General features: G+C 43.7%; 2 protein-coding genes across 5 annotated transcripts in view; one reads left to right on the top strand and one right to left on the bottom strand.

Moving 5' to 3' along the window:
• Positions 1-3,082, top strand: part of MTHFS (methenyltetrahydrofolate synthetase) — a 19,446-nt gene extending 16,364 nt beyond the window's left edge. For all 3 annotated transcript variants that reach the window (XM_083179785.1, XM_083179783.1, XM_083179786.1), the window contains exons 2-3: positions 2,179-2,440; positions 2,605-3,082. In XM_083179785.1, the coding sequence (XP_083035911.1) occupies positions 2,233-2,440; positions 2,605-2,846 (450 nt within the window). In that variant the 5' untranslated portion in view covers positions 2,179-2,232 and the 3' untranslated portion in view covers positions 2,847-3,082. The remainder of the gene's footprint in view (positions 1-2,178; positions 2,441-2,604) is intronic.
• A 10,357-nt stretch (positions 3,083-13,439) lies between these two features.
• On the bottom strand, positions 13,440-64,348 carry MINAR1 (membrane integral NOTCH2 associated receptor 1). Of its 2 annotated transcripts, none has more exons than XM_083184463.1 (4): positions 63,204-64,323; positions 20,428-22,584; positions 17,229-17,483; positions 13,440-15,185 (listed from the first exon to the last, which is right to left on the bottom strand). In XM_083184463.1, the coding sequence occupies exons 2-4, from the start codon at positions 22,561-22,563 to the stop codon at positions 14,988-14,990; spliced, it is 2,589 nt and encodes an 862-aa protein (XP_083040589.1). In that variant the 5' UTR covers positions 22,564-22,584; positions 63,204-64,323; the 3' UTR covers positions 13,440-14,987. The 2 variants fall into 2 exon arrangements, with proteins under 2 accessions (XP_083040589.1, XP_083040590.1); XM_083184464.1 differs by having other exon boundaries at positions 15,178-15,314; positions 63,204-64,348.
• Between the last annotated feature and the right edge of the window lie 7,741 nt (positions 64,349-72,089).

Raw genomic sequence — 72,089 nt, 5'->3', positions numbered from 1 at the left:
TGTGTGTCGAGTAAAGATTCTGGATCATGGATGGTATGCTTCATGAACTATATCGTTAATGATTTCCCTTGAACCTCCTGGAGCTCCTGGATCAAAGATATCTTTTGTGAAAATCAAAATACTTCTCCAAAAGTATCTTCAAAGATATATTCAGTGGCCACATCCAGGTGTATAGCTGTCATTGCCGATTTTAGTCAGGATTGAGCTACATGTTCAGACAACAGAGGGGGTCGCTAATGACCATGTGGGGTTGTTAACAATATAATGTGCACACACAAAATGTGAAAACAAGCCACCTTCGCTGAAGAAACCCCCTCCCTTGGGATGTTAATGACCCCCTTTGTCATCTGAACATGCAGTCAATGGCTGCATGTTCAGCGAAGGCCGAGTGACGTCAATGGTAACATTATCGTTCAGTATGTATGCCCTATATAGTTCATTAACGATATTGGCGGTATGTGTACCCAGCTTTACACTGAACTATGACAGCCAATCTGCTTGCATTTGCCATGTACCAGTGAGACGGGTATGGATTATGGATTGTCAATGTTATATTCGACAGACAATGGGTTGACACAAAAAGGGTTGACATGCATTAGGGCAACAGGTCCAAAAAAAATTGATATGGAAATGATCGACACCAAAAAAGTTTTGTTGCCAAATCTTGTACAATTCATGTAATGTGTCCACCATTGGCCACCATGATGTTGCTGGGCACACACATTGCCTATAATGTACCCAGTTTGAGGTGTTCTATCCCTTGGGGCTCCCCATGTTTTAAATATACAGTTATTTTTTTTCAATTCTATAGTCTACTTACCCAACAAGATAGGTGGGGTTTGGTGTGCGATTTCTACAGTTAAAATATCGACAGTAGATCAGAGACACTGTACCTTGGTTTTACCATTTCGAACATCATACTGTAGTACAACATCATGTTTAAATTTCTAAAGCAGACGCTTCCCAAATGGCATTACAGTATTAGTATGTCAGCATGCTGTAGTGGGGTTTAATCTAACAGTGTCCTCATTGTTATTGTTGAAAGTTAGAAGTTGAAATTGCAACTGTGTCCTTATAGTTCCCTGTAGGTGATGTCACTCATGGCTTCATATTGGCTATAGCTTGTCCTATAGAATAAAGATTTCTACCCAGAGGAATTTAATCTAATACACAAATTGTGATTCTGTAGTTCAGACACGGGGCTCGATTCTGATTCACTCACTGGGCTGCGAATTTGTATGCAGTGCGCATTCACGAGCTGTCCATCCAAAGGCAGCCATTGAAGCCTCTACTGGCTGCTGGCAGGGTGATTGACACCCTGTGGGTGTTTGGGGGCGGTAATGCAGCATTTTCTGGGAGTGCCCCAGAACATGCAGGCGGTCCCCGGCTGTTGGGATGGAGGGCCGCTGACATCATCAGCGGTCTTCTACTCCCCGCGGCCTTTGCAGCGCCTTTGCAGTCGAGACTTACTTGGCACTTGCGAGCAGGGGAAAATATGGTCTTAATCGGGACCATAGTCTGGTCCCAGGAAGTCGAGCATCCATTACTTTTCCAACTAAAGTGATGAAGTGACTAATATATAATATCGATATTGAAGAAATTACGGTACTTGTGTAATATCTGGGCGCCCGATTTTTTCATTGTATTGATCGCATCGCATGCAATATAGTGGCATACAATTCATGTGATGCGATTTTTCATTGTAAAGAGCCAATTTTGAATTGTATAGTCACCCATGGGTAATTTCATACCCCCACTATCCAATTACGCATGGAGTTGATTTTATATAGTGTGGTGAGCGCAGCGAGCCACCGAGCCCGAAGCGTGGCGAGGGGACGCAGAATACATGTAAAGTAATCCGCGTCCGCTCGCCACGCTTCGGGCTCGGTGGCTCGCCACACTATATAAAATCAACTCCATGCGTAGTGGGATAGTGGGGGCAGGAAACCACCCATGGGTGACTATACAATTAAAAATCGGGTCTTTACAATGAAAAATCGCATCGCATGCCTTAAGTAGTGCGCCCAGATAATACACAAGTACCGAAATGACAGTATTAGAATATTAATGTAGAGAGAAAAAAAATGTTCCCTTTTAATTGCCAGGTTTATGTGCACCATAGAGGGAGGTGGGTTTACCTGTACATTCCATTTTCCTCATGATACATTATTCTTGCAGTTGCTCTCTCACAGTCGGTACCAGACAGCTCAGCGCATCGCTGTGTTTTTGAGCATGCCTGATGAGGTGCAAACTGGGGACATCGTACGTGATATTTTTCATCAAGGCAAATCGTGTTATATTCCACGCTACCAGCCTCGCAGTACACACATGGACATGGTGAGGCTCGGTTCAGTGGAGGAAATCCACCAGCTGCCAGTAACCACGTGGAACATCCGCCAGCCTGGGGAGGAGGACTGCAGAGAGGAAGCACTGGCCTTGGGTGAGGAAACCTCTGTAGAGTTTTGATTTGTCAATTTCTAAGATGCCATTCGCACAGAAGATGACGGTTATTATGTTTATCCAGGATTAGACTTTATATTCACTGTACTTTTAAGCGCCTAATATATCAATTTCAACTACTTACCTACAACCCAATTATTACAGGCGGCCTGGATCTCGTTCTTGTACCAGGGCTTGGATTTGACAAGGAAGGTCATCGTTTGGGAAGGGGTAAAGGATATTATGATACATTCTTAGAGCGCTACCACCATCAGTTTGCCGCCAAGCCATATACCATCGCATTGGCTTTTCAAGAGCAGCTTTGCGACTCCATCCCTGTAACTGAAAATGACATTGAGATAGATGAGATTATCATTGCTGGAGACCAAACGATGCTCGAGAAGTGAAAAATGCTGCTGCTGACAGGAGTGTCTGTACAAGCTGTGATAAAGTGAGAAAGAAACATTACGTGCAATTTATAAAATAAATCATCCTCTCTTCCTCATCTTTCTATATTTTTTCTTTTCCCATCCTTTCCCCTCTGCTGACAGTACTGCAACATCAGGCCTTTCTTTCCTCCTTATCCTCTCACTGTGCAGTTTCAGCTGCGATCCAAATAAACTCCTTATCTACCGTCTCAAAAGCCTTATTGGTCTTAGCCATTCTTATTTACAATAATCTCTTATTTGCAGAATATCTGCTACATGGAAAGCCTTCCCCATTTACTGCTTTACTTTTGACCTTCTAAAATCAAATGATCTGCTACCAGGTATAATAGATACATCTCACTGACCTATAAATTCTCAAAAACAAGAAAAAAGACAACAATTTTGTGGGTGCAATTGGACCAAATCACATTGTCAAAACTTTATATCATATGTATTCTTTCTAGAAGGTGATTTTTGGGGACGGTCCCTTTTTCTCCCTTCATACTTAACCAGAATTGATAAATGAGGTACTGTTTTAAAGATTGTTCTCTGCTTCTGACTAATTGTTAATTTACAATTGCACATGGTATTGTTTGTTTAAAAATCTAAGTTTAAAATTGACTTTGGCACAGTAATCGCATGGAAATCGCCCGGTGACACGGGTGCGAAGGGCGCGCAGCTGACGCCACCGGATGTCAGCTGCCCCTCCTGTTCCTGTCGAGTGTGCATGCAAATCTAAGTGACCTGAGAGATACTTAGATATGCGTGTACCCTTCACATCATTTGATGGTCGGCGACTATCAAATAATATGGGTGTTTCCCCATAGGCTGCAAATGGATGTTTATGTTAAACATCCATTAACATCCGTGCGGGCGAACCTGCCATGCGAGGGGGGGGGGGGGGGGGCGTACCGGCGACCGGCGTCTGGGGGACTCGCAAGGTTGCAAATTCGCAACCTTGCGAGTCAAGCAGAATAAGGGCCCATATGCACGATAATGTTAATGATCATTTATCATGCATATCATGTAAAACAGTGGTTCCCAAACTCTTTTGAATCACCGCACCCTACAGTATCAGAATTTTTTTAATGGCCCCCCCCCATGGCCATTAAAAATTGAGTAATGTATAAAAACATATTAAATTAAGTAAATTGTGTTAATAGGTCATACCTAGGTTTAATTATGTGGTTAAGGACAATATTTGCTTTTGTTTGTCCACATATTTAGGGCTGGCAGCCACCAGCACTGATTTTATCTATGACATTGACAATAAATATTTTTAATTTGTTTATTATTTAATTTTTTATTCATTGTTGACCACCAGCCTGAGGCACCCCTGCAAGGTTCCCTAAGGCACCCTAGGGTGCCAAGGCACACAGTTTGGGAACCACTGATGTAAAATATATTTCCCATTCAGAAGTCCATGTGGATGCCTGTTGACCTTTTGACCTTTTACTTGTGCCGACCTTTTGTCAGCGTCGACATTTTTGTATCTACCTATTGACCTAGAAACTGTAGACCTATCAACCGGATACCACAATTGAGCCCCTGAATGACCACAGGAACCTGTTAACTCAAGAATCTGCTTTGGCTTCCTCTGCCATTTTTGTGCATTATACATGAGCCCTTACTCCTAAGGGTATTTACTAAGATGGGAGTTTTATTGAAGATGGGTACAATCTTTTATTCCCCGTACACACGGTTCTATTTGTTCTGTTTTTCTATTAGATTTTACTTATATAAGTTAAATCGAATGGACATTGAGCAGTTTTCAGCAGCAATTGATGGCGATTCATTCCCAATGCACGAGAAAAATAAACTGTGCAGGCAAGAATATATAGTACAGATCTGTACTATAGAGTCCAAATCAAATGTTTTTTGCTTGACATTTGATTCGATCTCAATTAAATCGCAAACAAAACCGCACCGTGTGAACATCCCTGTAGTTTATTTTAATTTTGTTGTGTGTTTCCCTAGCTCAGTTTTCAAAATCTTGTTTAATTATGCTCATGTTCCTCTAGTCCCAGACTCTCCAATACCTTTCTCAGTGCCGTGTAGTCATAAACTGTTGAGGTCAGTGTTTTTAAAAACTACAATAAATGTATTGGATTGGCAAGGGAAAGAGCAGAGTATTTTAGACACCTTTATGGCCTTTTTTTCTAGGAGCTTAATTTGCAGAGTAAAGTAAGAGGCATTGCATCTAATCAGCACCCTGTGGATCTGATTCTTCATATAAGGCAGCCAGGAATTAGCAGTCCTCTATGCCTGTTGTGGTACAAAAGTAATTGACTTAAGCTGTGCACACACGGTTACATTTTGTGTCCGATTTTGACTATATAGTCGAAATCGAATGGACATCGAACGTTTTTCAGCCTCATTCGATGCTGATTCAATCACGATGCGTGCTCCCGTTTAGTGTAATTTGAATAGTCAAATACACTTACAGGGAAGACTATATAGTGTAGATCTGTACTATATAGTCCATATCGAATGCCTTTTGCATGCCATTTGATTTGATCCCAATCGAATCGGGATCGAATCACGCTGGGCGTTCTCATGGTAATGAGGCGGTGATGCGGGTGTGGAGGGCTGGCAGCTGACATCACTGGATGTCAGCTGCCCGCCCATATCCGTCTCAGCATACACGCATATGGAAGTGACTTGAAAGTCACTTTTATATGCGTGTACCTTTAACATCCTTCGATGGTAGGCGACCCATCGAAAGATGAGGGAGGTTACCCGCGGCAAACGAATTGATGTTTATGATAAACATCCATTCCCAGCTTGTGTGGGCGAAATAGCACTGCGGGGGTGGGGGGCGGGCGGGCGCACGGTCATTCGCAGGCTGGGGTTTGGTGGATTTGCAAGGCTGCGAATTCGCAGCCTTGTGAATCAACCAGAATAACCACCTGTGTGTATACAGCTTAGAATTTATTAGCAAATATTATTCATGTTTAATTGCAAAGCAAAAAGGTGATACACAGCACTGGAGTATGGGGATACTTATTCATAAAAAATGAACAGGCATGGTAGCATTAAAATGCCTGTGGATCTCAAATTAGTGTTGCGAGGGATTTACTCCTCACAATATAACTCAGTTGAGGAACCAGTTGAGCACGTATGACTTGGCCTACGGTTTGCATTAAATAGAATGTCTGAATGATTTCGGTTGTTTTTGAGAAGGCTACAAAGGGTAGTTGGATTCTTAGAACATTTTTCTAGCTTTGGAGAATGGCAGTGTCCGAGTATCCATTTGAGGCCTGTGCGGAGGAAAACGAGGAATTGATTCTAAAGTGTAAGGTGAGAAAATGTTTATTTTTGCACATCTGGTTCTCTTAAGGAGCAGTCAGAGCAGGAGATCTCCTCGTACTCACCCAAAAGTCCATCTTTTATCATCAAACTGGACTCAAACCCACAGCCAGTTCTTGCTCAACAAGATGCTGGAACCTAGACCCCATGACACCATGGGCATATATGGGAGCACCTATATGTATCACCATGGACCCAGAGGTGGTGGTCAGATTCACCTTCTTCATTGCCATGCCTGGGACCTGCAACTAGCACTAATGAGGCTCAGATGGACCAAAAGATCTTAAGGGCCAGGACCCTGGCAGGGCCACACTGGGTAGGGCTATTACTGGGCTGTACACAACCATCTTTTTCTAATTGAGCCAAGAGGAAAGAGCAGAACCCGCTCATTGCGACCATCTTGTCTTGTGATGCTCTCTGATGTCTGCTCCTGCTTGCATCAGCCACCTGTTCCCCCAGCATTGGGAGAGAAGACCCTGCTGCCCACAGCTATTTAGATGCCACTCCGCCTATCCAACCACCAGCAGTCCTTCTCTCAGGTATCGGCCAAGTGCAACAATCTGGCAATACTTGCCATATAGAATCCTTAGCCCGACGAGTGAAGGAAAAGTCATAGTCATTGTAAGTTGTTTGTCAAGGGGGTATATTGAAACAGAGATGATGATGATGAGTAAGAATAGGTGGATTTTGGACATTTTGTATGAGCCAATTATTGTTTACTTTTGTAATGCCAATCTCTATAACCTGGTAGGGGTGTAATCCAGATTGCAGAGGGTTAAAGAATGAATGGGAAAATAGGTTAGGATATTGTAGAAGCTTAAAGACAAAGAGAAGAAGAGAGATGAGGTGTAGCCAGAGAGATGGGCTCTTTATGATTGCTGAGAGGAACACATGGTTAAAGGGACTGTGACATTAGAAATCAATAAATACGGTTATGGTATAAAACATAGACTGACTCATGATAGACAGTCATATGGTCGACAGGGTCTAAAGGTCAATAAGGTTAAAAGGTCAACATGAAAAAGATCAACATGGCCAAAAGGTCAACGTGGAAAAGGTTGACATGAGTTTTTAATGTTTTTAGGGTGTCTATGTCGACATAGGTCGACATGGACACTGTATAAGTGTACCGTGTCCCCTCGCATGGCTCACTCTGCTCGCCATGCTTCAGGCACGGTGCCTCGTTGCGCTCGGCACACTATTTTGTGCTCAGTCTATGATCAGTCCGGATACCATAAACATGTAGAAGTAAATTATAGTGGAGCAAATAGCCGTGGAGAGGGTGCATAGATGTGAGGCGGTCATGAGATTTGAGGGAAAATTGATGGATAAAGGAGTGTAGTGTCAGAAACTTGGATGTTTTTCAGACCTGATATCATCGAGGCCGGAGCTGACGTCACACACCCTCCCAGAAAATACCTGGCCACGCCAGCATTTTCCCTGACACTCCCAGAAAATGGCTGATTGACAGCCACATTCAAATGGCGTCTTCCTGTCAATCTTATCGCTAACGACTAGCAATCAGAAAAGATGCTGGATTTAATTATTTTTTTTTACACAGAGGTCTTAAAGTTATGAAGTGGCGATCTGAAAATGATTCTGTTTAAGAGTGGGTGTGTCAGGAGATAGGACGAAGAGGAGCCAAGAAGCACATTTTTCAATAAACGGAGACCTAAAGGGTGATAATTAACAGCAGAAGAAAGGTGGAACGAAGAGGTGAATGGAAGGTTTTTGGTAGTAGGGGTCTGAAAGATCCAACAGAAGAGAGTGAAATACTTAGTCTACCTCCCTGTTTGCACAGAGGCCCATGGAGTTTTACATGTGACTCATGCAATGCTTTAGGATGCCTTTGTTGAAGAAAGCAGACAATCATTCTGCATATAAAGTTATCACCAGCCTTATTTGGAAAGAAATCTTACAATCAGAAAATTGCACTCACCTTCCATTCTCAGGTTCGTCCACAAGACAGACAAGGGCGGAGCTCCCATAGATGGAGAGAGAGTGCAGCTGCTATGGGGCCCAAAGCGAAGTTACATGTGTTATATCCATTTTTCACAATTGGGTAATACATCGTGGCCCTTACAAATTGTGCCTACATTATATGTAGTTCTGTCCATGGACCTGTTTGTTGTAATGTTGTATAAAATGGACCGTGGGACATTATAATGTTACATAATATGAACTGGAGCACTGTCATGTGCCACAGGATGAAGAGGAGGCACTATGGGGCGCAATATGAACTGGGAACACTGTAATATCACATAATATTAACTTGAGACACTATATTGTGGTGCATATTGTGTACTGGCAGCCCTACAATGTGCCACAACGTGAACTTTTGTACTACTATAGGTCATAACATTAAGTATTGTAAGGCACTACTATGGTTCAAATAAAGGTTGAACTCGATAGACGGACATCTTTATTCAACTGAGCTTACTATTGTTTATTAAATAAAGTCAGCGCATAAACTGGTCCTGCAGAGGTGGGGGAACTCATTTATCTATGCCACCTAATTACACTCCCTCCACTTCCCCCATTAGACAGAGACAGGGCCAGTGGTAGGGTATTTGGCATCCCCCTGCAAACTAGAATGCTTTTCTGTGAGAATGACTGTGCAGGGCCAATGTCGAGGTTAAAATGTTCCACCTCACCATTAGAGGTGGTGGAACTCAGTTCCACCCCGTTCCCCCTCACTTTAACCCCTGAGTAAAGTATTGTTTGGCATACATAAGAACTGCTGTTTCTCTATTTTGTAGGCAGAAGGTCGTTACAACGGAAATCGATTTGACTTAAGCTGGGTACACATATATACAATCGTCGGGCCGTTCTTCCAATCTGGGGGCAAACGGCCGTTCGATTGTATAGGTGTGTACGCTGTCCCAATTGCTGCTGTGCGACCGATAAACGGCCAAAAACGCTCTTGGCCGTCCACGGTCGGTCGGTCGAAGGTTCTTTGCTGCTTAATATTTCATCCGACAGGACGGCTCCATATCGGAACAAAAGTGAAGTCTATAATGCTATCATGATCTCCCACATTGATTATTGCATTTGTCTCCTTACTGGTCTTCCCCACACACTACAATCCATATTGAATGTAGCTGTGAGGTTGATCCTCCTCACCAACCATCATCATGTGCTGCTCTCCCTCCATTAGTTACTTATATGCTACCAAATTCAATATAATATATTTTTATTAACCATAAGGATATTAAACTACAAAGAAATACATATGGTTGCATGTCTCAAAATAAGTCCCAAACTTGCCTCTCCTCTCTTTTGTATAAAATCTGTGCCTCTCATCCACATGTATAACTCACTCGCAGTTACAGGACTTTTTCAGGCTGCACCCATTCTGTGGAATTACTTCCCTTTCACAATAAGACTTTCCTTTAGTCTCCAAACCTTCAAGAGTTCACTAAAAACTCCCCTTCTTAGGTATGTCTATCAAATTCCAGAACCACCCGCATAACTTTCATAAGCAATTCTACTAACTCCCCCCCCCCCCCACACACCCCTCTTTCAGTCCACACATCCATTTTCTGAATTTATTTCAATCCACGTTATCTGTGGCATGAAATAAAACTTTGTGAGCCGTTAAGGTAAATCTTGAAAGCTCCTCTATTCCAGGGGCAGAACTAAAACTTTGTGGGCCCTATACTAAAATCTTGAGAGCTTACCCCCCAGCCTTTGTGCACCTTAGGGGCAGGAAAGAGAGGGCAGTGAGGAGAGAAAGAGGCTGTCAGGGGGAGATAGAGAGAGAGTTAAGGTGGGATGTACTAAGCTACAAATGCGGTAAAACCCCCGTTTTCGGTACTAATACCCTATGGGCTTCTATCACCTCCTGCTGCAAACCCGCCACCTCTGCTGACCCCCCCCCCCCCTCCCCCTGGCTTACCTTCCTGCAGGTCCTCCTGGACCCGGAAGATAAACCCCTCCTCCCCCTAGCAACGCACCCGGTCGTCCTTCCAGCTGCAGGGGAGAGGAGGAGGCGCCGGGGACAGTCTACTTAGGCTTCCCGGCGTGAGGGTAGGAGGAGGTGCCCAGGAATGTGACCCCCCTATACTCCACATCACAGGTATCGCGGGGGGGGGGGGGCTCTGTCACCGCACTGCGATACTAGACGCATATGTTAATACATATGTGCTGGCATTGCTGCGGTCGGGCGGCAATGTATTTTAATACATCCCGCCCTTAGAGAGTTGTCATGGAAAAAGAGAAAATGCGAGAAAGAGAAAGAGAGACCGTGTCAGGGAGAGAAAGAAAGAGAGGAGCAAGAGAGTGTGTTAGACCTACAGTATAGGGGGGATAAAGAGAGGGAGAAGGAGCAGAAAATACTACTTGTTTACAGCACAGGATGGGGATGGAGGCATAGACAGATGGATGGGGACATGTGAGGACAGATGGACAGACAGAGCACCATATGGGAGCATAGATGGACGGAAGGGGTCATAAATGGATAGAAGGATGGACTGGAGGGGAGTAGATGGACAGGAGGGAGGGAGCATAGACAGACAGACGGGAGGGTGCATACTTGGAGGGACCGGAGGGTACATAGATGTATAATTGGTAGGCTGCATAGAGAGACAGACAGCCAGATCCGCTAACTAAAAAGGGTGTAGCGCGGATTCAGCAGTTATGGGGCCCACAGGCTCTGGGACCTAAAAGACAATATAAGCAAAATCGACTAGAAAAATCGTGTATGTCTCACCATGTGTACTCTCTATTAGCTCTATATCAGTCTGTTATTACCCAGTCTTTTTTTTACAGTTTGTTCCCAATTGTAAAATGCACAGAATATGCTGTTGCTATATACAGTATGCGCCTGGTAATAAACAATATTACTAGTTAAGTGAAAGATAACTAGGAAACAGAGGTATGGGATAATAATCATGTGTTACATGGAGGAGACTTGGCCCTTTTCCTTTCTCTGCAGCGATGATTTATGCATCTGGGACATTTATGTTTATGTTTTTCACTGAAGTTTTGTCTAATTTTCAATCCCCTTGTGAATTGCTGTAAACAGCTCCTGGATATGCATTTCTGCTCCATTCTGTATTTAGTGCATGCATAAAAGAAATCCTATTAATGAGCTTTTTCAAAGTTAGTACATAGAGCCGGTACAATGTGGGCATGCTTCCTCTGATCACCACTGCACCTCTTTTCCATATACAGAAAACATATTTTGTCTGTGAAATATTTTTAGGGTTTTGTCTCTTTTTTTTACTTTTCTTCATCTGTTCATCAGATCTACCAAATCAGTCACATGTCACAATCCACTCCTTCCCGCTCAGCTTGGCTGGAACAAGGTGGATATGACGAAAAGCTTATATATACAGTATGTTCTCTTGGGTGAAGTTTTCCTTTACATTATATGCCATTAAGAGTAATATTAATGTAAGTAGTTTAATGCATACCCCCCCCCCTTCTTCATGGAGGGGTATTGTGGTCAGCGCAGGGGGTGTGACCAGCAGAAATAACTTCCCTATTAATGTTTATCTGGTATCTCTACCTTCTTATATGGACGGTGTCTCCAGGCTTACTTGTGTTACCTATTTAATCATCTCTCTATATAGTGTTTGATATTTTAGATTATTTATTTCAATAATTTTATGTTTTTTTCAATAATTTTATGTGTGTCTTGATTGACCTCATTTCTGCCATCTCTTATTAAAGCACTGTGCTATGTTTTTTATAATGCAATTATTTAAAGATGTTAAAAATATTTCTATCATAATCGCATAATCAGGAATAAGTTCACTGCCTGCATGTCCTCTATGGGTTATGGCTAGTCCAGATGCTATGGTTCATAATCCTCCAAATCAATATTTTCATAATCCATATTTGAAATCTCTTCATATATTTATAATATTTATAATTTATAATATATAAAACATCAAATATTTCAGCAATAAGTATGCTTGCAAAATCTACGTAAGTATAATTGTATGATGTTTGTGTGTGTGGTTTGTGTGGATGTTTGACGATAACTCTCGAACGCATCAACTAATCATTTTCAAACAGCACACTACCGTATCATCTTAAGGGACAGACTAAGTTGGTGCTGTCATAAGGGTCCATGCTATTTCTGTTGTTTTCATGCATTGTGATATGTCGTTGGAAAGCGCTCTGTCAAATTTTTTTTTTAAATACCAAAAGCAATGTGAAATTTTTATGACCTAAAGTTTTGTCTTTATTCTGGCCAGTTAAGCTGCTTATACGTAGTAGCTGATTAAGTTAAGATATATTGTGATAGGTCAGGAAGCAATTGATGACCTCCTCACAGGATTTGGAATGTTTGTGGTGGCATAACTGTGCAGTTCATAGTAAATTGGGTGAGAATAATAATTTTTAATAGTATCTTTAAAAAAAAAAAAGACGCTAATATCATGAATGGCTGGCTGGCATGAAAGAACTAGTTGGTTTCATTTTGATGACTCCCACACGTATAAACAAGTGAGGCTGGATGTGACCGTACAGTTGATCAAATAAAAAAAAATACAAATGCAAAGTCCATTTCAAATATATTTATTTAAATAATATGATCTGTTCCTATACTATACATTCATCTTGTCCAGCGATATTACACAAGTTAATCTTTATAAAGATTAGCATAAACAGTCCTCGTTAGATATGTTGATAGTTACAAATAATGCTTCTTTTTCTTCCACTCTTTGCAAATAAATGGGAACCGTTCCTTGTTCGCTATCTTATAGTGCTAAAAGCCATTAGGAGATCTCCGTCCAAACCTAGCCTACTATCAATAACACCTAGTTCAGAGGACATCATATGGACTATATATTTATATATTTATTTTTATAATATAGAATTCATGCTTATAGTAATATTGAGTACAATGCATATCCTTACACGTTCGGTGTGTATGTATAGAGAGATATATTTATCTATATATACATACAATCTATGAAGACTGTAATGCTTTTTCTCAGTAAATATTTGTCACAATAGTATTTGCAGATTTTTAAGATAGTCATTATTAAGAAAATAGCTTGCCCTTTTAATATATGTGTTTATGCTATGAGGTGGGTCACCTGCAGACATCTTCCACTTGCAGCACTTATGCTTGGTTATGGTATATAGGGGCAGATTTATTAAGCTTGGAGAAGAGATAAACTGGAGATAAAGCGGAGAAAAGGTAAAAGGAGATAAAGCACCAGCCAATCAGCTGAGTTTAAAAAAAGGCAGTTGGGAGTTGATTGGCTGGTGCTTTATCTCCTTTTACCCTTTCTCCGCTTTATCTCCAGTTTATCTCTTCTCCAAGCTTAATAAATCTGCCCCATTATATCTAAAGTGTCTAGGTCTACAGTCACAAGGTGGACAACTATTGGTTGACAATCAGAAGGTCAATATGGTCAAAAGGTCTACATAAAAAAGGTTGACGTGAATTTTTCATGTTTTTTGTGTCTGTCGACATAGGTCAACATGGACTTTGTGCATGGTGCCTTGCTGCGTACGGCACACTATTATAATCTTACGCTATGGAATTGATCCAATTAGCTGCAGAGGATTCGCGAGCGCGAATCATCACACCAACGGACGCATGGGGGTGTGAGCAATTTGTAGCAAATTCGGCCCTATGAAAGGTGCACGATCGGGCTAATTTGGGTGCCGTTGCCGATGTTTGAACACTTTGGAACAGCACCCGAACGGCACCTTGCACCCTTTGCAAATAATGGGATCAACCCCTATGCCCACGTAGATGGTATGAACAGGTCTTAAGTTTTTTCATGATTAAAAAATTATTTTTCGACTTTTGGCAACCTTTTTCATTTCAAGCCTTTTTGACCATGTTGACCTTTTGACCTTTGACTGTTGACCTTTTGACCAAGTTGACCAATAGCTGTCGACCTAGACAATGTAGACCTAATGACTGGATAACCTTATGCTTACGGAATTGCATCAAATATAAACCAGACCTTAAGAACCAGCCAATGACTTGAAAATATTCTAAGAGTTTCATATAAGTATAAATGAAAGGGAGCCAGGATGTCCCACTCGCTGTTACAAACTAAATGCTGTACGTTATGGTTTGGAACACATTCTTTCACTGTCATCATAAAACTATTGTTTCCTGCAAAGCAGACATGGCCAGCCTTTGACGTTTGTCTAGAACTCCATATAAAATGATGCTTAAAATGCTAATTAGAGAGTTTAGCGAGGGTGTTATAGGCAGTTCGTCATTGTCAACAAGTGCTTTTAAAAGACCATATTATACCAATAAACATTAAATACATGTTATGCTAAAATAAATAATTGCTGTCAATGTTTCGAAGAAAGGCACAAAAGATGAAATGATTTTGTATTGCTGTTAAAAAGATGCTGCATCATCTCTTTGGCTGTTCACATTGTGTCTTCTAATTGTCCTGTTCCTTTTTCCCTTACACAAATGCAGAAGTCATAATCTTCAAGGGACTGTGCATATGTATTAACTTTATGTGTTTTCTCTGTTAATGTTTAATGTGTGATGACTGTCCAAGAGGATCTCTTGTGTAGGAGGATTTGTAGTCTCTATAATCCCTTTACATGCACAGCAAGATTTCTATGCCATACTATAATTCAAACTCCTGTTATCTGGGTTCTCAGAAAACGGGAGCATCTGTCGTAAAATCCTTATGTGTGTCCTATATATATTATACTGTATTTTGGGCTTATACGCTCCCTCTTTTCATGTTGTAAGGAAATATGTTTTCATCTATGATTATTGTAGCTCTCTTATTTTCCATGCCTAGTAATTATGAACAGATTGCATGGTGAGTGCATGCTGTAGAGTCTTTGTCCGTTTTTTGAAGATTAGGATTTCATGGTGCAGATAGGAACCACAATCACCAGGATTACCGTGCAGGCGGCTGCGGTGATAAGAGCTGCCATTTTGCAAACTTTGGCTCGACGGAACTCTGCCTCCTTTCTTTTCAGTAAAGAGTCGTAACCAGGAGTGTAGATATCTTCCATCCAAAATTCCAGATTATTTGGATTCAGGGACTCCTGCGTCTGTAAGGAGAGGTACAGTAGACCACAGCAATATGAGATTAGCAGGAAGTTTTGTCACTTGTTGGATAGCGCCAAAGTCTTTGTATACTTCTGAACTCTACCTTTCCAGAGGGATGCTGCCCTACCTCTCTGCAAATAGATACACAAAATGACTTCCTTTACAACATTGAATCCTCACAGTAACATGTATCTTATTTGTCTGAATGGCTTTCTCTTACTTTATTCACGTATGGGATTTGTTTTTCTGGAAATCCTTTATACAGGAAGTTATGAAATATAACCTAGCTGATTATGTCCACTCAGGGTGTATATAGACCTAGGGCCAGATTCTCTAAACTTTAAAAGTGATAAAATGGAGAGTGATAAACAGCCAGCCAATCAGCTACTACCTGACATTTTTCAAACACAGTCTGTGACATGGCAGGTAGTAACTGATTGGCTGGCTGTTTATCACTCTCCATTTTATCACTTTTGAAGTTTAGAGAATCTGGCCCCTAATCAGTAAGCACCCCCTCCATTTTTCACTGTATTGGCCCCTACATCCGTAGCGATTTAGGGACATTTTCTAAGCGATCTCTTAGAAAATGCCTCTACATCACTCCGTGTGTAGGGGCCATAGCAACCCTTTTTTTTTGTGGGACAGTAACTATTTTCAGTGACTGTTCCGCATCTCTCCCAGGGCTGGCAGTGTCCCGTTGGGGGGGGGGGGGGCAGTTGGGAGCCCCCGCTGTCACAGAAGTTAATCTATTCACAAGAGTGGGAGGGGGAGGTGGCATGTCCAGAGCGTAGGCCATGCTCCCGCAGCGGCAAAATGGGGGCATGGCTTCATGACCGCATACATTTTCCCATGAAGCTGTGCACTTTTTTTCCTGAGGTCACATCCATTTTTGGGTACTCACGGGGCATGGCCATGCAGGAGTCTTGATTCTAAACAGCAAAATGGTGGGATGTATGTGTATGTGCATTGTTTGATTCGCTAAGAAGAGACACTAGACCACTAGGCTCGAAAGCAAGGCACCATGTGGTATTGGAGGAGAACCTAATCTTCATATTCCCAACCAATGGGGCATATGTATTCAGCTTTAACAAGAGATAAATCCAAGGGTGATAAGGAGAGATAAACGTCCAGCCAATCACCTGCTAACTGCCATGTTACAGGCTTTGTTTGAAAAAGTCAGTAAGGAGCTGATTGGCTGGACGTTTATCTCTCTTTATCACCCTTGCATTTATCTCTTGTTAAGGCTTAATACATCTGCCCCATTGTGTTTTGCGATTAAAAATATATTCCCCATTTACATTTTTGGCTTAATCATTCCAGGAAATGGGGAAGCTTTTGCAAGCTGCCACATAGTAAATTGTGACATAATTCGCATCATTAAGGCACCTGCTCCACAATGGTACATATCAAAGTATCAGGCAACCTGAGCATTAGGGAGAAAATCGCCAGGTGATGCAGTCCCTGTACTGTCCATTGCAATCAGGAAGTGGCTGGAACCATGTAGGGATGGGGGGTGGGGTAGAAATACGTTCTCAGGTTTTTCAAGAGATCTCATACAAATCTGGCAATCTGCGTGACTCTCTGGGAGAGTGGGCAAGCATTGTATTTGTGCTAGTTGAGGCACAGGTCCAAAGCTGTTTTTCCATTTCCACTGCAGGTCAGGTTTTGCTGTGCAAATTGACTCCAGTGCAGTTATAGATCAGTTTATTATTAAATTATTTATGCTGGGGTAAGAGCTACAGAGAAATAATGGAGGTTATAAAGAATGTGTGCATAAGTAGTAGTAGGAGAAATAGGTGAGGGCATGATAATTCCAGTTTTAAAGGCATCAAATGGCGTGGGTCAAGTTTGAACCTTAACATATACCTGACCTCGTCTTCAGCACTTACAGGAGACCTGTGTATTGAATGTAAATAATATTTGCTGGGATGACTTTCACCAACTCATAAATGTTATAGCAAATAAACAATTTACTGTAAAAGGATAATTAGCATATAAGAACTGTGTCTACATTATATAATACATATGTTTGCATTGTTACTTACCTGGAGATCCAGTGCTGTCAGTCTCCCTTTCTCTCCTGAGTTGTGTGCGTATTCTTCTATGGTCCATGATGGTTGGGTTCGTTTCAACTCCGACACTTCCGTCAGACGCATGTCTGTGTAAATGGGGTTGCTTTTTATGTGCGACTTGAGGGATGCTGGGTAAGGGTGAGGACTAAACACTTGTTCCACCATATAGGAATCCCTGGCTGGTTTTGGCATCCTGTGCAAATGAGGTATTTCATGCTGGCGTTCCACCTGGGCAACAGGATACCAAAACAAAGATCCATATTATCTCTTATGTAATGCTCATTAATGTTCTAAAACAAATGTTTGGTCACTTTAGGGGTGGATGGCTATTAGGGCTTTATTTCTTATTTATAATTATGGTTTAGTTAATTACTATGGAAGCACCATTTATAGTGTGCACTTGTGGCACCAAAAGTACTTGTATGCAATGCAATATTGCTCAGTGGCATTTATAGTACCACAAGTGCTTGAACTATACTTTGATGTTTCAACCCTTGTATACACAGAGGTATTGGGAGTAACTAGTTAAACCCAGAGATCACCTGCATTGACCTCGCACTCTCTGCTAGAAGATCAGGCTAGATGCAGACTACACCGGGCTGTTCGGGAATATAAGAGAGGAATAGTAAAAGGCAGGATAGATTGAACAGCATGCAGTTGGAGTTCTTTAGACCCAGGACTGCCATAAGAAATTGTGGGGCCCAGAACTGACAAAAGAGGCAGGGATCATCATTCCTCTTCTTGAACCCCCAGCATGCCTGGTGAGACCTCTGATTGCAACACTGAATGCACTACAAATTATGCTTCATAGGCTCGACTCCTGAGCCCCCTTCCTCTCCAGGCCCAGGACTGGAGTCCCCGCAGCAACCCTGTTTATTTTTGAACTTATAAACATGGAACCCAAATAACTTCAATAGACAAAAATAGTTAAATATTTAATAAAAAACACCCAAGTGTTCAATATAACAGTATGCTTTAACCCTTTGAGTGTCGACATTTGTGTGAGATATGCAAATTATATTCTAAAAATGCCAGAGTTGATCACATTTGTTATATAACTTCAAATAAAAAATGTTGAGAAAAAAAAGATTATATTTCATATATAAGGTCAATTTCACAGGTAATTTTGATGAATTAAAATGTTTGCTTGCCAATTTTCACACCGATTTCGACAAATGCACTTGGCACTCAAAGGGTAAATGCTACTTCCACCAGTATTCAATTAGTAGTATGCTTAGTTCAGGGGTGGCCAACCTGTGGCTCTAGAGCCGCATGCGGCTCTCCCCCTGTTAAAGTGCAGCTCCTGCTCCCACTGCTGCCCGCCTCCCACCGTCTGTCCCCGTCCCCATCACCCGCTGCCGGTTCCTCGAATCCCTTTTCCTTCTGAGGGGAGGAGAGCGCGCATCGCATATCTCTCCTACCCTCACTGTGCATCCTTGTGACTGAGTCATCCGCCAATCAGAGCTCGCGGGCCGGCAGCCAATCAGGAGCCTTGATTGGCGAGCTTTGATTGGTGGGCGGCCCAGTCACAGGGAAGTAAGGGGGGAAGGAGACACGTGGTGTGCTGTGCTCTCCTCCCCTCGGTGACATGACAGGACTGCAGGGGGACACCAGACTGTCCTCTCCACGCCCGGCAGCAGCAGCAACAACGGTGAGTGCTGCTGCTGGGAAATTAGCACTGTGGGGGCATAGCAGATTGTAGCACTGTGGGGGCATAGCAGATTGTGGCACCGTGGGGGCATACCAGCTTTTTGGCACCGTGGGTGCATACCAGCTTTTGGGCACCGTGGAGGCATACCAGCTTTTTGGCACCGTGGGGGCATACCAGCTTTTTGGCACCGTGGGGGCATAGCGGTTTGTGGCACCGTGGGAGCATATGTATATCTGGCACTATTGGGGGCATATGTATATATGGCACTGAACTTTTGGAGGCATATGTGTATCACACCCACCCAAGGGGTCCAAATAGACCATGCCCCTTTTTTGGCACGCGCGTTGAAGGCGCGCGCATGTTGTTGGCTCTTTAGCTTGACTACAGATATTTTTCGGCTCCTTACCTCTGACCGGTTGGCCACCGCTGGCTTAGTTGCTTTCAATAGCTCCATATAAGTAGAAGGCATTTCTCTGGATATATAAACTCTATTTTAATTATATTTCTGCTGGAAATTTGACTACTGTACATGTAGATGTCAGAAAAAGATAAAAATGTAAGTAATGTACCTTTTTAGTATTTAAAATGTTTCATTTAATGATTACATTTACAAATAATTAAAAGTGTAAACAACTTGTATAAAATGTTTCTTTGTGCCTTTTTTTTAGGTTCCCTACCAGGTAAACAGAGAAACTATGATGAACACATCTACATAATGATGAAAATTCCACACTCATGGGCGAATCCAATTAACTGCAGGGCTAATTACCCGCAGCAAGCTATTCGATTAGCGAGGATAAGCCTGTGTGTTAAGCAACAAAGGTGGACTTTTACCTGCAGCTTCATAATCTGCAAGGAAAAGTCTAATGGCCCATACATACTGGGCGATTTCAAGCTGAAAGCAGCTAATTTTCACCATTGGAGCTACTTTCAGCTCAAAAGCCGCCCAGTGTGTATACACCTTAAGATAAAAGGCGCACCCTCTGACACTTCCAAACATTACCCATTCTAGGAGGGACAAAATGCTCCGATACTGGACTCCTTCTTAATTTATGACCTGTGGTAAAACACATTTCGTCCCTTCTAGAATGGGTCATGTTGGGAGGTATGTTATGGGGTTTAAAGGATGGAGAAACCCATTGAGTCCACTCTGGGAAAAGGCAGTTTTATTGGCAGACCCAAGGATAATAGGATCCCCCAACAGAGTCCAAAGGTCCATGCACAGACTCAGGTTCTGTTCCCTGTCAGTCTGGGGGCCCCTTTGGCATTTCTATCACCTCTTTCTGACCGGTTTCTATAAACAATTTTTTCTTTCTCAAAGAGCTCATTAATAGACTACTTGTGGAGTCTGCATTAAAAGAACACTTTTATATTAGACAAGGTTTTTTTTTAAGGAAATATCACAGTGAGAAGAGATTCAGCAAGCATCAGCTTAGTAAATTTCCCTAAATGTGCTTTAAAAATAGTTTAGATTTTTTGATGTTCGCTCTTCTGGAATATTTTTTAAACTATTTGTTTTACCTCTTTGGATTTACGGTGCCAATCTCGATGTGATCCTTCTTTATCTTTCTTTTCTTCCTCAGATATGCTAGACTGTTTTGGAAATCCCCAAGGTCGACATTCATGCTGAGAGCTTCCAGGCTTAGATTCGTTTGTAGAAATGTCTTCTGTTAGCGAGCGGACAGATCTTTGTGAGAAGAGATTTTTTTTCATGGCTTTGACTCGCAAACTTTCTGCTGTGGCATTGTTAGCATCAGAACAACAGCAATCTGACTTTTTGTCACTGTTGCCATTGTGTGATGAATTTTTATCTTGGAATGAACTGGGTGATGCTCTTGTGCTGGAGGTGGCATCACTGTGAGATTGAGCTTCAATATCCAACTTTCCTTTCTCTGGGGGCTGTATTCTCTCATCCAATTTATTCAGCTTGGCCAGCACCTGAGATACCTCATCACGCACTCCAGACAAGGACTCCAATTTCTTTTCAATCTCCCCAATTCTTCTGACTAGTTTTCGCACACTACTTTTAAGTTCTTCTTCCTCCATTGTATCAGCCCGTGGGCCCTTGGTTGGTTTGTTTGATCTGTTTGCTACATGTTCTGGAGAACTTTCATTGTCTGCACGTGGTATATGAGATAAAGAACCACTGCTGTTGTAACAGGATGACTGAGGAATGCCAGAAGATCCACAAAGGCTCATGTCATCTAAGAACCGGAATATGTCACTTATGTCATCACTAATGATTTCAGAGTCCGCTTCAGACTGGTTACGAGGCCTACCTTCTATGTAACGGCTGCAGTTGGAGGATATATTTGTTTCCTTTCCCTTCTTTACATCAGTTTGTTCTGTCTGCGTGCCGACACTTTCTGTCTTCTCAATGCTGAATTGACAGGAAGATGGTTTTGTGCTCTTGTCCCTAAATCTCCTCAAGGCCTCTTGTTTTTCCACATCTTGAGGCTCACAAAATTTGTTCCCATTTGATTTTAGTGCTAGATCAGGTAAATAAGAGTGATGCCGCTCTGGTACTGAGACGAAGTTTGTGGTCTGCACTAGACCAGTGCTGGGGTAGCACAGAGTATCCTCCTTTCTGTTAAAAAATGAGCGTTCAAAATCTGGCACCTCTTCAGTGTTTAGACTCCAGCTTTTCACTGGCTTTCCTATAAGATGTTTAGGCTTGTTTGTAAACCTTTTGTGGTCCTGCAGCATAGACCCAGTTGTTGGACCAAAGTACGTGGAAGCCTGGAGATCATCTAAGCTTTCATGCTTTGCCCTTCGGAAGTCCTCAGAAGTAGAGTAAGCTGTATTAAGATAGTGAGAGCTGTAAGGCATCTCAAAACTGTGATTGAAGAAAACCGTTTTGGGACTTATCTTTCCTTCATTTTTTTTCATTGAGACATTGGGAGACATTCTAACTAAGTTGTGAAAATCATCCTTAAAAACATTCCCTCTCTGCCCAGTGGAAGCAGAAAGTCTAAAAGGCTCTTCGTTGGGTGTAGGTGGCAGTGATTCTGTCTCTGATAATGGCTGACTGGGGAAATAGGTGCTTTGCATTTCACAGGACTGTGGTGAGACCATAGGATAGGAGTCCAAAGCTTGCAATCTTTCCATGGAACCTGCTCGGTCATTACCATCCTGCTTAACTCCCAGCAGAAAATTTGGCTCAGGGAGATATGTATGACGTCCTTCACACTCATCCTTGTGGCAGCTGGAGGACCTGGTGATAGAATAGCTGCGGTTGGTTTCCCGCTTCTGTGCATCCTTGTGAGGGGTTATGTCTGTGCTGCTGTAGACTTCAGTATCTGACTCCGGGCCTTCTTTCTGTTGAGACTGTTGTTGAAGGGGAAGTTTTTCTTTGGCAGCTCCATCATTCATCTGTATCAGGTTAAATATAGTGACTATATCGGCAGCAGCTATTATTTTTTTGGACTGTTGGTTCTCGGCAGCGTTTCTCATCTTGTCTCGGAAGAGACTGGATGGAAAGCTGGGGTCTTGGCAGGCTGTGTAATATAGGAGACTGCGCAATTTGGCTAGTTCAGGTAGATCATAACGAGAACATAAAGATTTACAGAGGTCTTGGTAAGAAACTGAATTTTGCTTCGAGTCTAAATCTTCCAGGATCTTCACAAGAAGAAAGGAAGAGTCCTGAGCTTCACTCATGATGATACAATGTTGAATCTCCTGCACAGGATAAATAGATAACATTATATTATTACTTTCATCACAATTTAAAGAATGATTTAAAGAAATTTAATTGGATGAGAGATTCACAAAGTGAGAGATTTGATAAGAAAGCGGCAATCATTTACACTTCCAAATCAAATTGGTTTTGAAGGGTTAATGATTGCTCCTTTAAATAAAAAAACCTGGAGATTTCTTACCAAATCTCTTACTTTCTGAATCTCTCATCCTATTAATTTCCCCCCTACATGTATAGCTGTAAGGTTTTGCTGAAAAGATGCCTTGATCCATGACTTAACCTATAGAATTGTCGAAATGTAAGTGAGCTGTTTACAGGTGACTGATTTCCTGAGCGGAGACAAGACGGGTAACACATCTATGGACATTTACTTGGAAATTTATGAAATGTGAAATAAAGACTGTAAAAAAACAAGGTTGTAACTGTCTGATTTATGACTCAGTGCCATGTAGTTGTCCCTCATACCTTATGTCTCTCTGTACTGCTAAGTGATGATGCCCTTAAATATCCAATGCCACACTATATTTACCATCAGAGGTGAATATCAGCAGTCAACGATAACAATCATCTAACCCAATTTTTAAATTGACAATTAGATTTTTAGCCATGATATAATAGATATATTATACAATCATTTGCTGATATACTGTACTGCTTTGGTAAAGCTATTGAGAAAAAGTAGTGGTTCTCAAACTCAAATTTTCACAACAGGTCATGTTTCCAGTATTTATGTCTGTGGAAGCAGGTTGGATAATTATTGACCTAGCAAAATAAATTAACTCTTTTGTGCAGGATTAAAGTAATCAACAAAACATGACCAGGTGGTTTTATGACTGGAATCTAGGGTGTGATTTTAGTTGACTCGGTAAGCTGTAAAGGTCCCAACTTACCAAGTCCTTGTGATCCCCCCCCCCCCCCCGCCACCGTTTCCCCTTAAAACCATGCAAGGGGATGTGTCATAAAGACTGTGCCTGCAGCAGGAAAAATCATTCGATGATCACTGACCATCGAAATGATTTCTCCTGCCTTCGCAAATATAAGTCATTGGAGACTGACTTATATTTGCGGGCAGCAGGTAAAATTAACTGACAGTTCAGGAGTCTAAGACTAGTCATACTAGTAATACTGACTTTACAAAAAGTATAAAAATATTTACAGCTGTTCTACAAGTATAGCAGTTATATAAATTGAATCTCACATACAGTAATTTGCGGAATATAATTAAACTCAGGGCTTAATGTGGTCCTGGAGAGGTGGTGGAACTCTGTTCCCCTAACATGCCCCCCAATTAGACCAGTGCCATGGAATTTGTGCCCTACCACCCCGAAAAGGATAATGGTCCCACAACACATGGTAGCACAATCGTATATACATTACACTGCATTTAGTGCACTTGATTTATATTAAATCACACAGTAATGCCCCTTATACACATAATGTCCACAGCTGTTCATCTTCACTTTACATTACATATGTCGTGCCAGAAGAAAAAGCCGCTGGGACAGGCTTTTCTGTTGGAATTCCTGTTCTGGACTGTGGTAGAGGTGGAACTCTGTTCCCCCTACCATGAGAGGTGGTGGAACTCCGTTCCACCCTGTTCGCCCTCACTTTAACCCCTGATTAAACTCCTCTAATTGCTTTATTGCAGGCTTGGATTGCTAGATAAATATATTGCTTCCACCCAGAGGCATAACTTGTGGGTTGTGGGCCCAGGTGCAAAAATAACATTTGTCTCCTCTACCCCATCCCAAGTTTACAATATGCAGCATGGCAGTGGGTAACAGGGAGAGGCAGGGGTAGGCAGAGTGTGACAGGGAAAAACAGTGGGTGACGGGGCAACAGTGAGCTGCACCTCTGCTTTTACCAAAAGATTAATATTAATCCTTTCCTGCCTAATATTAAAGTCCCGTACACACTGGATGACCCGTACCGCAACCAATATAGTAAACAATATCCTCCATGGGTAAACGAATTGAGGCTACACACTGAACAGTATCTGTAAACAATATCATCCAGTGATGTTACCGGGACCCACTGAAAATGCGAGTCGTTGATGTAACCAAAATCGATCTGCATATTACTTTAGAAAGTATTATCAGTGGAAATGATACGTCTGTATTAGACTCCTCTACTATTTATATCTCATGTTCTCTTTCCAGCTGGAAAAAGGTGTTAATTGTAATCAGAGCTACTAAATTGGAAACTTAATTAAGTAGTGAGTGAGAATTTAACTTCTGAAACTAGTATGTAAATCTTTTTAGAATTCATGATTTATACAGTATTTTGCAGGATATCGGCAAGATATTTTGAGAGAGCGCACCAGCAACACCAATTTAAAATATTAATTTTATTTACATCAACTGCAAATTAGTGATCACAAATATAAAAATTCCATAAAAAGTAATAATACATTAATATGATACCATAGGGACAAGGCTATCAACATCAACAAGCCACTAGAATTGTAACTCCACCAGATAGAAATATGACCATACAAGCGGGAGCAAGACCAAAAACTCAATTGATAAGGGAATCCATGAAATCTACGTCCCCGACTTTTTTAGAAAGAGGTCTATACCCAATCTGGAAAACCCAGAATCGGTACAATCTTTTAAGTCAACCCTCCCCCAAAAGAAAAGACAGAGAGGATGTAGAGGAGGATCCAAAGAAAGAATCAAAAAATTCAAGAAGAGAATGAGAAATAGAGGGATCTATAATCTGTCAAATAGGGAACTAACAGAAAGTGAAAAATCAGTGATTTCCAAGGGTCTCAAATTTGCCCCTACTAGAAGCCCAGAACTTTTTGATTTATTCGTGGAATTGAATAGATACACTAGGGATTTATGCAGGCAAAGGTATTTTCAAAGTAAACAGCTAAAACAGAATGAAGTCACTGGACAGTCACTACCTATTGTACTAGATCAGAGTGATTTAGTAGCTATTAATATTCTTGAAGATCTAGAGAGAGAAGGCAGTTCACAAGCAAATTTAACAATTCCCGTTTATGATTTAGAAAGGAAAGATAAAACTCTGTTAAAACGAAAATCTGAATTTTATCCAATCCAGTATAAGAGTGGGTGTATTGAGGCCTTCTATTCCCTCACACTCCAAGACTTCAGTTCCATGTGCTCTAAAAATGAGAAATCTAAGGGCCATAGGAAATATGATAATCTACATCCCAATGAGAGGAGAGCCCTTAGAAGTCTCCAAAAGGATGAATCCATTATAATTAAGGGAGCGGACAAGGGCGGTGGTACAATAGTCCAGAATAAGAGTGATTATGTTAATGAGGCGTATCGACAATTGAACAACTCTAAATTTTACAAGACATTAACAAAAGATCCCACAAGTGAATACTGTGGTCAGTTCAAAGAATTTCTACACAAAGGTGTTGAGGAAGGTGCAATTACCAAGAAAGAATTTTCATTTCTGTTTAATGCACATCCCGTTATACCCACTTATTATCACTTGCCAAAAATACATAAATCACTTTCTTCACCCCCTGGGCGTCCCATTATTTCAGGTGTTGGGTCCCTTACCACTTCACTTTCTGCTTTTGTTGATTCATTTCTTCAATCTCATGTACAGTCACTCAGGTCCTACATAAAAGACACCACACAATTTTTGATTGGTGTCCAGAATTGCGAGTGGCAGGAGGATTATCTACTTATGACTTGCGATGTTGAGTCCTTGTATACAAACATACCACACGAGCAAGGGATTCAAGCCCTCCAACATTTTCTGAGAGGAGATGAGGATCTGAGTGACTGTAGGAGAAATTTTATTTTGGATTCTGTTGCATTCATTTTATCACATAATTATTTCACTTTCAATGGTTCTTTTTTTCTACAGATTCTTGGCACTGCCATGGGCACCAATTTCGCCCCGAGCTTTGCAAACCTCTATATGGGTTTGTTTGAAGAAAGTTATATCTGGGGGGGCCCATACAGGGCGAACTTGGTGTCCTATGGCAGATATATTGATGATATGTTTTTTGTTTGGCACGGGGGGCACGAAAAAGCACTTAATTTTGTAAATTTTTTAAACAATAACACATTTGGGCTTAAGTTCACTCACACAATTAGTTATGACTATATCACATTCTTGGATATTGCCCTTTGTATTAAAAATAACAAAATTGCAACATCAACCTTTATAAAGGAAGTGGACTGCAATAGTTATTTGAATTATGGAAGCTGTCACCACCGCCCCTGGCTGAATAACATTCCAAAGAGCCAGCTATTGAGACTAAAAAGGAACTGCTCAGATTCTTCTGTTTTCACACAACAAGCAAATGATTTAGTCCTCTCGTTTGTAGATCAAGGATACCCTCTAGATATCCTCATGTCAGCTTTAGAGGAGGTTAATAAAGTAAATAGGGAGTCTCTATTTGAAAGGAAAACAAAAAACAAAAAGCCTAACAGTGATTCTAGTAGTAAAATCGATCATACTGATAATCATAATCCCCTGTTTATTTCTAAATTTAATTCTCATTCTAATGAAATAAAGAAAATTATCAATAAAAATTACAAGATTCTAAAAACGGATAGACAGTTAGCAACAGTCCTAGAAGAAAAACCGAGAATAATCTTTAAGAAAAATTTGAATCTAAAGAATGCTCTAGCTCCCAGCCATTTCAAGCAAATGGAAGCCGAGCAAAGTCGGTCCCTGAAGATAGTGGGGTGCCACAGATGTGGTAGGAACAAATGCATCACCTGTAGATTCCTCTTAGATAAGAGCATCCAATTTACATCCTCTTCTAATCGGTCAGTACATAAGATAAAAAGTTTCCTGAACTGCGCCTCAACATATGTGATATATCTTATCACATGTGATTGCGGTATGCAATACGTTGGGAGGACTATACGGTCTCTGAACGTACGATTTCTCGAACATCGAAGGAACGTTTTAAACCAGGTCCAGACACATAGCATATCTAGACATGTGAGATCGAAACATCAGGGAAATATAGAATGCCTAAGAATTCAAGCCATTGAAGGCATACCAATCTCTAAAAGAGGGGGGGACCGGTTCTCGAATCTATGTAAAAGAGAGGCATTTTGGATATTCTCCCTGGGGACATTAACACCGCTTGGTCTTAATGAGTCAATTGAACTCAACTGTTTAGGTACATAAAGCGAACAATCTACAATATCTGGAGAATTCCGGAGGTCTTTGCATGTATACAGTAGTGATTCTATGTATTTGTATATGTATAACTTACCTTTGGATACTATTATGTATCTGGCTGGGACGATGTATGTAATTCGGTTGGATTGATTGTTAGCTTTTTGTTGAACATAGGGACAAAAATATACTGATGTATCACATATCTATGGTTATATTTCCTCTGCACCTGATTGGGTAGATTCAGGTATCTCAGACTGATTGTTGAAAAATATGTGACCAAACTATTGGTCTGACAAACTGATGTAATGAATAATTTTCTCCTTCCTTCTCTGCCCCTTTATGTTTTTTATTATTCCCAAACTGGCCAACGCACTATTATTACTATATATTTCTAAGCCGCTGAGTAGATCAACATATTTTGTCTATGGATCTTATTATTACGATATTCTTCCCTGTATAAAAGATAGGGAGTGAAAGAAAAGAGAAAAAAGAAAAAGGAAAGAAAAAAGTGTAATGTTAAGAGGAAAAATATAAATATAACTTATGGAGATACAGCTGATGGGTTTTGAACCCGGGGCTCTGTGGTCTGGGTGACAGTAGCTCTGGGAGGTGCGCCACATAATGGCTCTATAGTAACATTGGAAATTTGCTGATACTGATATTCGTAACTCATTCCTCTCGCCTTGCACTTAATATGATCCCTAGTAACTTAATTTCTTATTATAACATTGTGCTGTCTCTATATATAGATTTTTTGCTATAAACGGAGCCATCACTGTATCTAAACAGCCAAAATTGTTTTTTATGTGAACTATATAATTGGTATGACAAAATTATGTATTTAAACTGACTAACTATATACACATAATAGAATGAAATAAAACACCAACTAAATATACAGTTTATTGTAAAATATAAATTATGATAGAGAGATGTGGCTGGTGGGTTTAGAACTCGGAGCTCTCTGTTTTGTGTGGCAGCGTCTCTATGAGGTGCGCCACACAACAGCCTCTTAACAATGGTAGTAATTTCCTGATATTGATATAAGTAAACTCATTCCTCTCGCTGTGCATAGAATGTGATTCTTAGTAACTCAATCATTTATTGTAACATTGTGCTTTCTGTTTGTTACAAACAGAGATAGCACTAGATCAAATTAAGTGAGAAACGTTTTTTTTAATGTTAAATATATATATGTTTGAAACTTGCCAAAGCAACACCTACATATGTGGTTTGCATTGAGACAGGTGGATAGACCTGTTTAATTACTGCAGGTGATAGTGTTAATTGAAGCAATCTTCTGATTGGCTAGTGGACCTTTAAATATGGTTCTCTAAACAGAGAGAGTATTCTTCTGATGAAACCGCCACACATAACGGCGGAGAAACGCGTTAAGACTCTCTACTTTTTATCTTGAGGTGTCCAGGATTCTCTACCAATCTCTGCCTATTTAGGCATCATTGCTATTACTATGCAGAAGTAGATGTTCCAGTGATCGCACGGTAACTGGACCTATCCGTCAGCAGCAGTCAGGGTGCTCACGTCCACCCCCGGCAACCGCCGAAGCACTAAATCGGGACATTGAGGGTAATCTGCCGGGCAGCATTTTGGACTGTGTCTCTGCTCATCTAATCTGCCCACGGCAACACAACGGACATTGCCCTGTCTCGTCTATTTACCACGCTGCTGAGGTCAGACGGCGTTCTGAAAGCTGGCTGCTGCTCCAGCCACACTCTGTGGGGAACACAAGTGCTATTTACAACAACAAGCATAACAGCTCAAAATTGCAGGAGGAGACTAATCCCACAGGTGGAATTTTGGAGATTTGTACCCAACAATACTGCTTCAACATCGGGACCCGGTAAGCTCCGGGGCTGCTGCCTCCTGTACTTTCCACGTAACATTGTTCAAAAGTTCTAATATTTTTTACAACAGTGGTACATCTGATTTAAATATATATAGCACTTGGATGTGCGATCCGGAACTCGAAACTGACTCTAAGCTGTATTAGACAGTTAAATTGCCTTTGGTGAAATACTGAATTACCAATACAATTATTGCCATAATTGGTGGGTTCAATACACACTATCCAATTATCATCAGTGTGTGACTAAGAGAGATTGGAGACCTGGACACCAACATTGGTCACTATTAGTGGACAATTGATATATGGGGTGCAACTTCTGCTCTATCTATGCACCAGAAATTCAATCTATACAATTATAGCATTGTCCCTATGGTATCATATTAATGTATTATTACTTTTTATGGAATTTTTATATTTGTGATCACTAATTTGCAGTTGATGTAAATAAAATTAATATTTTAAATTGGTGTTGCTGGTGCGCTCTCTCAAAATATCTTGCCGATATCCTGTAAAGTAGTTTATTTTTTGGGGCTGACAGAGGTCCCCAATTGAGAGCAGCAAGCAACCCCTCTTTTTTTAACTATATAATTGCTTATATCATTGATTAGTGTTGTGCGCCCGATTTTTTGGTTCTCCTGCTGCCCCCCCCTTCTACACCTGGGAGCCGTGTGTCTAAATATATCATACGGATACCAGGAAGGCGAACGGGGTGGTTTGACAGGAATACCAAATCTCTATTGTATTATACAGTATTTTGGGCTGTACTTTAGTCTAAATACTGGTAGTGCAATACGTTATGGGGATTATTCTGGTCCATTCACGAAGGCCGTATGTTTGCAAGGGGAGCGATGTTTTGCGCATGCGCAGCCAATTCATAACCTTACGAATCAACCAGAATAAGGTCCAATGTCTGTCTAGTTCAGGGGATCCCAATCTTTTCTACCCCTAGGCCCCAACAAAAATGTAGAAAAAATATTAAAATAAGTCGATTGTGTTATATGTGATCTTGAGGTTCAGTTATGTGGTAAATGACAGGATTTGCTTCTGATTGTACAGATTTTTTATGATTGGCAGCTGCCAACACTGGTTTTGTCCATAAATAATTGACCAGAAATCATTTCAATTGGTCCAGGGCCACCAACCCGTGGCACCCCTTCAAGTGTCCTGAGGCTCCCTAGGGAGCCGCGGCACACAGGTTGGGAACCACTGGTCTAGTTCATACTTCCCTAGTCTCCCAGAACTCGCAGGAGACTCCCAATTTTACTGGTAGACAGATTTACTGCATCCTGCAGGATGGAGATATAATACAGGGAATCTTGTATCCCTAGGGAGAGCTGCGGGCCAAATGTCGAATCCCGAATTTTGCTGCTTTGCGTGTCAACCAGAATCACCCTTACAGCCAACAGCGGCGGCTCCTACCTCTGCGGAGGAGGGGGGCTGCTGCTATGCGGCCCCCTACCACCACTGCTGTCGTGCTCCTGGTCCCTGCCGTGGGGCCGGCGTATGCACAGTTGCTTCATTGGTACTGCGCATGCGCTGGCCTCCAGCCTCTATGGGCTCTGGCATGGTGAAGCCAGAGCAGTCTTGCAGAAAGCATCTGGCTTTATTTAGGCAGAGAACAATGGTGAATTTTACCTGGAGGGGCTGCGGCCCATAGGTAAAAACTGCCACTGCAAGCCAATCATTAAATACATGAAATACCGATTTATCACTACTTGTGTGGGTTAATTAGTAATCAAGAACTATTAATCCCAAATACCATATAACTTAGGAACATTAACATACGCCCTGGTAAATTTCTACCAAGCTGAATGATTCTAATGCTAATGAACCAGATTACTGACAATGTTATAATTCTCTGGTTCTGTAATTGGGTGCATTACCAATAGTTCAGACAGCTGATCATTTTTCAGGAAAACAGCATGAAGTACTTCTGCAAAAGCACATGATGATACAGTCTTTTTATATCACCGTAGTTGTACTGAGGACAGCAAAATCACACAGACCTGAAATCAAACAAGACATACACATTGGGACTGATGCATTATGCCAGTTTGCCTTATTGCTCAGGAAACTGACAGGCATATACACAATTGGGATGGAATCTGCCATAATTCCTTGCGTCTGGAGAGGTGTAATGGGAGAGGGTTCCCTGCGGTCTAACATATGTCATAATCCTGCAGCAGTGCACCCTGTGCCAGCCACACCCACACCAGCTTTGGTATATATAGCACTGCATGGAGCAGGGCCGGATTAAGGTCTTTGGGGGCCCTGGACAACAAAATTACGGTGCCCCCCCACCCCCACGGAGGCAGGTGGTATTTGAGCAGCGTGGATGCAGGCAGCAGGGTCCCTGCGGAGGATGGGCAGTCAGCCCCTGCGACGGATTGGAACTAGTAGCGCTACTAGTTCTCATCTGCCGCAGGGACACCACCATCACCGACCATCGAATGATGTGGTAGGGGCATGCAAAACTAAGACACTCTGAGGTGTCTTAGTTTTGCATATGTTCTCAAAGAGAACATGGCGGGCAGCTGACATCCGGTGGTGTCAGCTGCCCGCCCCCGGGCACCCGCGTCACTGGGTCATTAACATGGGAACACCCAGCATTTTCATGTTAACACCCATGAAATGCTGGGCATTCCCATTGGCGCAACTACCCACTGCCTCCCCATGCCCCCCACCAGCAGTGGAGGTTGTGTGCGCCCAGCAAACATTCTGTTTGCTGTGGCTGCACGCACCCGGCGCATACACATGCACAGAAATGCGCATGTGCAAAACAGAAACATTGGTCCTCTGTGCGTGCATGCCTGCGGAGGATCGAATCAACGGGAATAAGGTCCGGTGTGTACGGACCTTTAGGTTCCAGATAATAGCTGGACTGTCAATAGGTCTCCCCCATATATGGTTGACATGCATTAGGTTGATAGGCTGAAAAGGTCAACTGATCTAAAAGGTCTATAGCACATTGGTCAAAACACAGATGGTTAATAAAGTTTTGGGGGGGTTTTCATGTTTTCTCAAAGTTTGCTTGATTTGTCATTTTGTCATCCACGTGCACTATGATTGAGAATAGTAATCCATGGCGAGCGCAGCAGTAGCAGAGAGAGCCACCGTACCCAAAGTATGGCGACCAAAGCAAACCCACAAGGATACACTTTTCTACTAATTGTGGTCACATATGATGAAACATACAGAAACACCCCAAAGAACTTAAAAAAAAACAAAAACTTGTGTAGACCATTTTTATGTCCATTGTTTTCATGTCATCCTTTTGACCCTGTTTACCTTTTACTTGCCAAACTTTTGACCTTGTTGACCTAACTCATGTCAACCATATGAGTTTGACCTAATGACTGTCTACCTAGACACTGTAGATCTTTTATGCCACACTCTTAAGGGGTGTACACACAGAGCAAATTTGTGCTATTTTCTAAGCAATCTAACTAGATTGCTTAGAACGTAAGCACAGATCTCTCCGTGTGTATGCTCCGAGAGATTAAATATCTCTTACTAACTAAGGCCCTTATTCTGGTTGGTGCGGCCGGAGCCGCACACGGTACTCCGGCCGCACAAACCAATCCCCGCCCACGAGACGGATCGCCACGGCCGTCCGTACACGGACGGCTGGCGATCCGCATAAAAATGGTGGGGCGTACGCCTCCACCATGGTGGGAGCTGCCCCCTGCATTCGATGGTCGTCGACCATCGAAGGCAGGGCCGCACGCCACAGCAGCTCCCGCAAGCTGAGACCACACGGACAATCGTCCGTGTGATAGCTTGTATGGGGGCTGAGAGCTGACATCCGGCGACGTCAGCTTTCCGCCCCCATCAGTGGCGTCATACCCTGATTAGCATGCATACGCCCCGCGTTTGCATGGGAACGCCCATGAAACGCGGGGCGTATACATAGGGAAATGAGGGTATGAAGCCCCTCACGCCCCTATACGCCCCCTTTGCGGCGGACGAAATACGTCTGCGGCGAATGGGGCTGCACATGCGCAGATTGACCTCTGCGCATGTGCAGACTAAAAACATCGGCGGTACGGCCGCACGCGGGCCGTACCGTCCGATTCAGAATAAGGGCCAAAGTCAGTGCATGCAGTGAAAATCTAGTCAGAATGCTTGGTACTCTTTACCTAGAACGGCGCCCATCGCGGTGATCGCGACATCGCGGGCAGTACATAAACGGCCGCGACGCGATGCCCGCGATCACCGCGATTTTCCCATAGGGAACAATGTTAAAAAGCCTGATTGACCGCGATTTTGCATTCAATGCCTCAATGCCCGCGATTTTCACATAGGAATCAATGTTAAATGGGCTACAGAGCCCAAATAGGCAGAATTAACCCTTAAATGTCCCCCCAATTTTTGTACGCCACCCCACGATCCACGCCAACCCGAAGCGTGGCGAGCGCAGCGAGCCCGCGAGGGGCGGCGGTACGCGTCCTCCGACCTTTTCATGCCCTACTATCCACGTCGGCGTGGAGTTGAGAATAGAATAGTGTGGCGAGCGTAGCGAGCCACCGAGCCCGAAGCGTGGCGAGCGCACGCGGATACCTTCACAGGTAAACGCGTCCCCTCGCGGGCTTCACAGGTGTCCGCTTTTCGCCACGGATACCTGTGAAGCCCGCGAGGGGACGCGTATAACTGTGAAGGTATCCGCGTCCCCTCGCGGGGCTCGCTGCGCTCGCCACGCTTCGGGCTCGGTGGCTCGCTGCGCTCGCCACACTATTCTATTCTCAACTCCACGCCGACGTGGATAGTAGGGCATGAAAAGGTCGGAGGACGCGTACCGCCGCCCCTCGCGGGCTCGCTGCGCTCGCCACGCTTCGGGTTGGCGTGGATCGTGGGGTGGCGTACAAAAATTGGGGTGACATTTAAGGGTTAATTGTGCCTATTTGGGCTCTGTAGCCCATTTAACATTGATTCCTATGTGAAAATCGCGGGCATTGAGGCATTTTAAAGTAAAATCGCGGTCAATCAGGCTTTTTAACATTGTTCCCTATAGGAAAATCGCGGTGATCGCGGGTACACGATTTTTATGTACCCGCGATTTACCCGCGATGCCCGCGATGACCGCGATTTTTTACCCCCGACGCCCGCGATTCTAATCGCGGGCGCCGTTCTAGGTAAAGAGTACCGAATGCTTAGCAAATGACTGCAAATCTGTCTGTGTGTACAGAATGAGAGATACTGATCGCAATCTCTGATTCTGAACCACTACCCGGCCTTTTTTTGCTTAAGAAAAATTGCTTGGCAAAATTGCTTAGCACAAATCTCTGCATGTGTATGTGCTCTCCATGGGAGATCTTGACACCAGCAAAATTGCTTAGCAAAATTGCTTAGCACAGATCTCTACGTCTGTATTCCCCTTTAGGGGTATAGTTAGTAAGACGTGAGTTCTATTGAAGATGTAATGTTGCCCACAGATTCTATTTCATATTTATTTAGCACCTTCTAAAAGATAATAGAATCAAATTGGTTTATATGGACAACATCCAGGGCGAGATTTAGTGGAATGACAGTTTTTGACAAAGTGCGATTTTGTCCTAAATTGCCCTATATCGCACTTTAAAAAAAAATTTTGCTGTGAATTCGCATATTTAATGAGATGCGAATTCACAGCAAAAAAGTGCGGTAAAGCGCGATATAGTGCGAGTTTTAGGCATGAAATGTGCAAAAAAGTGAAAATAAAAACGGCGTGGGGTCCCCCCTCATGAGCATAACCAGCCCCGGGCTCAAAGAGCCGGTCCTGGTTTCATAAAATCATGGGGCTGAACAAATAGGGGTCCCCAGGATTTTATTAAACCAGCACCAGGCTCAAGGGCCGGTCCTGGTTCCCAAAATACGGGGGACAAAATGAGACCGGGACTTAGGCCCGCCCACCAGCCAATGATGGTCCGGCATGGGGATTATCCCGGTCCATAATTGGCTGGTGGGCGGGCCTAAAATCCTGGGGGCTAGTATTTGTTCAGCCCCGTGATTTTATGAAACCAGGACCGGCTCTTTGAGCCCGGGGCTGGTTATGCTCATGAGGGGGGACCCCACGCCGTTTTTTATTCCCCTTATTTAATTTAACTCTTTTTTTAAGACCAGAACCATGCACGGATCGTAATGATCTGTGCATGTTTCTGACAAAATCGCCAGTCAGAACTTGGTCTATTTTTTTGCCGATTTTTGCACAATTTTTTTGGGCGATTTCCAAATTCGCACCCCATTAAATTTGCGAATTGTATGTTTTTCAATAGGAAAACATCTGGATGCCAATTGAGAAATCGCCACTTCAGAATGTGCGAATTCGCGGCAAAAAAGTGTGATTTTTGCCGCAATTCGCATCACATTAAGTTGGCGATTTCTGAAAAACAGCCGATTTCGGCCGATTTTGCGCTAAAAATCGGGAAAAACAGCACTCCCTATTAAATGTCACCCCTGTCTTTAATAGAACTTCCATCTTAGTAAATTTACTCCTTAGTCTGTAGGAACACCCAATTTATTAATGTCAAGTTTTATATTTGTCTTCTAATATATTGCCCAATTATTCCTCAATGGAAGAGCATTGGCCGTTAGGAATGTCTTTATTACAGTAGTCACTTTTCCTTTAATTGTCTTATTTACACTGGAAATGAATGTGTTCTGCTGAATATAGTGGAAGGCATTAGAAGCGGCTCAGTGAAGTGTACACAAGACCTGATTTATGCCAATGTTGTAACAATCATGCCCTTTCAGTATGAGAGAAAGGTTAGGCTGGCCCATACTGTAGTGGGAACATTATAATACACCATTCTGCAAAACAAAACCTTATTTTTGCATGTGAATGCAGTACAAGGCCCTAATCCGCATTCAGCAAACAATACCCAGCACTGACCATCAGATGGAGCTACAATTTTAACATCCTACGGATATGGTTGTTTATCAATGATGTAGAGACAAGACAGAGCTCTGTCCTGGAAGGTGCTAATTCTTAATGAACATTTCTAATTTGACCTTAGTCTTCACAGGGGGGTACCACAGAGATGCCTTTAATCCATTTCTGGGGGTTCAATAGTCAAATTTAATTTTAAGGGGGACAAGGGACATCTTCATCAGATCTGTTTTCTAAACAAACATCCTGTGAGCATCACAAAACGTATGCTTACAGTTTAATTAAAAAGTCCCAAACAACTTTAAGGCCAACACCCTGAGAATCAGATCCAAAACTTGGTGAAATGCCTTCTGAACATCTAGGGCAATTGGACCACTTGCAGGGAACGTTAAAGACCATTATATAAAGTAGGCTGTTGGACAGCAAAGTCACATCCTGCGCAATGATTGTGGAAAGTTGTCATTAGAATAACTACGGATCTATTGTCCTTCGGTTTATGAAGAATTACCATTAGCATGGTATGACCTCCAGTTTTAGCACACATTCATTTCTACACTTTCCTAATTTAAAAATGCAAATTGAAAATGAGTAACATTGCTTTAACAACACCGTAAATAAATTAAAATGTATTCATTTTTATTATACTATTACAGCCAAAGCTACAATATTCTGTATGGTGATCACTGTACTCTTTGGTAGTCACTAGGATGCTGTCTGTATTGTGTCTGTCACTGTTTTGCTCTCCGTATTGTATGGTGGTCACTGGGATGTGGGCTGTGTGATTGGCAAAGTGGAGTTGTACTGGAGGCAATAGACAACATTGAGTCCTGAGACCGTTGAACCTGCACTGACAGTTAGGGATGGCCATTGGTGTGGTCACAATAGATGGTTGACATGGACGGCGATATTGCAAGTGGCCACCGATGATTATCCCTTTTCTTTAACTAACTGGCCCATGGGCCAATCAGAACCTAGGGGTGAGACTTCACAGGCGTTGGGGTGGAGCTAGGCTCTGAGCCTTGGCACCTCGAGGGGAAAAAAAAACAACAAAAACTATTTGGTTATGTTGTGCCATTGATGTAAAAAAACATCTGGTTCTCACCCATCGATGGTAAAATTATCCTACATCGACTATAAACCAATGATTATTAATGAAGTCCCTCTGAGCATCCTAGAACCACAGAATAAATGGAGCAGACACTCTCACCTTAATGTAATATGCCAGAAATTAGTGTTACCATTACCCTATGAACACTGCCTGACAAGTTGACATTTGTTTACAACCAGGAAATGTTAGCTCTACATTTTATGATACATCTGTATATGAAAGAACATAACTAAACACTTTAGTGCCCTGGGTGAGAGACAGTATTAGCATAATGTCTCTCATCCAGGGCACTAAAGTGTTTAGTTATGGTTCTGCTGATTTGCATGGGACATTGCTGCACCTGGTATAGTGACACGTTACAGCAAGAATTCTGCACAAAATCAATCCTGTTTCTCCACTGGTGTAAATTGATTGACTGGAGCACATAAAACTCCTTCCAATGTTCCAATGTTCTGCTCCAGACAGATATGAGGTCTCATGCATTGGCTTCCGTGTCTCCGTGGTCATGTGACCTTTATTTGATGTGCCAGTGTTACAGTAAAAATAACTGCCCTAAACCCAATCACTAGCCCTTCTCAAAGCCTAACCCTCCCACCCGGAGCCTAACCCTAATGTCGGCATTCTGCCAAGGTCAGCATATGTCGTCATAATCATGTCCACATTGTGTGTCACTGATGAATGCTGACATTGCTATTGTTGACTTAGTGATTACATCATTGATTTCAGTAATGATTACATATAGATAGATCTGTCAAGGGTAAAGTTTTAGGAGGGGTAGCAAACAAATGAGGCATATATGCTGCAAAAAAAAACAGAAACTGATTTGCAGGATGATACAATATCCACAGTTATCACAGTAATAGTAAGTAAAATGAACTTTTTTTTGCTTGCATACAGTATATAGTGTACTGTATATAGTACATTTGCCAGTTGTGGGCTTCTGGACTAAAGTCTAGACAAGAAACTTTACTCAACCAAACAGTGTCTCTTTTGTGCATTCATAATCCAGAATGATTTATGTGGCTGGCTGCAGAGAGCAGGCTCAGTGTCACATGTCACCTGTCAGGATCACAACTCTCCGAGTTTATAATCACAAGTGCTGCAGATACCTGTCAGGACACAGAGCCTGTAACGTCATCTGAAATGTTCCAAGCCAATACCAATCGCATGCAGTGATTACAGTACTCCCAGGTATATGGGCATTGACAGTAAATCATATCACATTCTACTAATGGCAAGGTAATGGATTCAAGTGCTGTGATAAAAGTGATGAGGTGATGTACATATTACCCTTGGCCAGTGCATGAGGGCAGGGGCAAATGCAGGATTTTCATGGGAAGCGTGCAAGTGTGTGTTTGTGTGTGTGTGTGTGTATTTGTGTACACACAGTGCAATATTTACTATGCAATTTCCCTTAAACTCCTCAGAGCCCAGAACCATACAATCTTGACTATCTACACTTGCAATTTTGACTATTTGCTATTTGGCCTATGGCCAAATACATTACAAAATGACATATGCCCCGATTCACACCTGTTCGTACAGGTCCGAATTCTGCATAGTCTTCGATGGTAGGTCTCATGCACATGTGCAAACCTCCTGAGTGAAAGCCTTTGGTAAGTTTTTCACTTGCCGGGGCATTTGCAAATTGAATGACAGGCAGGGGGAAGTTGCTGAGGTCCTCCCAGGGTATCATAGACATGCCCACAAAAATGGTGGGCACGCCCAAAGAAACGCTGGGTAGAACCTTGCGAACGCTTGGGGTGGGTTACATGACATTAGTGCCAGCCCCCAATTCACAGAAGAACTGCCTTCATAAGAGACAGTCCAGGCAGGGCCACCAAGAGAAATCCTGGGCCCCGGTGCAACAACTTCCTGGGGCCCCAACGGACGGAGCTCCCCTCACACTCTGTTGACCCTTGTAAGTTCCACTTACCTAAATGCTCATTGCTATGGGCTTCATGCTTGATGCCAGGGTTTAGCGTGCTCTACCAGGGGTTAACATGCTCATTGCCATGGGTTTACATGCTCAGCCTGGAGTTACATGCTCTGCCAGGGGTTAACATGCTCATTGCCATGGGTTTACATGCTCAGCCTGGAGTTACATGCTCTGCCAGGGGTTAACATTCTCTACCAGAGGTTAACATGCTCTTTGCCATGGGATTAACCTGCTCCGCCAGGGGTTACATGCTCTGCCCAGAGTTACATGCTCTGCCAGGAGTAAACTCCCAAATCACATGGCAGGCTCTCAGCAGGCCCTGGAGCCGGAGAGCAGAAGGACCTCTGTAATGCTGCTGCCCCCATGCCAGCCCATGTCCGCCCACAACCGCACTCCCAATGCTGCCATGAAAAGTTGATACAGCGCACTCAGAGCCAGCGCACTCACCACCAAATTAAAAAAAACCTGTGTGTCCAGACCCAGGCCCCCCTGACAGGCCTGGGCCCAGGTAAACTGTACCTGCCCCCACCCCTCTCAGCACCCCTGAGTCCAGACTTACTGTTATCTGTGAAGAGAGGAAAAATCATTCAATGGTGAGTAACCATCTAATGATGTTTCCTCTGCGCGGGCGCATGTGTAAGCGTACACATCCGCTCACAGCGTAGCGCTGGGATGTGGATGTGTGTTCAGTGGGGCAGCGTTTACCTGCTCACTAAGTAGGGCAGCGAATATACGCAGCCTTGCGAGCAGATCAGAATTGGGCCCATATTCAAAAGCTTATGGCCCCAAACCGGATTAGTTTCTTGGAATGGGGAGGGAGCTATCTGGATGAGTGGTAGGAAACCACGAGAGGCGAAAGGCCCCCAATGAGTACTTTTAGATAGACTGCAGAGAGCCCCCAGTGACTACAGATAGAACACACCAATAAGAAGAGTCCTAGCAGGCTGCTGTGGCACTCCTGGTCCCAGTATACCCTGGTAATGTATTGCTATTGGTGTCCTTGTTTATGCTCCAAGTGAAAGGAAATGGTTGACTGTTGTACTCTAAGGTAACCTATATGAATATTGTGCTGGAGAAGAGCAAGAAATTACCTGTGATCAGTGGCGGATTCAGGGAGGGGGCACCCGGGCACGTGCCCCCCCTGTCATTTATTTTGTAGCTGAGGACTAGGGCTTTCCAAAGAGCCCAGCCCCGTGTCTCTAGCCCCCCCGGGAACCGGAGATATCACCTGGCAAACTTGTAACGTTTTTATCCCATAGGATAATATGGGACCCATCAATTCCGACCCCCACCCGGTTCCGCGGCTGCCAGTTCCCGCCCTGGCATCACAGAAGCTTTTGGTTGACTTCATTCAATTCCAAATCGCTGGGCCTTCAATATGATACCAGGTTGGTCCAAATCGGTCAATCGGTTCCAGAGATATTGCGTGTAAACCAATTTTTTTATTTTTGAAATGTCATTTCATGGTTGTTCATGTTCTTTGAGGGCAGATTACTCTGGAACCAAACATTCCAGTTTCACTGGAACAAAATCATTCAAAGCCCACTCAAAAGTTCTTCAATATAATACTTGTCGCATGTAAATGGGTCAGTTGGTTCCGAAGATAAAGGTGGTTAAATGAGATAACTGGTTAAAGGGGGAGGGGTGGTTTTCTCTCCCCCTCACACCAGAAAATGCAGGGACTAGGCTGGTGTAAAAGGGGCCAACCTGGGAATACATTTTCTGGTGTGAAAGGGGTATTATTTCAAATAGCCAGGACCTGCAGTGCTCTGAAAACAGCCAGGCTCTGCCACTGTCAGTGGCTATCACTTCTGCTGTCCCCCATTTACCAGGAGCATGTATCACCCCTTGGCAATGAGCATGTAATCCGACATGGCAACGAGCATGGAACCTCTGGCAATGAGCATGGAACCCTTGGCAATGAGCATGTAGAGAAGCAGCACTTATGTAGCATAATTTTTAATAGGCATTATGGTGTTTGGCATAACACATAATGGACATAATGGCGTGTAACTTAACGTGTAATGGACATTATGGTGTAAATGTTTAATGCGAGCCTTTGGTGGACAATGTCCCTGTTTATGAAGTGTATTGTGAATTTTGGCTTAATCTGTGTGGCATTATGTGAATTCTGGCTCAATCCATGTGGCATTATGTGAATTTTGTCTCAATCCGTGTGGCATTATGTGAATTTTGGCTCAATCCATATGGCATTATGTGAATTTTGGCTCAATCCGTGTGGCATTATGTGAATTTTTTCCCAATCCGTGTGGCATTATGTGAATTTTGACACAATCCATGTGGCATTATTTGAATTTTGGCTCAATCCATGTGTAAGGGGCAAGTATAATGGGGTCTAGTATTTTGTTGCATAATGTGTAGAAGTTGTATATGGTGTTGACACGCCCCCTGTTGAGTGGCCACACACCCTTTTCCGGAGCGCGCCTTCGGCGCGCGCACAACTACATCCTTCACTTTTGTCGCCATGGTGGGCCTGCGTACTTTAAATGCCAGGGCCTATTTTTAATTCCATTCCCACCCTCTCCTGCCGCTCTCTTAGCATGTACACTGGCACCACTAACACCGCCCCTCCTCCACCTAAACCCTTTTTTATCATGGTGCCCCCCCTGTCATTTTATCCTGGATCCGCCCCTGCCTGTGATTGCCATGATACCTCTGTCTGGACTTTTAAATAAAGTGCTTGCTGTTTGTGATGAGTTGGCCTGGTGTACCATTCTTACCGCTGCTCTTATACCCAGCACTGCCTGGGTATTCGTGCCATACCAACCTTGCGGGTATCGGTATCGGCATCGGTATCGCAAGCAGGGGAAAACACTTTGAGATTTTGGCTGTCTATACGATTTTGACAATCCAGGTAAAATTGCACCGTGTACACACCTTATGTGTATGCATGTGTGTGTGTATGTATATATGTATACAGTCAGAAATTTAGACTTCACTCAGAGTCTTGTGCAGCCAAGCAATAAGTTAGATTCACTTTATTGTCATTGCCCATGCACAAGTACAGGGCGACAAAATGTAGTTTTGCTTCCAATCAAATCACAGAAATTGACAATATAGTCTTATTATACAAGAAAATTGAAAATTGAAATGCAGACAGTGTCACGGTTGCAGGGATTTTCCCTATTTTTAATCTCATCCCTACTGGCATGAGGCAGGAGACTCACCTACCGTTCCAAGGCTGCGTGGGACTACCCTAAAAATTGTGAGCCTCCCACTTTTGGGAGGCTATGCAAGTTTGCTATAGACAGAGACGTAATTAGAACTTTTTGGCCCCCATAGCAACATATCAAAGGGGCCCCTGTCCCATTGATTTTTAAAGGACACCTCTCCACAACAGTTATTCATGTAATGCCCCATAATAGTGCCCTAGTTCATTTTCTGAACCATAGTAGTGCCCTAGTTTATTTTATGAACCATCGTACTGTAGCTCTCATTTTACATTATGTCATATAATGGGGCTGCCAGTACACAATATGCCACACAGTATCCCCAATTCACAATATAACATACAGTGTCCCAAGTTTATATTATGCCAAACTGTAGTGCCTCCATTTAATATTGTGCCACATTACAGTTCCACAGTTCTTATTATGTAACATTACAATGAGCACATCAGGTTATGCCACATACTGTAACAATGCCCTCCAGTACATATGGTGCAACATTATAGTGGTCAGCAGTTCAAATGATGCTAGATTACAGTGCCCCCTTACCATTATAACATCCACTAGACACACCTCTCGCTGAAAATGTAATGTCACACAATTAAGGCTGGGCTATGAACCAGACCCAATTGCTTGGCAGACCAAAGGGGGAATTGATATGCAACTTTAGAACCTGGTCAGGGCCCCCTAAGCCACTGGGCCCCAAAGCAGTGGCATCCCTTGCACCTTCTATAGCTTTGCCCATGGCTATAGATGTGTTGCCTCCCTTAAGGCCAGATGTATCAAGCTTCAAAAAGTGATAAAATGGAGAGTGATGAACAGCGAGCCAATCAGATCCTGCCTGCCATGTTACAGGCTGGGTTTGAAAAATCACAGGTGGGAGCTGATTGGCTGGCTGTTTATCACTCTCCATTTTATCACTTTTTGAAGCTTGATACATCTGGCCCTTAGTGTTTGGGAGGCTTTGTGCACCCACAATCCTGTCAGCTCATTCACATAGGGCCTTGGATCAGATATGCTAAGCTACTCGCAGCAGCTTATCATATGCGATCCTTAAGCACTGCAAATGCAGGAGGAGGTGCATAACACCCTCTGCCTGCATTTGCAATTGCTAACAATCGTATCGCAGTTTAGAGGAACATCACAACCATTGGCCACAATGTCCTCTGCGAATGCAGCCTGAGAAAGGTTAACCTTGCTTGCAGTTGTAGGCCCGCTTACAAGGCCAAGGAAACTGTGCCCCCAGAAATCGTCCATTCCCACCCCTCCCCGAGAGGACAGAGGTGTTCTATGTTCTGCACTGCTATCACAGGACCCGTCCTGCGCACACGCAGAACCCAATCATCAGGCATAATTCAGGTTGGATCCTTTCTGCGATCCAACCTGAATTACCCCCATAATGCAATCTAAAGCACTGTCAATCTCAAAAACATAAATAAAACATACACAATTATAATGACTTTGCTTAAGGCAAAAATCTAAATTAACTACTCTCTATACTGTGAGAAGTCATAAAAGCAAATCATTTGCTATCAGTTACATCGAGTCATTTGTCTTTTTGAACAAATGCTTAACCTTAAATTCCCTGACCTTGCAGTAAGTACAGGGGATACTGGCTGCAGAAAGACTTTATCTTGAAGAAGAGAGACGTTAACTTGGCCTGCTCAGTTATCCCTGTCAGGAAGGTGTATTACTATTCCATTTCTTCAGAATAACTATGTAGGAAATCCTATAATCATGCCTAATAGCAGCTAAGTCTACATGTGTTGTACATATTAACAGTTACCAAACAAGAACACAATCTTCACCATGCATGTAGTAGCTTAAATGGCCCTAGGTTTCTAATTACATCTATTAAAGCTAAATTAGTTTTGACTCTAGAGACAAGGCCAGTTTACTTGTCAAATCTTTAATTTAAAATTCCTGTAGAAACCACAGGAGTCACAAGGAGAGGTGCTGTGGAATGGGTGCCACTGTTCCACGGGGTGGCACTAAAATACTGACTCCTCCGCAGTGACATTTTCCTGCTGCATATTATCGGGGGCTTCTCCGGTAGACCCACTTCCCTTCTATTGATGGCGACGGGGCTCCCGCAAGGACATCCCATCTGCAAGTGAAGGCATAATCCTTTTTGGACATGTGAGCCGAAAGCAAATTGTGTCTTGGCCTCAACGGGTGTCCCCGACTCAGTGCCACCTCTGTTTAAAACGTTAGCTAGTTTTACTACAAATGATCTACAGTACATAGGGCCTAATTCTAACCTGATTGCAATGCTGCTTTTATAGTAAATGGACAAATGTAACATGTGCAGAGAGTTAGATTTGGGGGAGATTCTGTGCAGGGTAAATACTGTCTGCTTTATGCTACAATTTAGATTTCAGTTTGAACACACCCCACCAAAATCTAACTCTCTCTGCACATGCCACATCTGCTCCCTCTGCGGTGCAACATGGTTTTGTCCATTTCGTATAACAGCAAATTTGCGATCAGGTCTGAATTAGGCCCATAGTTCTAAATGTATTAGCCTGCAATTTAACCCAATCTAAATACTAGATTAAAATATTCAATAATTTTAAAGGCAAAACCAACCAAATAACCAGGTAATCACACCAGTGCCTGCAATTGGGACAGCCAATCCCGGGATTGGGATCGGCGGGACACCGGGATTTGGCCCCCAAAATGCAGGGATTTCAATACTGGGATTTAGGTAATAGACTGCGATGTGCTGTCTATTGCCGGGCAGCGTCTGAGCACCCGATCAGACTCTGCCCAGCTTCTCCAGTCCCCTGCTGAGCAGATCTGCGCAACCCTCCATGGTTCCACTAACCTCTCTCCCAACCTCATCTCCCGGCTCCCGGCCATACCGCCCACCCAGCTTGTGGCTGCACCCGCCCATATAAGTAAATATATGTGGTGGCTGGAGCATTTTTTTTTTTGGGAAGCCAATCCCAAGAGGGAAGGCAATCCCATTTACTGTATGAGCCTTATATTGCTAAAATGTCTAAAAATTCTATGTGGTGGTGTTACCTATAGCAACATTCTAGCTAACATTTTCTCTATTGCATCCTGGAAAAAGATACCAAGAATCTGATTGGCTGCTATGGGCAACACCACTTTTCATTGTTTAAGAAACTTTAATAAATCATCGTTATCTTTTAAAATTGCACTGCCAAAAAAATCTCCGCCTATCAGTGGTGAGCATGGGATTTCATGTACCCATATTCCTTTTTTCCCTTGCTGGTGTTACCTTTTCCAATATACTAGGACCATAGGGCTGGCAAAGTTACCACTCCAATGGGGCCTTCAAACAGGGTGATTTCAGGGCATTTTCTAAGCCATCTCACTAGATGGTTTCGAAATTGGCTCTGCGTGTAGGGGGCCATAGCGATAGCGATGCATGGCCCCACACGTCGCTATTAATATCCAGCATGCTGGATAAATCTAGTTAATCGGCAGTCAGGGCCAGTGTTAGAGAACACCCCGGCCCTGACAGATCACTCAGCACACAGCGCTGACTCATCCTGGATAAGAATTTGCTTGAGCAACACTGTCTAGAGCAGGGCTGGGCAACAGTGGCCCTCCAGCTGTTGATGAACTACACATCCCAGGATGCTTTGCATTAGATTTGCAGTGTGACCATGCTGAAACTGATGCAAGGCATGCTGGGATGTGTAGTTCATCAACATCTGGAGAGCCAGTGTTGCCCAGCCCTGGTCTAGAGTAAAAGTTCTCTCGTACACCAAGAACAGCTATTCAAAAGTAGAACCCCACATCCCCTTTCATCACTTTGGCTTATAACCATAAATGTATTTCACAAAATTACATCTTATTCCTAAATTGCTTCACAAAACCAGGAATGGCAGTATGCTCACTATGTCTATGGAGCCAATTTATCAACAAGTTTTAGCTATTTAAAAAAGTTACAGAGACTATGTTGACTCTTATGCTGGCTCTACGAAGCCGACATGGCTGAAATGTACAAACAGCATTTCATACATACAGCATGTTATACACACAGGCCAAATCATCATAATTTCAGCTGTGCTGTAATCATGGAGCCAGTTTTCGGAGGTCACGACCTCTCGTTCCCATCCTATGTCAAGGAACTTGGGGCCTGATTTAGTAAGGCCCACTAAGCAGCAGTCATTCGCTGCATAGTGAGCCCTGTAAGGCCGCCTGTCTGAACGTCTGAGCCCCACCGTCGCTAAAGCCCGTCGCGAACGTTTCCCATAATTAACTACACTCCTGCATTCTGCAGGAGACTCCCTGAAATAGCAGCAATCTCCCTCTCTCCCTCATAAGTCTAGCAATCTCCCTCATTTCACCTAGCCCACATTACACTGTTACATTTTGGGGGGAAAAAAGGAATTAGAGATAGATACATTATCATTGAATCATCAGCACCATTTCCCAGGATTGGTGATAAAACACAATGATCCCTCTGGCTACATGCATTTATTGTGGCCATTTATATGGAACCATGTGTAAAACACAATAGATGAACAATCCCTGACACGTATCACTGACTTTTATTTACCAAGTATAGTAGCTCTTACTAACTGCTTTGGGACTCATCTACATCTGGATCTAAGTCATTTTAAAAGATTCCTCTCAGATATAGCAGTACACACCCACGCTTCTAGGTGCCGGCACGTTCACAATCTCTTTTCTCACCCCCTCAATGGGGCACTGTACAATATTCTACTACCAACTATAATCTCCCCGAAACTAGTTTTCAAATGTACGCATGTATGACATATCCCCTCGCATGCGGCCAAAAGGGAAGAGAAATCATTTGATGGTCGGCGACTTTTATTTCCTTTGGTGGCCGCCAAAGAGGGGGTGCAGGTGCTACATCTCGTGATGTTAGGCATTGGCCCGCCTGCATCCCCAGGGGAAACGCGCAACATTTCCATGGGGATGCCCCTAAAATGAAGGGCATTTCCCCTGGTCCGGGCCGATGTCCGCCCCCGCCCGCCACCTCTGTAGCAAAAAGCGCGGTGAGTGTGAAATACACGCATTCGAATTTGGCCCCGTCCGGCCGGTATTAAATCGCCCCCTTGATCTCAAGATTTCAACTTGAGCAGTTAATGGCGTTTATGAAATCAACAGCTACATAATTTATTATCCAGCAATGATACCCAATTACACATCTCGAGGCCATGGACACAGCAGGCAATTTTTTAGGTTCTTTATAGCTGAACTGTGTTTCCTTTGAAGTAAAAAAAAAAGCTAAACTGAATTATTGATACTACATATGTCAATGAAGGTCATGTAATTATACTCGCGGAAATAAAACTATATTACAAATGTTTACTAGCATAACATTTCTTTATTGGGATTCAGGGATGTGCGCTAATGAAATTACAGCTGCAAATTTGTATACAGCTAAAGCTGGAGGTGTATTGGGATGCTCAATGGTGGCCTCACAATCTCAGGGTCAGCATACACAGCCTGATTCAGCATGGTTGAATGATTTTCATAGGGACCCCCATACAACACTGAGCGTTCCCCTCCAGCTGCTCCTACCCGTGCAAATGCCTCAGTGAAAGTGATACTCACTAAAAGCGTTTGCACAAGCATATACGCACATGTGCAGACCCCCCACCATCTGAATTTGACCCCTTCCCAGCCTTACTGAATCACCTCCAGAGGCCGCAACTGTCGCAGATCATTAGATTATCAGCATTCTGTGTAGCCGTCACCTAGCCTTGCTGCAGGATATAAGGGGGCGAGATGCACTAAACTTCAAAAGTGATAAAATGGAGAGTGATAAACAGCCAGCCAATCAGCTCCTACTTGCCATGTCACAGACTGTGTATTAAAAATGTCAGGCAGGAGCTGATTGGTTGGTTGTTTATCACTCTCCATTTTATCACTTTTGTATCTTAGCGCATCTGGCCCAAGATGCTGAAGCATGTTCTAGTGTGTACGGAATCACCGGCGCAGACTGAGAATCTCCCCTAAAATGATCAACACATCTGTGTTTTTGCCACCATTGCCCGCACACATGCTCTCCGACTGGCTTCAAAGAATTCTTTTCTACAGCCGCTGCCGCAAGACAACGTTGATGAATGCGCCCTGCAACTCATGAGACATGAGCAGTCGGCTGATAATCGCATAACTGCAAAATGAATCAGGTTTGTATAGAACCCTGAATCAGCCCATCGGTTCTTCATTTGCGCATCAGTAAAAGCTACCCAGCAAATATATGCAGTAATTACACTTCCAATACACATTTCATGTATGCCCTTAAATATTTTTAAAGTCGATGTATTTATGTCAAAATAGCATTAAATACTGCAATAGTAATCACGTTCTTCCGCCATTTGTACTCCCAGAAACCATTCCCTGTTGAAAGCATCAATAATCTCCCTCATGCAACTCTCATTTTAAATGCAGTTTAATAGTTCTGCGCTTCAACCACAAAAACATAACAACTTCACAAGATTGGATATTGTGGAAGATTAATTTGACTATTAATAGCAAGTGAAAACTACCATTTGCAATGTAATTAATAGTTATGCTTACAAAGGGGAAAATATGATAAAATCATCTCAGACTGAGATAATAAATGTCTGTGGCTGAGATACTGTTTCAGTCCTCACAGAGCGAAGCACAAAATAGCTCCCTTCGGCTCTGTGTGTTAGCTCTGACAATGAAGTAAATATTCCTATAGCATACCTCCCAACTTTTGAAATGTCTGTAGCGGTACCTGTGCGAAATTTGGGGGCGTGACCTACAAATAGCGTCACTCCTGTGAAGCCACATCCCCTCTGTCTCAGCCGATCATCCCTACCATTGCTCCCAGCCGATTATCTCAACAATAAATTCAAGCCAATCAACTCTACTATCGGTTCCAGATGATTCCTGATCCACGGTTGTCCTTCCCAGAGCCAGCCCTAGCTAATTTGATGCCCTAGGCAAGATTTTGGTTGGTGCCCCTAGCACTATCCCAGACCCATTGCTCCTTATTCACATTACAACACAGTACATTTTATGCCACACAGTAAAGCACCTGATAATGCCACACAGTAATAGCGACCCTTATACATATGCCACACAGTTATGCCCCTTACACATTATACTGCACACTAGTAATGCCCTTCGACTCATTGCCATGCAGTAATTCCCCTTACACATTATTGCTCACATAAGTAATGTCCTTATACACATAATGCCACACAGTAATGCCACTTAAGCCTATACCACACATTATTACAACCAAATTCCCCCCTGCACAGCACTCACCCAGCCTGGACTCTGTAGATATTGAAGCCTGGGCTTACTGCAGGAAGCCACTCAGTGCTAGCTCCTTCTGCTTGACTCCACAAAGGCCCATGGGAGGAGGAGCTGCAGTGGCTGGGCATACACAGCAGCTCTCCTCCTATGAAGGTGGCCATTTTTGTTACTTTCAACCGCTGCCCCACTTCCTTCCAATGGGACTCCAACTGCACCTGGCTCAGTTGTATGAGCTGTATGCCCCTGGGCTTAATAAATGCCCTAGGCATTTGCCTATGCCTAAGGCTGGCTCTGGTCCTTCCCAGTCCTTACATTGTGTTGAACTATTGTTCCCTGGACTTTCAGTATTCCACTAGGACTATCCAAGGTACTCTGGCAGTGGGTGCTGCTAAGTCCAAACTCCCTTGCAGGGTTTACTGGTGAAAGCTACCATCAGCTTAGACCCCGAGCCCCTGTTTAGAGATCTACTTACTTTGTTTGGCTCCGCTACACAAGTTCAGAATTACGTATTCTTGCATTGCTCATGTTTTATAATTTCCTGTATGTGTAGACAATGACATTATATTAAACCACCACGCTTACAAAGTATCTCTTGTCTTTTGTCTTCGCAACCAATCACCAGATCGGAGACATCAAATACTCCAATCCTGACAAGTTAAAAGTTATGTTTATGTTATAATTTGAAAATTTACTGCGCTCAATTGTAAATGAGAAGCTCAATGCATAAAACAATTCATATATAAAAGTGAGCACTGAGAAAAGTTAGAAGGAATGGTAGAAAAGAAGGATGAACATGAATAAATAGTAGTATGCAAAAAATAAAATAAATAAAATCAATCGGCACCTGTAAAAATGTCAGTTAATATGATGTTTACAGTTCCCTTGTTGAGAGATCGGGGAGTCAATTGAATATGCTGAGCTATAAAATAAACTGTAAATAAATAAATAAATGCCAAACAATGACCTAGATCAGGGGTCCTCAAACTATTTTGTTTTGGGACCCGATCAGACAATAAAAATAATTATGGGACCCCAGCAAGTTATTGCAGAAGGTCATCATGTCATGTGTGTAGTCAGCAGACGGCACATGCATGGCAGCATTGTGGAGGCACAAAATGATGGGAGGAGTCTAAATAACAGACAATTCAACAGATCTACTAGACTCCTTGAATCACTGACTGAGATTTGAAAAGTCATCAGCCTGATGGTCAGCAACATGGAGTCGTGACCCTCATACTGAGAAGGTCGGGACCCACTTTGGGGTCAGGACCTGCAGTTTGAGAACCGCTGACCTAGATTATATAAAACAAGTAAATGAAACAATGTTTGTGATCATCATTGTTTAAAACAAAAGTTTCTGGAACCCTTGCTTTGTATTGTGATCTTGTTGTGCATTCTGTCACAAGGATTATATGGAAATAAAAACAAATGATAGTCTCTGTAAGGTGCCTTTCATCCCATCTATATTACTTGGCTTTTCAGGACGAGATTGTGTCTGTGCAGTATTATACAGAGAAGAGCTGGGAGGTGAAACATCCATATGGTGTGTCTTAATGCTGATGCTTCTTGGTAACACATGCAGGAAAGGTGAGAAGCTTTTATGTGTTCAGTTAACTGCTCATTGCATCACACATGATATTCTTATAATGTCAAAATGCATCAGCTCATATATATAGATTTTTAATTCACACACTGATCAATTAAAGTCTAAATAAAAAGTAACAGCTTAATTTAAGAGGTGCAGAGAACAGCTGAGAAAGACTTGGCCATTCTCCAGTTATATCTTTAGAGGATGCCCACCACTATAGCCATTACATCAGAGGCAGAACTCTGGGAGGCAATGGAGGCATCTGCCGCCGGGCTCCTGCTCCCAAGGGGGCACCTCTCCTCCCCTGCAAGTTTAAATCCATTAATTGAAAGCCATTGATATCCCTTCTATGGCTGAATTTAGAAATGTATATGTGTCTCTCTATATATATATATTTTTATATTTTATATAAGGGTGTGTGTGTGTGTGTGTGTGTGTGTGTGTGTGTGGCGGTGGGGGGGCACCAGTATACATCTTGCCTCCGGGCAGCTGGGACGAACTTACGCTACTGCATTACATCATCTTCCTGGCACCAGCTGCAGACCCACAAGCAAAGTGGTGCCCTGACTGGTACCCTGAGGAGACAGAGCATATCTATCACTTTCTTCTGTAAGTTGGGAATAATTCCAATAATACGCAGACTGGGCATGTAGGAAATGGTGAGAAAGAAAGGAAAGGTGAAATATAAGAACGTACGCATCGTATTGGCAAAGCCTATTAAACATCACTTCCAATTCTGTGTTCACCTGTAACCAGTGGCAGATCCAGAGGTGGGGCTGCAGCACAGTCCAAAATTGGGTAACTATACCAACTATCACTCCAAACACTGCCAATCATTGCTAAGCTAGGACTCGCTGGCAGTGGGTGTGGCTCCCCTATTTGAATTTTGAACTGTGCTGCAGCTGCACCTCTGGAGCTGCCACTGCAAATAACTGTTTATATATATTTTTTTATATCAGATGCACTGAGAAGTAGGCCTGCTGTGAGGGAATATGCCTTGACAGAGGTGGCTAAAAAAGATTGAGGGTGGGATGTATTAAAATACATCGCCGCCCCTCTCCACCCCACCTAGTATCGCAATGCGGTGACAGAGGCACCCCATGATACCTGTGATGTGGTGTGCAAGGGGGGGGGGGTCTCCGTTACATCCCTGGGCGCCTCCTCCTCCCCCCTGCAGTCGGAAGGACTTCCGGTTGTGTTGCTATGGGGAGGAGGATTTTAACTTCCGGGTCCAGGGCCAGGCTTCCTGGAGCCTGGGAAGGTATGCCAGGGGGGTGGCATCTGTGGCGGGGGGCGGCGTAGATGGTGGGTTGCAGCAGGCGGTGATAGAAGCCCATAGGTTTCTTTATGGTATCGCCACCCAAAGGTAGCTATACACTGCCCAGCGAAGTCGGAACGGCTGGGTTTTAGTACATTTGAAAATGGTTGTTTTACCACATTTTTACCTTAGTACATTCCGCCCAAAGCCTTATGATGGAAGAATAAGAGTTATTTTCTGCTAAAGGATCGCCCTGATGCTTTACATGTTTGTGTCAAATTCAGTGCAAGAGCTGTTAATCTGCTTTATACGAGGGGTGTGCAATAAGTTTTCAGGAGCACAAAAAGTATTCTATTTACAAAGTCTTAGCCAGAAGAGTCTATGCAAAGTTGCCTGTGCTCAAACCAGTTTGTGGAGCAGTTAGACCAGTACAAAGCAAGTACTGTATCTCTACTACCTGCTGGATAAATGGTCTACACTGCAGCTTCCAGTGACTCAAAATGAATCCCACTTGTTGTGGGAACACAAAGTGTTTGTGGAAGGTGTCTAAAAATGGCTCCCTACATTTACGGCCTGCATTGGTTGGCTTTACAGTCTCCAATGATGTTGCACTGATGTACAAGTGGTACAATAGCTTCAGTACATGACCAACCTTGGCCACAAAAACAGTTACCATTTGCTTGACTATGCTGGGCTCACGTCGGATCTCCTGTGGTGGAGCACTTCCAACTGGGGTCCACTGGGTCAACTGCTGTTCGGTTTTGGGGTCGAAATTGTAGATTTAACATTCATTGCCACCAATGATATCCCAAATAAAGTTTGAGAAACCGCCATCAACCTGGGCAGTATGTTGCGGCACATGTCACCCAAGTCTCCTTCTGCAATGGGGGCAACCTATTGTGTAGCAAAGCTTTTTGTGGCGTATAAAATGGATTGATCCCCTTATGAGCAGCCTATCTACTTTTCTAACTGAGTCATGGTCTCCCTGGCATCCACCTCAACTATGGCCTGCACAACAGAAATGTTGTCTTCGTGATGGCGGGCAGAGGTTGGCTGCAGTGCTTTTCATCTCACAGGGATCTCCTGCCGAAAAATTCTGCAAGCCACTCAAGCACAATTGTTCAAGACTGTGCTTCCTCCCCAAAAGTAGCTCCAAGTCCATCAAAACTTTCCTGCTGTCATCTCCAGTGGCCTCAGTTGAGCTCCATAACAAGTTTGTAAACTAAGTGAACATGCTGGTCTAAATCTAACAGCCTCCGAGTTGCCAGGGGGTTGGGATTTTGTGTAAGCCTGCCCATTTTTTTAAAGCAGTAATCATTTGCATGGCAAAACCAGGTTGGGTTTGCCTTGCAAATGATTGCTTCTTTAATAAATTGGCAGGCTGCACAAAATCCTGAACCTCTGGTCACTCAGAGACTATCACATTTATCCCTCTGTCTTCTTTGGTGTGCAGTGATGCTCATATATAATTCTGTGCTCTCAAATTTCACAGTAACTTTAGTCAGAGTTTGCAGTTCACAACCAGTCAGATTGTGTCTACTCTACCTATGCACTGTACAGCTGGAACCTTACTGCACACCCCTTGTATCAATTATGCAGTTACTGTACTTGTATAATAAAGTTCAACAGAAGTCTACTGGGATTGTCTATGCCTTTGGTCCTGTGATGACGAAAGTGGAACGCCACACTTGTATCTCGCAATCTAAATTGGCTGTTTAAAATTCTTGCTACACATCGCCCTTGAAAGGATTTCTATCTAGTGAAGGATCCAAGGATTGCTGCATAATCAGATATTAATAAAACATACAAGATGGAACAGCAACCAATTAACCTTATGCTGCATGTGTGTGCGTAGACATGTTGCTATTCAGTGTGGAAACTTGTATGATTGAACATGACAAGCTTTGTTGCATTCATTTAATTGCCTTGTGTTTTTGGACAAGATTATTGCTGTTTTTTTCTGACCTGTGATGACTGTTGACCAATGTTTGATGGAAAGACTCTTTAGTGCACCAGCGTTCAATGGAGTCGACTTTCTTTAATTTAAATAATTTTATCTTAAACATTATTTACAGATGGACAGGAAAAAAATCAAGAGACTGCAGACATTGCGCATTACAAAACTGGTGTTGTTGATAGTTGTGGAACCGATCAGTGATCTACATTACTACACAGGGCTATCAGCTGGGGTACTGGGGAACGTGACCAAATCTGAAGCATGGACACACCCTTTTAAATTAAAAATGACCATTCCCACCGGCCATCATGTCCCAGCCTTAGTAAATAGTCCCCCGACCATCTATTCCTGAAACATTGTACACAAAGTATTACAGTTGGTTCCTTTACTAATCGGTTAGGTGTTTTACATTACGTTATTCTATATCCGGATGCATGTTACTGTGCTCTCCTAACAACCCTCTTTAGATGTGAGAAGCAATTAGATGTGCATAACATTAGCAACATGCATTTCCATCATCGTTAGGCTTCCCAATCAAGATCCAAAGACTAATAATACTTCTTCTCCTTGACTTAACTAAGGCATCAATTTATATTGTCGCTGCAACAGAAAGTCTTGTGTTTTGGTAGCGATAAATGCATGTACTGTTCTAAATTAATAAAGAAGAAACATAACTTTTTGGATTATTCTCCCATTCTAAATCAGTTTAGCACCCTGGGACATCCCCCTGCTGACCCATGACTTCATGATCATAAGTATGCTGCAAAGAAGAAGCAGGTCGCTGGGCACCTCTCATGGCAACCCCACTAAATGAACACAGGTGCCACAGATGCAGGAACCATGTCTTCCCCTCAGGCTAGCACCCTAGGCAGTGACCCTAGTTGCACCACCTCAGTATGGCACTGAGTTACAGTGGACATCTTTTTGGATCCCACACGTTGCAACACTTGAGATCTATATTAAGCATTATTATTGGTCAAGAAAAAACAAATAATATTTGGTAGGTGTACAGGCTGAATGCAGGTTTGTTGCCACAGTGACACGGGACCCCGGCCTCTCCTGGGAGTCACCAACTGTACCAGTGACAGGAGATTGCTATGTGATGTTCTGGAATCACTGTGGATCTCAATGAATGTTCTGGAATCACTGTGGATCTCAATGAATTGGATAACAGTGCTGTGCTGCCCGGACAAGTAACCTCCTCCTCCCTGCACTGTACACAGGGCCGGAGCTACCACTAGGCAGCTTTAGGCCGCTGCCTAGGGTACTGGCCGCTGGAGGGCACCCCTTATTTATCATTTGAATGAAGCAGAGCCAGCTGGTCCCACGATTGGCCGACACTTTTCTCTCTGCATCATTGAAAAAACTTGTTTTATGCGGTTACTGCGCTTTCTGGAAGGCAGGAGGGGGGACCTGCGGCACTGTAATAGAACTGCCACCTCAATCAGACACCAGCCGCCCGCCCAGCCTTCCCTCACAACACCAACTGCCCCCGCCTCTCAAAGTCAGCAAACTACATCGGTACTGTGGAGCCGCAGCGGCAGAACAAACAGGGAGCAGCTTCCTCCCTCCCAGCGGCAATGGTATCCCATCCAGCAGTAACCCCCGGCCCCCACACCAACAGTAAGCTACCTTTTGATGTGGAGGTGTGGTACTTGAAGTAGTGGGCCTGCCCAGGGGAGTGGGTTAAAATCTGTGTTTATAATGAGTCCCTGTATGGCTGTATATATATATATATATATATATTTCTATATATATAATGTGTATGTATTAGTATATATGTATGTGTGTATATATTTACACACACACACACACACACACACACAAGATTTGTAATGCTTTCTGTTTGTTTGTTTGTTCTATTACCCCTTCACCCCTCCATTGTCTATAGGTGCCCTCACGGAAATAATGTAGGTGTTGAAAATAAGTTTACAGCAGGGCCCTCCTTCCCCCATGTTTGTCTGTGTTATTCATTCTGTTCTTTCAGTGTTGTCAACATTTGTAAAGCACAACGGAATCTGCTGCGCTATATAAGAAATTGAAAATAAATAAATAAATAATTGGGGGGGGGATGCGGCAGTTGGCAGAGGTTTCGTCTAGGGTGCCAAGAACCCTTGCACCGGCCCTGACTGTACATCCCCTTCCAGGTGCAGGGAGGAGGAGGAGAGCCTTCCCCCGCAGCAGCATCCGCGGAGACTAAGGATTGGAAGGGAAGCCGCCGGGGACCAGGTGCACATCGCCGGTGCAACGCAAAGGGCAGCTCTTAATGCAATAGCTGTCCTTTGCAATAATTATCGCATATGTTAGTGCATATGCGATAATTATGTATGCGGTAACTGCCTATGTGCGACAGACTGGGGCTGCGGATCTTAGTGCATCCCGCCCTGTGTGTGTGAAAATGACAATTAGGGGCTGAATAGCTGCTGTGTTATCACCTTAAACTTTATCACCTCATCAGACTTAATACATCTGCATCAGAGTCTGCTGTGCTGCCTGTTAGAGATGAGGGGGCCCAGTTGGAAACTGCACACAGGCCCTCTCCTGTCTTAATACACTCTTATACAAATGATATTGCCTAAGACATGCCTATGCCTAGGGCCTGTTTTTCCAGTATGATCCTTCGCAGTGCCCCCCCGCAGCTTGCACAGTCATGTACGACAGTTGCACATGCACATAAGGGCTCCAAGGATATAAACCCAGAAATCCTTATATTACATAGGTCAGCTATTCTCGCAAAAGCTGTCACTTGCACGGTGGCATTATTTGTGCTGCTTTGCCCTTTGTGGGATGTATCGCACATTTGCTTGATACTTCCTGCCCTAATGATAATTAAAAATTGGTTCTATTTTGGGCATATTAAATTATTAAGGGTCTGACAATTATTAGTTTGGCAGATGAACCTCTTTATATTAATATAATTCACCCTTTTATTGTTTGTTTGTTTGTTTATTTGTTTTGACTGGTGCCTATGATATTAGTAATTGATGTTTTCACCACTCAGTGACAATGAGTACTCTTTATATAGGTACACTTTATAATTGTAATTATTATATTAATTGAACCAATGTGGAATACCTATACAGTATCAAGCATTTACTATTATCCCTGTGTGACTTTAGGATGTATAACACCTCAACCAATGGGATTAGTATTTTGTTTTCATTTAAATCCACTTATATAAAATGTCTGCATTGTATAATTCCATAGCATAAATTACTGGAAGCGCTCCAACATCATCAGTTTGGCTTTGCAGTGTAATCTTGCAGTAACAATGTATCGCAAGAATGAGCCAGGCTAAATGAGAGGAATCAGCAATACTCAGCCATAAACATTTAAAAGGATTTGCATAAAATAGAAAATGAGCGAGTTTCCTATCTAGGGAAACACATGTTTTGTTTCTGTCGATGTCTTGGAATTAATTTGCTTGTAAATGAACTTCACCCTAAGAGTAGCTCTGGTGGGACGTCGTTCTCTCCCTCACCTTGTAATTGCCATTTGAAGAGAATTGCTAGGCACTGCTTTGTGATCCCAACAGACGCTGGAGCTGTGTAAATGGGGCATATACTGAATGTGACACCTGGCTAAACAAGATCAGATGTCTGCGGTACACTATTAACCAAAGGCGGAAGGCTGTCTGTATAGTATCAGCTAGATACAATCCTGTAATATTTACAGTATTGAAGTTTTTTTTATATATATATCTTCCATGTTGTATAATTGCCTTATAGAGATGTGTCCTCATACACTATGGCCGCAGTTGTGCCAAACAGCCTTTCATGGTGCACTAAGGGCCTGATTCAGACCAGATTGCTGGAGATTGCCGGAGACCAGCATTTAGTTAGCCGTTGCCTACCATCAGAGTGAAATCCCGCCCATGTGCATGGCTGCAAATGCGAATATGGGGAAATCTCCATTCGCAATTACTCACCATGGAATGGATTCCCCCGCGTGCAGGAGCCTGAGTAGACAGATACTTACTCAGCACTGTGATCAAGGATGTAAGATCCGGGGCTGGAGCTTATGTCATCAGTCCTCCATTCCAACGCCGGAATCCGTCTGCGTTTTCCCCGACACTCCCAGTAAACAGCCGGCCAATCATGTGTATGGCCAGCGATGAAAAGCTGTTGCTGGCATGCTTGGTCATTGGATAAACTGGTCTGAATTAGGCCCTAGGTCCCGTACAACTCGACTTGTGCTGAGAGTCTCTTGACATTTTTTGCTGGAATGTGCTTCTTAATCACCATGCAATGTGACAAAACCACTTGACAAAACTGCAGTGATATGCCACTCGTATATATATCTCTGTACGAAGTGCTACGATGCTATGGCTTTTTTCACACCATGGGCCTTATTTTGGTTCATTCTTTCTGACAAAATCCTTCTTAGATGGGCAAAACCATGTGCACTGCAGGTGGGGCAGGTGTTACTTGTGCAGAGAGAATTAGATTTGGGTGGGGTTTTACTTCAAAGTGAGATCTATATTGCAGTTTAAAAATAAAGCAGTCAGTATTTTCCCTGCACAGAAACAAAATTACTCACCCAAATCTAATTCTCTCTGCACATGTTACATCTGCCCCCCCTGCAGTGCACATGGTTTTGTCCATCTAAGAAGGATTTTGTCAGAAAGAATGAACCAAAATAAGGCCCCAAGTTCGGTTGTGCTTCATCTGAGACTTTCTACATATTTGAAACAAATTCCTGTACGGGTAAAGTCGCAGCCCAGCGTCTCTCATACAGATTGAATGGTGTTTTGCTGCATCGTCAGTGCGACTAAAGCTGGGCATACACTCAGGGCCGGCGCCACCACTAGGCAGCTTTAGGCATTTCCCGGGGTGCCGGCCACTGGAAGGCGGTACTTTCAAGCAGGTCAGCGGTGGTGCCAGGTCAGCACTGGCGCCAGCAGCCAGGTGAGCGGCAGATGCAAATCCCCTTCACTGGAGCAGGTCTGTGGCGGCTCTCCCATGCAACTCGGCGGCCGCATCCACCCCCTCCCCCCCCCCGGACAGGTCGGCAGTGGCCGCATCCAACACACACACACCCCCCCCAGACAGGTTGGCAGCACAGCCCCCCCCCCCCCGCCTGCATACACCATACCTCCCAACGGTCCCGATTTTATCGGGACAGTCCCGATTGTCAGGGCCTGTCCCGATGTCCCACTCGCGGGCGGCAGTGTCCCGCGGTGTGGGGGGGCTGTTGGGAGTCCCCCCTGTCAGCTACTAAGCAGCGGGGAATAAACGCTGTGCGCATGCGCACAGCGTCTATTCCCGCAGCCAGGGGACTGGGGGCATGGCTAGAGGCTCACAGAGCCTCTGGGTCATGCCCCCATAGCGGCAAAATGGGGGCGTGGCCTCGCCGAAGAGCCGCGAGTATAGACCACGCCCTCAAATTAGGTCACGCCCCCCGAAAGGCCATCGTCCCGCTTGCAGAACTTCGAAAGTTGGGAGGTATGCATACACTATACAATTATATGGCAGATCAGCAGCCAGATCTGGCTGGTTTCAATGAAAATATGGTAATGGATGAGAGCAAATTGACCATTTTCTCTAAAACACTGGACAACAGACAAAAAAAATTTTGTTTATACAAATTGGATCAAAACGACAGGTTGTGTCCATTCTCCAGTGTTTCTGAGCAAAAGGGCAAACATGATGGACTGGGATTTGTATACAAATTAGTACAGTACGTCTCCCCCAGGGTCACTGTTCCCATTCATTGTACAGTAGACAGCTATTTGAAATGATAAATTGATGAAAGCACATTTGAATTTTTTTTGATGTGGTGTACAGTAGCTGTAAATCTTTCAGTGATTTGCATGACATCTGTATCAAATGAGGAAACAGTCCCTATTGTTTAAATAAATGAATTATTTCAGTATTGCATATTGCAAACGATGCACAAGATAGTGTAAGTATATTATATAGTTTCATTTCTAACATAGTAAGTAAAGAATCACTTTCATGTAAGTGCATGAAAAAGCAGCACAGAGGCATTCAGCCCACCAGAAAAAGCAGTAAGGCACTGAGGTTACCATCTACCGCTCCAAAGAATAACTAATACAATAATCCTGTATTGTGGATAGGAGAACTAGAATTTTTAAAGTCAGATATTAAAATAGGATACCCAAATATCAACCCAAAAATTAATGAATGTTCTTTGTATTTAAAATGATTACATTAATTGCTTAACAAATAAAGGGTTGTTTCAGCTAGGTTTGGAATAGAAATTAGAGACGTGCAGGCTCTGATTTCAAATCAGAATATTGGGGCAGATGTATGAAGCTTTAACAAGCTTTATGCAAGGGTGATAAAGAGAGATAAACGTCAAGACAATCACCTGCTAACTGCCATGTTACATGCTGTGTTTGAAAAAAGTCAGTAAGGAGCTGATTGGCTGGACGTTTATCTCTCTTTATCACCCTTGCATTTATCTCTTGTTAAGGCTTAATACATCTGCCCCATTATTGGCTATCAGCTGTCATGTGATTTGGGATAGCCAATAAGATCCTGCTTTGAAATCAGAGTAAATCAGAGTAAATCAGAACCTGCACATCTCTAATAGAAATAACTCCAGTGATGGAATGCCATACAGGGCTGTCTTGTAGTTCCGAGACATTGTCAGGCGCTAAGCCAGACCTGGCCAACCTGTGTCTCTCCAGCTGCTCTGAAAACACAAGTGCCAGCATGCTTTACCAGCTTATCGATGGGAGGGTATGCTGGCACTTGTGTTTCACAAGAGCTGAAGAACCACAGGTGAGCAAGGACAGCGCTAGGTGCACAGGCATCTTTTTAATCCATTTCACCTCCATTACATTTATTTTTGGATGGGTAATTGGAGGATAAACCATTTCATAGAGATCCTGTGGAGGAGAAACCATTTAATAGAGACCCTGTGGAGCAATAGGGATGTAGTGCACAGACAAGCCTTACCAATGCTGTTGCTGAAGCATGGATAGATGTCATATTTTTACCTGCTCCTCCTACATCACTGGTGTTTTTAAGATGGCTGTGTGCACTATACCAGTCATTAGTCCATATATGTAAGTAACTATCTACACTTTTACATGTCAAAAAGTGGCCTCCAATAGAAGCAAGTACTGCTATTATTTCCTCATTCATGATAGACCTTGATTGGTCAGTCTCAGCTAAATCCCTGTACACATTACACGAGAATTTAACAGACATTTCTCAGAATGGCCATTCTAAGCGAAACCTTTGATAAAAACTAGTGTGTACACTCAATATCGTTAATGATGCACTTTTTCGCATTGATAACAACCCCGTCCTCCGGCTAAACACGCAGGCCGATTTTGGCTATATACATGTTCAGCGGGTCCCGGTGATGTCACTCAACGATATCGTTTACCAATATTGTTCAGTGTGAACACTCAATATCGTTTGACCAGCAAAACTGCCGATACAGTTAACTATATCGGTGGTGCTCCTAGTCAGTGTATTCATCATCTTTAGTTTAACCATAGCATACTTTTTCATTATAGAATTCCGTAACTCTCCAATGTCTAATGATATATTTGTGTTTAGAGTACAGGTTAATGCCAGGCTTACAGGCCTACCAAGACCCAGAATACAATGCAAACACCATTTACTTACAGGGCGACTGTATAGTAATATACGTTACTGCTGAAAATAAGGAACAAAATATACACAACAATAATGTCACCATGTTCTGGTCATATGGTAAAGTTCTATACACTTAATAAATATAGGTAACGGTTAAAAATCAATCATGAACTACCAGGCATACAGTATGGGCACACATCTGTTTTACAGCATATAGAGACCTATAAAAAAAAACCGATAAGTTCTGTTACAAATAAAATAAAAACATGGATCAACATCAACCATTCCCTAGGCTGATGGCCAAATATTTCTCATCAGACATACAGTAGCTCCAGAACAATTAGTCTAAATCTGGGGCTAATCTTAGACACTATATTAATTACTTCTGACTAGAGGTGTTTAAAATTATCGCCTTATCTTCTTGTAACAGAGAAAACAGCTAGAAAGTCCGTCTCTGAACTAAAGCATCTTTCCATTAACCAAGTAGAGCTGTTGCTGATTTCAGTCAAAACCTTTGCCTAATATATATATATATATATATATATATATATATATATATATATATATATATATATATATATATATATATATACACACAGTCATGAATCATCTATATACAATAATGTATTATTATATTTCTGGAACATGTGCCTATAGCATTCAGCGTAATAATATATACATATCACAATGCTACTGTATGTACACACACTGTACATGCACCATGCGTTCATTCAGTATCCTTAAGTCCAGATTAAAAGTCTGAAGAGAAAATAACTCTTAATGAACAAGCCCCCAAGTGTTTTCTCCCTGCTGATCCCTTGAGGGTCTTTCAGCCCCCCCCCCCCCCCCCCCTTCCCCGCAGGCCTTCTCCCACTACTTACCTGTAGCTCAGTACTGGCTGCAGACTGCAAGAACTAGCAGATTGTTGTTATATTCAGGATTTGATTCTCCTTGTTGACAGGTGTGTGTTTTATAGGGGTGTTGTGTACAACTAGATATGTCTAGTGTGCAGTATGGCAATATTGTAGTGCAAACATCTATAGATCACTCATGGTGTGTATGTTGCACCTGTCGTGTTGATGGGTCCCTGCACAGCATTGGCAATGTATAGCTCACCGGTGTGTTATTGTAACTCTGCTCAGGTTGGCTGTGTCCTATTTGCAACGTGTGCGTTAATGTGATCTTTCCTGCAGAGCGAGGTGTATGTGGTGCTGTAGGTAAACAGTGATTTGTGTGGATGTCGGGGCCAATAACAGTCACGGATTTTTGCAATGGACTGTCGATATGTGTGTGATGTTGATTTGCATATGTTGATATAAAATCACAGTGTATGTTATTGCCATAGGTGTCATGAGATGCGCCCGCGGTGTGCAGGACGTGTACTGTCAGCAGTGCATGTGTAATTAGATGGTCAAATCATGCAGAATCCCAATCTGCCCTCTGAGAAGCACACACCGCTTTATGACTGAGTCTATGCGTAATGTTCCCTGTTTTATTGGCGGATATCTTGTTTCCTAGTGAAACAGTGTTGTGTCTGATAGCATGTGTGTGTGCATTGCTGCTGCTGCTGTCATGTCTCTGCTCTTCTGTCTCAGGCACAGGCAGCCTCAGTCCTGGTAGCGGTGTCTTTTCCTCACATCCTCAGCTGCAAGAATGAAGGGTGTCCAGCAGACACAAAGCTGAGCCTTGCAGAGCCCAGACAATTCCTCGCTGCAGAAGTCCTGGTTGCTCATTCTCCCAAGCACCCAGCAGCACCCGGCTGCAAGGCTTCTCTGTCACACCATCCCCCTTTTTTTTACAATTCCCCTTTTTACATCAGTGTCTCTATCCTGCAGCCTGATTTGTTGCTCTTCCTTTATCTTCCTTTGCTTCTCTTGCTAACCTTCCACCTCCCACAATTTCATATCCCTCCTCTTATGGGTTTTTTTTTTATTATTATTCCAGGCTCAATTTCAAGGGACACCTATATAATATCCCAAGAATCTGAATGAAGGGCTCTGTTGTGGTCCCTCCTTTTTTATTTCTCTGAAAGGGAGGAGGGAAGCTGGGACTATAATGGCTCTTGAGATAGATGGTTGATAGCTTGTACCTGTGCCATATATCTGACAGGGGCACACAGGGTCTCATCTATATAAGCACTCTGCATTGGGAGATGAATGGTGCACAGAGAGAAGGGAGAGAGCACAGCCCATACACTCTGTATCTGTGATGAAAGAGAAGCAGGTTTTCCTATGTGCACAGTGCTCTCTGTGGGTCCCTCACTGCAGCGAAGCACAGGATTCGATTAGCATTAATTAGGACTTTCCTGGCTGGAGTACTTGGCTTGCTGGTCAGGTTTGAAGAGAGAGACGTACCTACCCCTGGTGATTGTTTTCCGGATGGAGGAAAAATGAAAGAGTAGAAATTAATTCCCCTATTGATTATCATTTCAACATTATCAAATTATAGGAATCAATTATTGGAATACTGCTCCACAGCTATAAAACTAATTATGCAGCTTAATTAAACTTAATTAAAACGGCAAAATCTTGAACTTCACTAGAACGGGAGAAACCCTTAAAATGTGTGTTGTGTATGATTGTTTTATTTTCCCCTTGCTAGCGCATTATGCTCCCGTCAGCTGAATACTGCCTGATTGTGACTGACAAATAGAGTTAATACCATTTAGTGAAAAGCAGTTTAGATGTGACTAACAGACAGATAGCATTTTAGCCTTGTGCTATCTGCTGTAATTGATTCCTGGCTATTGGAACAATTTCTATGCTCTTAAGCGGCCTATCAGATTTATTTAAGTCTATCAAAAGACACGTGGCTAAAATGGAATGTGCAAATGACTGCACAGTTGGTAAATGGTGACATCTGCACCAATGATTGCGGCATATGTGGTATTAATAGCATTTAATAATAATAGCAATTAATTACATTTGATCACTATACATGGATCCAGTCAGCATACTGTAATTAGGGTGCCGACATTCAGTATACTGACACGGCATCCCAGTGTAACGACAGAAAATATCGCCCGCCTCCAGTAAAGTTAAGACCCCCGCCCTGGCCTACTCCTCGGTCTGTGGCCGGGTCCCACAGATCCACTTGTCTGCGTCACGGCACTCCTCCTGGCTCCTTATGAAAAATGTCCCTCACAAAATGGCTGCCCCTAACAGCAAACTGTTTTAAAAGATGCTAGAGGAGGCCGCCGCTTCCTCAAAAACTCCCGGCTACAGATACAGCTGCAAACAGTGGGATAAGGCAGGTCCCGGCAGGCGGCAGCATAACAATAGCCCCCGCAAACCCCCGGTGCCCACACTTACTCAGCATCTCCCTGCCACCGCAGGCTTTGCGTTGCTATTGTTTTGCCACTGCGGCATCCCAACTGCCTTCAGAGGACCAGCGCCAGAAAGGATCAGGATGCGGATACCACAATACTGACAGCAGGCATTTCTATCATTGAATATGCGGCCCAGGTTAGTGTTACGCCAGGGATGAGGGCTAGGTTAAGGCGCTAGTGGGGGGGGGGGCTTAGGGTTAGGTTGCAAGGAGGGGAAGGTTAAGGTTAGGCTGTAGGATCGGTGGTTAATTTTAGGAACTTAGAAGGGGGTTAAGCTTAGGCTGCAGGGTGGGGGAGGTTTTTGGGGTTTAGATGGGAAGGGGGTGGGTGCAATTGTTCCCCTCTCCCACATTAGGGTTAGGCACTTGTGGGGAGGGTTGGTTTCAGGCTGTGGGGGGAGGGTTAGGGTAAGGGTGCTGGAAGAAGGGGGGACAACAGGCGGAGGCTAAGTATACTTACCTGACCCCTGTTTGGATTCTCTTCTTTGGGATGCCGGTGATATTCTGACCACAGGCATCCTAACCACTGTATGCATGTCTGAGATTGCGTTATGCTTAAAAGAAAGGAATTTATTTAGCAAGACACTGACATAATATTCATTTAGTAACGCTGCATATCGCAGTGATACTGCATAGGGTCACATGCAGTGGCAATGTTCACGAAGTTGAGCAATTTTCTGATAATATGCACAGTGGCGCAGAGAGGGGCGGCGGGTAGTCTTGGCACAGGCCTATGCTTGGTGCAGAGAACTGTGGGGGGACTGTGTCCTGCTGCTCCCCCATTGCAGCCATACCTCACTCTCTCCCTGTATGATGTGGGAGAGAGGAGAAATTGCACCCACCCCCCTTTCCAACAGATCTGACAGCGACACCCACATTTGCGGCCTGGTCGTACATAATCTATTATTTCTTATAATTGTAAGATGATTTTCTGGCCACACCTCTTGTGTTGGCCACACCCCCTCTCAGTATCGGGGACTGGCAGAGCTGTGGACACTGTGTGTGATTGAAAGTCGCTGAAGATGTATACAGAAATGTATTGGAAATATGCTGGGCCCTGACCGGGAGGTTGCTATTCAGACACACAGAGATGTGCCATCTTATGGGATTTTTATGGGCCGTTGACAGTGTGTGCTTCTATCGTAAGGGAAATGTATACTGAGCCTGGATGCTGAAGTGCAATTGGAGAAGCATGCAGTAATACTGTATATTGGAACTGGGTGCTAGAAAGATGCAGGAATTCTACCGACCAGGGGTGCTGGAGCCCAACTGAAGCAGGCTGAAAGATTAGACTGCAACTGCCACTGAAACAGGCTGAAACAAAATGTTCACAGCAATATTGGTGCAGGCTGCTGAAATATGCTGAACAGAATGCTTTGATAGACAATACAGAATCAGGAGCCGGCGTAATAGGGGCCCGATTCAGGTTGACTCAGTAAGCTGCGAACATCACAGCTTACCGAGTGCCTAAGCCGCCCGTCCGAAAGCTTGCCCCCCACGCCGATTCCCCTCATGAACAAGTGGATGTTAAAAAAAACACATCCCCTCGCATGCCTCCGCTGTAGGAGAAATCATTCGATGGTCGCCAACTATCAAATAATTTATTTTGCCTTTGCAAATAGAAACCCTGACCTATGGACCCCTAATATATTTTCTCCAGTAATACCTGATGGACATAGCTGCCTACCTGACCCGCTCCATGAGGGAGAAAATGCTCTGTTCCTGGACTTCCCTGGTAATGTATGATTGCCATCACCTGTGGTGAAACACCTTTCCCATCACTTACCTAGCTCACCACAGGTGATGGCAAATCATACATTACCAGGGAAGTCCAGGAACAGAGCATTTTGTTCGTCGGGAGGCTTGCCACCTAGCAACAGCTGGTGGGGGGGTTGTAGTGCAAGCCTCCCGACGATTGCTGGAGTAGGAGAAGTGAAAAGAAATTTCACTTACCTACTCCACAGCCGGGGGAGCGGGCTGATGCCGCTGGAGCCTGAAGGCGCGCGCACGCACGTAATACACGGCTCCGGGGCTACTGCGCATGCGCGCATATTAATGAGGCGCATGCTAATGAGCTCTGTGACGCGCTCACGCTGGCCACGTGAGCGCACAGAGTATAGCAGCTACAAGCCCGCCCCCTGCTCAGATTTTACCTCAGCGCTGAACATGGAGGACACTGTGTCTGTCTCTGCTACAGACACTCTCCCTGTGTCCCCTTCAGCCAGCGCTAGGAGCCTCAAACTCAGAAAGAGGCTGCCTAGTGATACTTCCTCATCTGAGGACATTATTTTTAAGAGAAGAAAGCTGTTTAACCCTGTCAGGTCTGCAGACAACAGGGACAGCTCTGAGGCAGACAGTACACCTCAGGATAGCGACTCCCCCTCCAGCTCAGCATCGCTACAGGGGAGAAAAAGCACAAGTAAGAGGAGACATGTGAGCAAAAGCTCCAAAAGAGACGCCTGTTCAGGACTAATCGTCTCATTCCCAGGTATTGCCCGAAGTAGGAATACCTCAGCGGTACGCAATAAACCGCAGTCTCCTGCCCACGGGCATACTCCCCGAGCCTCAGACAAGTATAAGAGGTCTCAGGGCTCACGTAAGGGGGCAAGTAAGCATCGCCCCTTAAGTCCAACTAACGTACAAGATGAACGCAGCCAGGCCTCAGTAGACTGGGAGTCTGAGGAGGTGACTAGAACCTCTGCGTCCTCCAAACGAGGCGAATATAGTGACCTGCAGATGGCCAGGGTGGCACTAGCAGGAGTCTCACCCCCAAATAAAATGTATTCCTCTTACTGGGCCTTACAGGAAAAGTCTGAAGTCCATAACTTTGCACAGTTAGCCTTCAGGACATCTCTCGTTAAAGAGGATGAGATGGTTCTGCGTAACCATACAGGGATCCCAGATATCCCCGCCCTTTTCGCCCCCGATATTGACCCAGCATTATCTTCACTTATTGGTGATAAGACCCAGAGCGACTCAATTGATAAGCTGCTCAGGAAAATCCAATTGAAAGTTTCCGACGCTGAGGGTCCCCTGCTGTTCGTACTGAACAAAGCAGAGAAAGAGGGTACCACTAGCAGCTCCTTATCCAAGCCTTTGTGTCCCACATTATAAATCGTCGGCTCAGCCTGAGAGACCTTGCAAAAATCATCAGGAAAATGAGGGCTCTAGACCCGGGGTTTCTTCACGCACCCCTCATTTGCAGACACTCTCAGAACCGTCTGGGATTTCTTATCAGGATAGGCCTTACTTGGTCACACAAGATCAGGCTCACACCGTTAGTTCGCGAAGAGATACAAAGGTGGACAGTGCTACCCATTCCTCCCCCCAGACCCCTGCAGGACCCTACACCGGTTATCATCATAACCTCAGACGCGTCACTCACGGGGTGGGGAGCCTTCACTCGCGACAAGGCCGTGAGGGGCAGGTGGTCCAGGCAGGACTCACAGGCCCATATCAACCTCCTGGAGCTAAGAGCAGCCAGACTAGCCTTAGCGGCCCTAGTTCCCCCGCATGCTCATCATATTCCCATTCAAGTCCGTCTGGACATGGACAACAAAACCGCAGTATCTTATATAAACAAGATGGGCGGCACAAGGTCCTTACCTCTCTGCCAGGAGGCAATAGACATCTGGGACTGGGCGGTTCAGAGATCCATCCAGTTATCCGCAATATATGTTCCCAGAGAGTTAAACGAGTTGGCAGACTCTCTCTCCAGAACTCGTCTCACATTAGACAGAGCAACTCTAAAGCCAGAGATCTTTCACCAGATCGTGACAGCCTTTGGGCAGCCAGGAATAGACCTATTTGCGACACCATACAACAATCAGGTTCCGACCTTTGTGTCCAGGATATGGTCCCAGGCGGCATTCCAGACAGATTCCATGTCATTCCCCTGGACGGACCTAGTCCTCCCATACGCCTTCCCACCGCCAGCCTTGCTGTTGAGGGTACTGCACAAGATCAGGTCGGACAGGGTACCCCAGATAATCCTAGTGTACCCGATCTGGCCATCCAGAATTTGGTTCCCCTTAATCAGCCAACTACGGAAGGGCCCCAAGGTCCCCCTAGAGATCTCGGGAGAATGCTTTCAGGGTACCCAGGACTTACTACAGAAACTGCCACAATGCATGTGGATGGCGACATTGCTAGGTTGTTAGCACACTCAGACCTCTCAGCATCATCGACCGCACTAATTAATGCTTCACTGAGACCCAGAACCAAAGCTAGATACAGCGCCATAATCAAAGAGTTTATTTCCTGGCAAAACACCATACCCAATTCTCGTTCCTCAGCACCAGTGAATTCAGCAATTGATTTCCTATCACATAAATAGGACACAGGCTCAGCCTCGGCCACCATACGTTCGTATGGTTCTGCGCTCACCCTCCTAATCCCAGGGTTTTCAGAGAATAGATTATATTTACGCTTACTCAAGGGTATCTTCCTATCTAGACCATCACGACCACGTTACTCAACCACTTGGGACATTGAACCTTTTCTCAATCATTTAGCCACCATTCCCTCTACATCCGAAGCCCTTAGCCTATCGAGAAAACTGGCTTCCCTGATGGCTTTAGCCTTCGCGGCAAGAGGAGCCAAATTGTCGTTAATAGACATTTCCGACCCATGGATGACCGCAACCCCAGCGGGTTTTCACATTATCCTCAAAGGGCACACAAAGACAAGTTCTATCCTTAGGCCCTTAGTAGAGTTTGACCTAATTAGAGATCAATCTGACCCCGCTCTATGTCTGGTAGATTGTTTGTCGGCATATTTGTCCCTGACAGCACCAATAAGAGGTGAACTTTCCCAACTGTTCATTACGTGTCGTAAACCCTTTCGCCCAGCCAGACCGGGAACAATCCGGGGTTGGATTGTGTCGGTCATGCGTGATGCGGGTATAGACACATCGCAATTCAAAGGGCACTCCCTCCACGGAGCCGCAGTTACCTCTGCAGCAGCCAAGGGTTTGCCATTGCAGTGTATTATGCAGGCTGCTAGATGGTCCTCCACGCGTACCTTTGTGAGGCACTATTGGAGACCATCTGATCATTAAAAGGTGGAGTTCCTTAGAGCAACCACCAGGTATGTGGTAGTCTACCCACCAGCTGTTGCTAGGTGGCAAGCCTCCCGACGAACAAACAGTAGTTTGCAGGAATCTATGACCTGCAAACTTTCTTTGTTCTAGGGAATAGGATTGCCACCTAGCAACAGCGACCCACCCTACCCGCCCGTTGCCTTGCTAGGTCTGGTGGTTTCACTTGCTGCGATGCTAACTGTTTCCTTTCTCCTTTGGTTACAGGCGCTCCAAAGAATCAGAGCAAACAGCAGGCGCAGCCAGCTAAGCAACAAAAATGAACCCAAGAAATCCGTTCTCCTTCGTCGAAGCACCGCTTGAAGTTTCCGTTACTGATTGTCGTACCTTATAGTATTCCCGTTGGTTGTCGAATTACCCTATGGGTTAGATAGTTCATTGCGCTCTTGTTGTCGAGCAGCAGTTATTAAACACGTTCATCCAGCATCATTCAGTCTCTTGTCTCTGATTGTATACAAGTACTACGTGGTGTTATATTCTATTATTCATGTTCTAAGGATTGCCATCCGTAAGCTTCTGTAAAATCTGAGCAGGGGGCGGGCTTGTAGCTGCTATACTCTGTGCGCTCACGTGGCCAGCGTGAGCACGTCACAGAGCTCATTAGCATGCGCCTCATTAATATGCGTGCATGCGCAGTAGCCCCGGAGCCGTGTATTACGTGCGTGCGCGCGTGCGCCTTCAGGCTCCGGCGGCATCAGCCCGCTCCCCCGGCTGTGGAGTAGGTAAGTGAAATTTCTTTTCACTTCTCCTACTCCAGCGATCGTCGGGAGGCTTGCACTACAACCCCCCCACCAGCTGTTGCTAGGTGGCAATCCTATTCCCTAGAACAAAGAAAGTTTGCAGGTCATAGATTCCTGCAAACTACTGTTTCTCCCTCATGGAGAGGGTCAGGTAGGCAAGTATGCTGATAGATCACACATTATTCTTATGGGTGATTAACCCCTTCAGTGGTGGTGGGGGGGGGGGGGGGGGGGGTTAGGGAGCGCTCCCCACTTGAGAGTTTTTTCTGGGGAGAGCTCCCTAAAAAAAAAAAAAAACACCCCTGTGCCCCTGGGTCCGGACGGCGGTGCTGATCTTTGTGACGTTATAAGATCACGCCGAAGATGAGTGCGACGCTAATCTCAGCGCTCAGCAGCGCTGCCTGGCAAGGGGGAGCGCAGGCAGTGGCAGTCCCGAGATTTTTCCGGTTTGCCAGTCTGCGCACTGGAGCACCAGGGAAGGGGTTAAAGTCTATGGGCTAATATTAGCACATGCACATAAACACGCACATGCATTTGGTAAAACATGTCACACTCGTAAATAATCATAGGTGCGATCAGTTTGGATATATCTGTAGAACAAA

This window comes from Crinia signifera, chromosome 4 (assembly GCF_055691185.1).
Source record: "Crinia signifera chromosome 4, ASM5569118v1, whole genome shotgun sequence".
NCBI lineage: Eukaryota > Metazoa > Chordata > Amphibia > Anura > Myobatrachidae > Crinia > Crinia signifera.
This window is presented reverse-complemented; position numbering and strand designations above follow the sequence as displayed.

Coding starts and splice junctions, on each gene's coding strand:
- MINAR1 (XM_083184463.1), bottom strand. CDS start 22,563: ATGAGTGAAGCTCAGGACTCTTCCTTTCTTCTTGTGAAGATCCTGGAA. Junction 17,484..20,427: donor GGCACCGTAAATCCAAAGAG/GTAAAACAAATA, acceptor CCTGTTGCCCAG/GTGGAACGCCAGCATGAAAT. Junction 15,186..17,228: donor TGACAGCACTGGATCTCCAG/GTAAGTAACAAT, acceptor CTCTCCTTACAG/ACGCAGGAGTCCCTGAATCC.